The sequence below is a fragment of the Dendropsophus ebraccatus genome, chromosome 3, assembly GCF_027789765.1.
Source record: "Dendropsophus ebraccatus isolate aDenEbr1 chromosome 3, aDenEbr1.pat, whole genome shotgun sequence".
NCBI classification, from domain to species: Eukaryota; Metazoa; Chordata; class Amphibia; order Anura; family Hylidae; genus Dendropsophus; species Dendropsophus ebraccatus.
The window spans coordinates 192319237-192391325 of NC_091456.1; the positions used below are offsets into that span (position 1 = coordinate 192319237).

Below are 72089 nucleotides of genomic sequence, written 5' to 3' on the forward strand. Positions count from 1 at the left end.
GTATGTGTGTGTGTGTGTGTATATATATGTGACTGTATGTATGTGTGTGTATATATGTGACTGTATGTATGTGTGTATATATGTGACTGTATGTATGTGTGTGTATATATGTGACTGTATGTATGTGTGTCTGTATATATGTGACTGTATATGTGTGTGTGTGTGTGTGGTTATAAATATATATATATATATATATATATATATATATATATATATATATATATCTGTAAGGCCTCTTCCCCCCCCCCCCCCCCCAGCCCATGCTGCTGTAAATAGGGTTTGGTCGCATACAAGAGGACATTTAGTCTTTGATCCGGCGGGGGGGGGGGGGGGGGGGGGGGGGGGGGTGACAGTGCGGTCTAGTAATATACAAAACCTCTTCATAGAGGAGACAGAGGACACTCACCCGTTTCCTGACTTCTTTCTTCTTCTACAACTTCCATGCAGCCATAGTCCATTAGCGCGCACTCCTCGTGCCGACCCCTCCACAGGCGCGGGACAGCTGCTTCTCACCTCACTTACCAGCTTTGACTGACAGTCGCAACAGCTGTCAAGTGTCTGTGGAGGGGGTTGGTGCCTCACCGACGAGTGCACGCTAAGGAACTATGGCCGCATATATATATATATATATACAGTATATACCCAAGTAGTATGTAGTGCAGCACTCTTTAATCAAAGATCTTGCGGTGCTAACCAGTATGCGCCCCTGTCAGATGAAGCCTGATCACCGATCAATCAAGTGTTTCATGGAAAATAACCAACAGGGTCACAAGAAGCGTGAAGTGAAAAAAATGGCGCAAAATAACGGCCCATAAACTGAGGCCAAAGGAAGGAAGGAAGGAAGGAAGGCTGAAAAACGAGAAACAGACCGCTGGGTAGGATATATAAAGCTATTACTCACAGAGCACAGTGTCAGATCCGGAGCGTGTTCCCTTCTTCCTCTGTATTTCTCACCACTCAGCTGGGCGCTCAGGACTCTTCAGCAATCTGCTCTCTTCTTGTACAATGTCCCTACGTGTTTCCCGCTTTACCAGCAATCATCAGGGGATAATTCACCCAGCAAGGAAAGCAGGTCTGTGCCGCACTAATGTCGCCCGAACACTGAGCTATACACAGTAACTTCTATCTGACTGGAAGTCACAGCTGCTACATCCCCATCCCCCCGCTTCCCCTAACTATTCCTATTCTGTGCCAGCCCACTTAATCCACCCCCCCCACACCACTTGTGCTGAGCTGTATGTGTGTAATGTACATGTAGCTGAGCTGTATATGTGTAATGTACATGTAGCTGAGCTGTATGTGTGTAATGTACATGTAGCTGAGCTGTATATGTGTAATGTACATGTAGCTGAGCTGTATATGTGTAATGTACATGTAGCTGAGCTGTATGTGTGTAATGTACATGCAGCTGAGCTGTATATCTGTAATGTACATGTAGCTGAGCTGTATATGTGTGTAATGTACATGTAGCTGAGCTGTATATGTGTAATGTACATGTAGCTGAGCTGTATGTGTGTAATGTACATGTAGCTGAGCTGTATATATGTGTGTAATGTACATGTAGCTGAGCTGTATATGTGTAATGTACATGTAGCTGAGCTGTATATGTTTGTAATGTACATGTAGCTGAGCTGTATATCTGTAATGTACATGTAGCTGAGCTGTATATGTGTAATGTACATGTAGCTGAGCTGTATATATGTAATGTACATGTAGCTGAGCTGTATATATGTGTAATGTACATGTAGCTGAGCTGTATATCTGTGTAATGTACATGTAGCTGAGCTGTATATGTGTAATGTACATGTAGCTGAGCTGTATATGTGTAATGTACATGTAGCTGAGCTGTATGTGTAATGCACATGTAGCTGAGCTGTATATGTGTGTAATGTACATGTAGCTGAGCTGTATATGTGTGTAATGTACATGTAGCTGAGCTGTATATGTGTAATGTACATGTAGCTAAGCTGTATATGTGTAATGTACATGTAGCTGAGCTGTATATGTGTAATGTACATGTAGCTGTGCTGTATATGTGTAATGTACATGTAGCTGAGCTGTATATGTTTGTAATGTACATGTAGCTGAGCTGTATATGTGTAATGTACATGTAGCTGAGCTGTATATGTTTGTAATGTACATGTAGCTGGGCTGTATGTGTAATGTACATGTAGCTGAGCTGTATGTGTGTAATGTACATGTAGCTGAGCTGTATATGTGTGTAATGTACATGTAGCTGAGCTGTATATATGTTTGTAATGTACATGTAGCTGAGCTGTATATGTGTAATGTACATGTAGCTGAGCTGTATGTGTGTAATGTACATGTAGCTGAGCTGTATGTGTGTAATGTACATGTAGCTGAGCTGTATATGTGTAATGTACATGTAGCTGAGCTGTATATATGTAATGTACATGTAGCTGAGCTGTATATGTGTGTAATGTACATGTAGCTGAGCTGTATATGTGTAATGTACATGTAGCTGAGCTGTATATGTGTAATGTACATGTAGCTGAGCTGTATATGTGTAATGTACATGTAGTTGAGCTGTATATGTGATGTATATTATATTGTTCCTCCTTCGCGGTGACATTAAGCTTTATGGAATCCACAGGTAACCCCCATAGTATAGAATGTGCTGTATATGAGATAAGACGTCGGCCTCCTCTGCTCCCGGCCTCCTTGTCCCTCCTGCAGGATCGGTATCGGGGTGAGTTCTGGTCTCTAGAATCCTCCGTCCTGCAGGAAGATTCCCAGCACTGGGATGGAGCGGAGGCTCCTGGGACTATACACAGACCTCCCAACTGTCCAGGATCCGGCGGGACAGTTCCCATGTGTCCCGCTAACACCCCGCACCAGCGTTGGCATCAGGAGCTGCCTCCGGGTGCTGACAGGGGCCTCTCGCTGTGAGTACTCCTAATGAGCCTGAGGACTGTAATGCCTGAGGACTGTAATGCCTGAGGACTGTAATGCCTGAGGACTGTAATGCCTGAGGACTGTAATGCCTGAGGACTGTAATGCCAAGGACTGTGATGCCGAGGACTGTTATGCCAAGGACTGTAATGCCTGAGGACTGTAATGCCAAGGACTGTAATGCCAAGGACTGTAATGCCTGAGGACTGTAATGCCGAGGACTGTAATGCCCGAGGACTGTAATGCCTGAGGACTGTAATGCCTGAGGACTGTAATGCCAAGGACTGTAATGCCAATAATGGCCACACTCTAACCGCTAACAGCCAATCACAGCACATATGCAAATAGCTGAAATATAGCAGCCAATAGGAACTCTAAGGTCTTGTCAGGCATGTATCACAACATCCACAGTCACATGTCCACTATTGGCCAATAGAAGATGTAATATATGGAAGGTCCTTAACGATTTTGTCTCCCTGACATGAGTAAGATTGTCATGGTAACCGAGCAAAGATCTTTACCATTATAAGTACCCAGATCGCTCTTAAAGGGACCCAAGTCGCTCTTAAAGGGACCCAGGTCACTCATAAAGGCACCAGATCCAAGTGGCACTTAAAGGGACGGGACTCAAGGTGCTCTTAAAGGGACGGATGGTGCTCTTAAAGGGACCCAAGTCGCTCCAAAAGGTACTGGACCCATGTTGCTCTTAAAGGGACCTATGTCGCTCTTAAAGGGACCACATTTCACTAGAGCGACTTGGGTCCCTTTAAGAAGGAAATCGGTGCCTTTAAGAGTGACCTGGGTCCCTTTAAGAAGGAAATCGGTGCCTTTAAGAGCGACATCGATGCGGGACAGGACCCAGGTTAAAGTTTCGCTTAAAGGGAAGTGACTGGTAAAGGGGCGCTCTGGAAGTCACTGGTAAAGGGGCGCTCTGGAAGTCACTGGTAAAGGGGCGCTCTGGAAGTCACTGGTAAAGGGGCGCTCTGGGAGTCACAGGTAAAGGGGCGCTCTGGAAGTCACTGCTAAAGGGGCGCTCTGGGAGTCACTGGTAAAGGGGTAAATGCGATTCCGTAAATTTTTGGTGGTTTCCATGTTTACATAATGCACTTAACAGTAAAATTGGCATTTTTCCTTTATTCTATAGGTCGGTCTGAACACGGCCATATGCAGGTTTACCAGGTTTTCTTACGTTTTACTATTTTTATTAGCAGTAAAACTTTTTTTTTTTTTGCAAATAGGCGTATTTAAAATGGTCCCATTGTGACTCCCATAGCGCATTTATTTATTCACCTACGGAGTCGCATGTGGCGGCATTTTTTTGCGTCATGATATCTAGTTTTTATTAGTAAAAAATTTTTCTAGATCAAACGTATTGATGGCTTTTTATAAAAAAATTTTATACATAAAAGGTCATTTAAAAAAAGCAACCTCTCACTGTTCTATTACCTTCCCAAGGTTCATAACAATCCTCTACAACCTCCAGGCAAACCCATCATTTCCGGAATCAACTCTCTTACCGGTAACCTCTGACAATATGTGGACACTCCTCCTCAAAATCATGTCAGACCAGTCACCTCTTATACTCGGGATACATCACACTTTATTGAAATTATCTATTATTTTTACAATGGACCCATCCTCTTTATATACAGTTACTGATCACCATCTGGGGATTAAACCATTTCACATTCTCTTGAACAAGATTCATCCGTTCCCTCAGTTCAAGCCGAGTTCATTCTAAACTGCATTGGGTTTATTCTCAAACACAACGTCTTCCAGTTTGATGACTGTATTTTTGAACAGGAATTGGGGACCGCTATGGGGTGTAAATTTACCCCAAGTTTCTGTAACCTGTTTGTGGGCCTGTTTCAGAAGGAATCCAGCTATGTGCATCCTCTTTTCCACAAATGTGTTCTATATCAGAGTTACATCAATGATATTTTCATCATTTGGGACGGGTCCAAAACTGAACTTGGCGATTTTGTTAATGACATCAACGAGAAATCCTGGGGTCCTGAGTTCACTCATAACATCTTTTACAATAACACTGAGTTTTTGGACATCATTGTCTTTCATTAAGGTGACCTGATTATGAAAAAAACATATTTCAAACCTGTTTTTTTTTTGTTTTTTTTAACTTTCTTGGTTCACTTTATTTCTGAGATAATACGCATGTAACATTCACAAGATCAGCACCCCCCAACGTGTTTCCAGCGTGAATGCCGCCTTTATTCAGGGCACCTATTGTTACTAAGTCTCCGGGTTAAAATAACAGTAGGATAATTAATTAAGCAGCAGGTAGAAAGCGCTGTACAATACACGATCTGCGCTGAAACATGGGGTGGAACGAGGCTTTACGTACAGACTTCCCAAATGGACACAATGACACATATTTACATCGCTTCCTCTCTTTAGCCTCCCATTTGCAGAATAAGAATTTGCAAAGACAAATGCAATGAAACCGAAAAAAAGGGACCACGTGCCACGTCCGCAAAATATAATAATATATTTAAAGGGGAAGTCCAGCGATTTAAAAAAACTGCCGGCAGGGGCAGGAAGGAACATAACAACCAAGCACCACTCACCTTACCCCATGCCCGTGAAGCGCCGCCCCACCAGCTGCCCAACTCCCGACTCTGGAGAAAATGCCTTACCCAGCTGACTGGCAGCCTGCCGAGCGAGCTGCCAATCAACCGGGCCATGACGTTGGCTGAGAAGATGCTTGAGCCTGGCGGGGGTCACAGAGCGGCGATCTGGTGCTGGACAGGCATGGGGACAGGTGAGTATTGGTGGTCACCATGTCGTTACACCCTCCCCCCCCCCCTTTTTCAAAAACTTATTGCATAGACGGACTTCTCCTTTAATAGAAATACAATACTTTTTTTTGTTTTTGTTTTTTTTAATTCCTCTATTATATTATACTTTCCCCCACCCCCATATATTATACCTTCCCCCACCCCCATATATTATACCTTCCCCCACCCCCATATATTATACCTTCCCCCACTCCCATATATTATACCTTCCCACACTCCCATATATTATACCTTCCCCCACCCCCATATATTATACCTTCCCCCACCCCCATATATTATACCTTCCCCCACCCCCATATATGATACCTTCCCGCCCCCTGCCCCCATATATTATACCTTCCCCCACCCCCATATATTATACCTTCCCCCACCCCCATATATTATACCTTCCCCCACCCCCATATATTATACCTTCCCCCACCCCCATATATTATACCTTCCCGCCCCCCCCCACTCCCATATATTATACCTTCACCCCCACCCCCATATATTATACCTTCCCCCACCCCCATATATGATACCTTCCCGCCCCCTGCCCCCATATATTATACCTTCCCCCACCCCCATATATTATACCTTCCCCCGCCCCCATATATTATACCGTCCCCCACCCCCATATATTATACCTCCCCCCACCCCCATATATTATACCTTCCCGCCCCCACCTCCATATATTATACCTTCCCGCGCCCCACCTCCATATATTATACCTTCCCGCGCCCCACCTCCATATATTATACCTTCCCGCCCCCTGCCCCCATATATTATACCTTCCCGCCCCCCCCACTCCCATATATTATACCTTCACCCCCACCCCCATATATTATACCTTCCCTCACCCCCATATATGATACCTTCCCGCCCCCTGCCCCCATATATTATACCTTCCCCCACCCCCATATATTATACCTTCCCCCACCCCCATATATTATACCTTCCCCCACCCCCATATATTATACCTTCCCGCCCCCCCCCCCACTCCCATATATTATACCTTCCCCCACATATGATACCTTCCCGCCCCCTGCCCCCATATATTATACCTTCCCCCACCCCCATATATACCTTCCCGCCCCCTGCCCCCATATATTATACCTTCCCCCACCCCCATATATTATACCTTCCCGCCCCCACCTCCATATATTATACCTTCCCGCGCCCCACCTCCATATATTATACCTTCCCGCCCCCTGCCCCCATATATTATACCTTCCCGCCCCCCCACCCCCATATATTATACCTTCCCCCCCCACCCTTATATATTATACCTTCCCGCCCCCACCCCCATATATTATACCTCCCCCCCACCCTTATATATTATACCTTCCCCCACCCCCATATATTATACCTTCCCCCACCCCCATATATTATACCTTCCCGCCCCCCCCCCCCATATATTATACCTTCCCGCCCCCCCATATATTATACCTCCCCCCCATATATTATACCTTCCCCCCCATATATTATACCTTCCCGCCCCCCCCCCATATATTATACCTCCCCCCATATATTATACCTTCCCGCCCCCCCCCCCCCCATATTTAAAACCTGTTGACGGAAATAGTTATTTACACTATGAAAGTTCTCACCACAGAAAATGGAAAATCCATCAATAATATTACGTTTGGACAGTTCAGACGTATCCGCCGCGATTCCTCCACCATGAAGGACTTTAGGAAACAAAGCAAAGTGGCGGCAAAGAGCACTGTACCAGACTGGAAAGAATACACCGCTTCTTGCAGGACATACAGCAGCTGATAAGTACTTGAAGACTGGAGATTTTTAGATAGAAGTAAATTACCAATCTATAGAACTTTCTGAAACCGGTTGATTTGAAAGTTTCACTATTGTTTCAGAAAACTTATGACACGACATAGAGAAGTCATAGAGATGTGTTCATACCTGTACCGACTGGCAGAAGGAGCGGGGAGAGGACCACGCTGCAGCACGTCCTCTCCCCGCTCTGTCAGCGTGATCAGTCAGGCTCCATAGAGCTCCATTATCATCCCGACTGATCACGTGACAGAGCCGCGAGAGGATTACGCTTAGCGCGGTCTTCTCCCCACTCTATCACCCGATCGGTATAAACACTCGGACCCGGACCGATCAAAACTTCTGACATATCTCTCTGACGTCTCTATGATATGTCAAAAGTTTTCTGAAACAACAACACTTGAAAGAAAAGGATTTTTGTCGGAGTACCCCTTTAACATAAGCCGGCATTGAGTTGCTGTAGTAACAGATGTAGCTGGGTGCGGAGAGCTGCTGTATCACTGGTGTCTTCTGGGAGGTATATGCAGTGATCTGTATACTAGGATCAGCTCTGTCCACACCAATGATTTTGTATCTCTGTATATATATATATATATATATATATATAAGCCGGCATTGTGCGTCATTCACTTCTGCTCGATAAAGGAGATAATACCTGCTGAACCGTCGTATCATAAAGTCACCTCCTCATCCGTGACCTCCTGGCTGCACTGTGACTACTCGTATATAAGTTTGGAGCTGCGGTATATGACATCTGTATTACCGCCAGATCTCCTATACACATGGGGAATACATAGCTGCGGTATATGATATCTGTATTACCGCCAGATCTCCTATACACATGGGGAATACATAGCTGTGGTATATGATATCTGTATTACCGCCAGATCTCCTATACACATGGGGAATACACAGCTGTGGTATATGGATTAGATTTGCTCTTTGGATAACAGACGTGTGAGTGATCATTGAGCGCTCTGAACTGGCTTCTCCCTGGAGTGAATCTTTTTACGAGTAATAAGATTAAATTTCTGTGTAAAACATTTTTCACATTCTGAACATGAAAATGGCTTCTTTCCTGTATAAGTTCTGTGATGTATAGTGAGCACTGATTTAAAATCAAAACATTTTTCACATTCTGAACATGAAAATGGCTTCTCTCCTGTGTGAGTTCTTTGATGCCTATAAACATTTGATTTATTAGAAAAACGTTTTCCACATTCTGAACATGAAAATGGCTTCTCTCCCGTATGAGTTCTTTCATGTAATGTGAGCATTGATTTCAAAGTAAAACATTTTCCACATTCTGAACATGAAAATGGCTTCTCTCCTGTATGAGTTCTTTCATGTACAGAAAGCCTTGATTTAAAAAGGAAACTTTTTCCACATTCCGAACATGAAAATTTCTTCTCTCCAGTATGATTTCTTTCATGTAAAGTGAGCGTTGATTTTAAAGCAAAATGCTTTCCACATTCTGAACATGAAAATGGCTTCTCTCCTGTATGAGTTCTTTCATGTAATGTGAGCATTGATTTAAAAGCAAAATATTTTCCACATTCTGAACATGAAAATGGCTTCTCTCCTGTATGAGTTCTTTCATGTACAGTGAGCTTTGCTTTCAAAGCAAAACATTCTCCACATTCTGAACATGAAAATGGCTTTTCTCCTGTATGAGTCCTTTCATGTGCGGTGAGATGGTGTTTTTGAGCAAAACATTTGCCACATTCTGAACAAGAAAATGGCTTCTCCCCTGTGTGAATTCTTTCATGTATAGTCAGCTGTGATTTCTTAGTACAATGTTTCCCACACTCGGAGCATGAAAATGGGTTCTTTCTTGTGTGAGTTCTTTCATGTAAAGTGAGCTCTGATTTAACAGCAAAACATTTTCCACATTCTGAACATGAAAATGGCTTCTCTCCCGTATGAGTTCTTTCATGTATAGTGAGATGGTGTTTTTGAGCAAAACATTTGCCACATTCTGAACAAGAAAATGGCTTCTCCCCTGTGTGAGTTCTTTCATGTAAAGTGAGCGTTGATTTCAAAGCAAAACGCTTTCCACATTCTGAACATGAAAAGGGCTTTTCTCCTGTATGAGTTCTTTCATGTACAGTGAGCTTTGCTTTCAAAGCAAAACATTCTCCACATTCTGAACATGAAAATGGCTTCTCTCCCGTATGAGTTCTTTCATGTATAGTGAGCGCTGATTTAAAAGGAAAACATTTCCCACATTCTGAACATAAAAATGGCTTCTCTCCAGTATGAGTTCTTTCATGTGAAGTAAGCGCTGATTTAAAAGGAAAACATTTCCCACATTCTGAACATGAAAATGGCTTCTCCCTTGTGTGAATTCTTTCATGTATAGTGAGCCGTGATTTCTTAGTAAAATGTTTCCCACACTCTGAGCATGAAAATGGGTTCTTTTTTTTGTGCGTTTTTTGATGTTGCATGAGTTGTGATTTTAGTATAAAACATCTTTCACATTCTTGGCATGAAAATGGCTTCTTCGCTGTGTGAAATTTTTTATGTTTGACAAGATCTGATTTGCGAGCAAAACATTTCCCACATTCTGAACATGAAAATGGCTTCTCCTTATTGTGGTTAATCTGTGATGAATCAGTAGCCAGGACTTGTATAGAAGGATGAGATGGCAGATCTTTGCTGTGAGGGTCTGGGGGTATATCTGGGGTAATAGAAGGTTCTTCATATGTATCTTGTGTGATCTGACCATCTGCTGTAATATCTGGAGATATCTGATGTCCCTCTGATCTCCGGGGACACTCAGCTGCCAAGAAGAAAGATGGGTTATTATTATTTAATAAGATAATGTTAGTAATGTTTGTTGGGCCCAGATCATAGTCTCTGTTATATACCTTCTAGGGGAGGAGTTCTAAACTTTATTGGTTTAAATTAAAATATTCCTTTCGTCCTGGGGGCGCGGGGGAGGGGGTACCCCATATGTTATGCTGCCAGTGAAATAAAGATGATACTTACCTCTCCACGCTCCACGGCCCAGGCCCCTCCCCCAGGCCGTACAGTTATGCAGTAGGGGGTTGTGTGTGTCCCTGGCTCCACACATGAGGGAAGTGAGAGCTTTGCCGCAGATTGTTCCTCCCGGCCTCCAGGGGGCGCAGGCTGAGCATTTCTTCTGAAGCCGGAGAGTCATCAGTGACAGCAGGTGAGTGTACTGGTATGATGGTATATGTACAGTGAGGATAGTTACCCCCCGGTATGATGGTATATGTACAGTGAGGCTAGTTACCCCCCGGTATGATGGTATATATACAGTGAGGATAGTTACCCCCGGTATGATGGTATATGTACAGTGAGGATAGATACCCCCCCCCGGTATGATAGTATATGTACAGTGAGGATAGTTACTCCCGGTATGATGGTATATGTACAGTGAGGATAGTTACCCCCCCGGTATGATGGTATATGTACAGTGAGGATAGTTACCCCCGGTATGATGGTATATGTACAGTGAGGATAGCTCCCCCCGGTATGATGGTATATGTACAGTGAGGATAGTTACCCCCCGGTATGATGGTATATGTACAGTGAGGATAGATGCCCCCGGTATGATGGTATATGTACAGTGAGGATAGTTACCCCCCGGTATGATGGTATATGTACAGTGAGGATAGGTACCCCCCCGGTATGATGGTATATGTACAGTGAGGATAGATGCCCCCGGTATGATGGTATATGTACAGTGAGGATAGTTACCCCCGGTATGATGGTATATGTACAGTGAGGATAGATGCCCCCGGTATGATGGTATATGTACAGTGAGGATAGATGCCCCTGGTATGATGGTATATGTACAGTGAGGATAGATACCCCCGGTATGATGGTATATGTACAGTGAGGATAGTTACCCCCCCGGTATGATGGTATATGGACAGTGAGGATAGTTACCCCCCGGTATGATGGTATATATACAGTGAGGATAGTTACCCCCGGTATGATGGTATATGTACAGTGAGGCTAGTTACCCCCCGGTATGATGGTATATATACAGTGAGGATAGTTACCCCCAGTATGATGGTATATGTACAGTGAGGATAGTTACCCCCCCGGTATGATGGTATATGTACAGTGAGGATAGATGCCCCCCCCGGTATGATGGTATATGTACAGTGAGGATAGTTACCCCACCCGATATGATAGTATATGTACAGTGAGGATAGATGCCCCCCGGTATGATAGTATATGTACAGTGAGGATAGATCCCCCCCGGTATGATGGTATATGTACAGTGAGGATAGATACCCCCCGGTATGATGGTATATGTACAGTGAGGATAGATGCCCCCGGTATGATGGTATATGTACAGTGAGGATAGATACCCCCCTGTATGATGGTATATGTACAGTGAGGATACATGCCCCCGGTATGATGGTATATGTACAGTGAGGATAGATACCCCCGGTATGATGGTATATGTACAGTGAGGATAGTTACCCCCCCGGTGTGATGGTATATGTACAGTGAGGATAGAAACCCCTCGGTATGATGGTATATGTACAGTGAGGATAGATGCCCCCGGTATGATGGTATATGTACAGTGAGGATAGATGCCCCCCCGGTATGATGGTATATGTACAGTGAGGATAGATGCCCCCGGTATGATGGTATATGTATAGTGAGGATAGTTACCCCCCGGTATGATGGTATATGTACAGTGAGGATAGTTACCCCCCCCGGTATGATGGTATATGTACAGTGAGGATAGCTCCCCCCGGTATGATGGTATATGTACAGTGAGGATAGCTCCCCCCGGTATGATGGTATATGTACAGTGAGGATAATTACCCCCCGGTATGATGGTATATGTACAGTGAGGATAGTTACCCCCCCCCCCCCCCGGTATGATGGTATATGTACAGTGAGGATAGTTACCCCCAGTATGATGGTATATGTGCAGTGAGGATAGATGCCCCCCCGGTATGATGGTATATGTACAGTGAGGATAGATGCCCCCGGTATGATGGTATATGTACAGTGAGGATAGATGCCCCCCCGGTATGATGGTATATGTACAGTGAGGATAGTTACCCCCCGGTATGATGGTATATTTACAGTGAGGATAGATCCCCCCGGTATGATGGTATATGTACAGTGAGGATAGATACCCCCCTGTATGATGGTATATGTACAGTGAGGATACATGCCCCCGTTATGATGGTATATGTACAGTGAGGATAGATGCCCCCGGTATGATGGTATATGTACAGTGAGGATAGTTACCCCTGTATGATGGTATATGTACAGTGAGGATAGATGCCCCCGGTATGATGGTATATGTACAGTGAGGATAGATGCCCCCGGTATGATGGTATATGTACAGTGAGGATAGTTACCCCCCCGGTGTGATGGTATATGTACAGTGAGGATAGAAACCCCCTGGTATGATGGTATATGTACAGTGAGGATAGATGCCCCCGGTATGATGGTATATGTACAGTGAGGATAGATGCCCCCCCGGTATGATGGTATATGTACAGTGAGGATAGATGCCCCCGGTATGATGGTATATGTATAGTGAGGATAGTTACCCCCCGGTATGATGGTATATGTGCAGTGAGGATAAAGATGCCCCCCGGTATGATGGTATATGTACAGTGAGGATAGATGCCCCCCGGTATGATGGTATATGTACAGTGAGGATAGTTACCCCCCCCCCGGTATGATGGTATATGTACAGTGAGGATAGTTACCTCCCGGTATGATGGTATATGTACAGTGAGGATAGCCCCCCCAGGTATGATGGTATATGTACAGAGAGGATAGCTCCCCCCGGTATGATGGTATATGTACAGTGAGGATAGATACCCCCGGTATGATGGTATATGTACAGTGAGGATAGATCCCCCCCGGTATGATGGTATATGTACAGTGAGGATAGCTCCCCCAGGTATGATGGTATATGTACAGAGAGGATAGCTCCCCCCGGTATGATGGTATATGTACAGTGAGGATAGCTCCCCCCGGTATGATGGTATATGTACTGTGAGGATAAATGCCCCCGGTATGATGGTATATGTACAGTGAGGATAAATGCCCCCGGTATGATGGTATATGTACAGTGAGGATAGTTACCTCCCGGTATGATGGTATATGTACAGTGAGGATAGTTACCTCCCGGTATGATGGTATATGTACAGTGAGGATAGTTACCCTCCCCCCGGTGTGATGGTATATGTATAGTGAGGATAGTTACCCCCTGGTATGATGGTATATGTACAGTGAGGATAGTTACCCCCCGGTATGATGGTATATGTACAGTGAGGATAAGTACCCCCCGGTATGATGGTATAAGTACAGTGAGGATAGATGCCCCCGGTATGATGGTATATGTACAGTGAGGATAGCTTCCCCCGGTATGATGGTATATGTACAGTGAGGATAGATACTCCCCGATATGATGGTATATGTACAGTGAGGATAGTTACCCCCCGGTATGATGGTATATGTACAGTGAGGATAAATGCCCCCGGTATGATGGTATATGTACAGTGAGGATAGATACCCCCGGTATGATGGTATATGTACAGTGAGGATAGTTACCTCCCGGTATGATGGTATATGGACAGTGAGGATAGTTACCCTCCCCCCGGTGTGGTGGTATATGTACAGTGAGGATAGTTACCTCCCGGTATGATGGTATATGTACAGTGAGGATAGTTACCCTCCCCCCGGTGTGATGGTATATGTATAGTGAGGATAGTTACCCCCTGGTATGATGGTATATGTACAGTGAGGATAGTTACCCCCCGGTATGATGGTATATGTACAGTGAGGATAAGTACCCCCCGGTATGATGGTATAAGTACAGTGAGGATAGATGCCCCCGGTATGATGGTATATGTACAGTGAGGATAGCTTCCCCCGGTATGATGGTATATGTACAGTGAGGATAGATACTCCCCGATATGATGGTATATGTACAGTGAGGATAGTTACCCCCCGGTATGATGGTATATGTACAGTGAGGATAAATGCCCCCGGTATGATGGTATATGTACAGTGAGGATAGATACCCCCGGTATGATGGTATATGTACAGTGAGGATAGTTACCTCCCGGTATGATGGTATATGGACAGTGAGGATAGTTACCCTCCCCCCGGTGTGGTGGTATATGTATAGTGAGGATAGTTACCCCCTGGTATGATGGTATATGTACAGTGAGGATAGTTACCCCCCGGTATGATGGTATATGTACAGTGAGGATAAATGCCCCCGGTACGATGGAATATGTACAGTGAGGATAGATGCCCCCGGTATGATGGTATATGTACAGTGAGGATAGATGCCCCCAGTATGATGGTATATGTACAGTGAGGATAGTTACCCCCCGGTATGATGGTATATGTACAGTGAGGATAGTTACCCCCTGGTATGATGGTATATGTACAGTGAGGATAGATGCCCCCCCGGTATGATGGTATATGTACAGTGAGGATAGTTACCCCCCGGTATGATGGTATATGTACAGTGAGGATAGTTACCCCCGGTATGATGGTATATGTACAGTGAGGATAGATACCCCCCGGTATGATGGTATATGTACAGTGAGGATAGTTACCCCCCGGTATGATGGTATATGTACAGTGAGGATAGATATCCCCCCGGTATGATGGTATATGTACTGTGAGGATAGTTACCCCCCCGGTATGATGGTATATGTACAGTGAGGATAGTTACCCCCGGTATGATGGTATATGTACAGTGAGGATAGTTCCCCCCCGGTATGATGGTATATGTACAGTGAGGATAGATGCCCCCGGTATGATGGTATATGTACAGTGAGGATAGATGCCCCCGGTATGATGGTATATGTACAGTGAGGATAGTTACCCCCCGATATGATGGTATATGTACAGTGAGGATAGTTACCCCCCGGTATGATGGTATATGTACAGTGAGGATAGTTACCCCCCGGTATGATGGTATATGTACAGTGAGGATAGTTACCCCCGGTATGATGGTATATGTACAGTGAGGATAGTTACCCCACGGTATGATAGTATATGTACAGTGAGGATAGATGCCCCCTGATATGATGGTGTATGTACAGTGAGGATAGTTACTCCTCCGGTATGATGGTATATGTACAGTGAGGATAGATACCCCCCGGTATGATGGTATATGTACAGTGAGGATAGATACCCCCTGGTATGATGGTATATGTACAGTGAGGATAGATGCCCCCGGTATGATGGTATATGTACAGTGAGGATAGTTACCCCCCGGTATGATGGTATATATACAGTGAGGATAGATGCCCCCGGTATGATGGTATATGTACAGTGAGGATAGTTACTCCTCCGGTATGATGGTATATGTACAGTGAGGATAGATACCCCCCGGTATGATGGTATATGTACAGTGAGGATAGATACCCCCTGGTATGATGGTATATGTACAGTGAGGATAGTTACTCCTCCGGTATGATGGTATATGTACAGTGAGGATAGTTACCCCCCGGTATGATAGTATATGTACAGTGAGGATAGATGCCCCCGGTATGATGGTATATGTACAGTGAGGATAGATGCCCCCGGTATGATGGTATATGTACAGTGAGGATAGTTACTCCTCCGGTATGATGGTATATGTACAGTGAGGATAGATGCCCCCCAGTATGATGGTATATGTACAGTGAGGATAGTTACTCCTCCGGTATGATGGTATATGTACAGTGAGGATAGATACCCCCCGGTATGATGTATATGTACAGTGAGGATAGATGCCCCCCGGTATGATGGTATATGTACAGTGAGCATAGTTACCCCCCCGGTATGATGTATATGTACAGTGAGGATAGATACCCCCTCGGTATGATGGTATATGTACAGTGAGGATAGTTACCCCCCGGTATGATGGTATATGTACAGTGAGGATAGTTACCCCCCGGTATGATGGTATATGTACAGTGAGGATAGTTACCCCCCGGTATGATGTTATATGTACAGTGAGGATAGTTACCCTCCGGTATGATGGTATATGTACAGTGAGGAGAGAGACCCCCCCCCCCCCGGTATGATGGTATATGTACAGTGAGGATAGATCCCCCCCGGTATGATGATATATGTACAGTGAGGATAGATCCCCCGGTATGATGGTATATGTACAGTGAGGATAGTTACCCCCCGGTATGATGGTATATGTACAGTGAGGATAGTTACCCCCCCGGTATGATGGTATATGTATAGTGAGGATAGTTACCCCCTGGTATGATGGTATTCAGTCGCAGCAGGCCTGCAGAACCTTTGTCGTAAAATTGTGGCAGGTCTGGAAGCCTTCAATAGGCCTCTGGCTGCCATGACAAGCATGCTGTGATTGGGAGTGGCGTTTGAAGTTGTGGCATTGCTTGTGTGTGTGTGGGGCGGGAGAGGGGGCAAGTTGACCTCCTGCACCAGGGCCCAGGCTGAGCAGCTGTGACTGCAGAGATGGGTTAAGAAGTGTCAGCGGCGGCTGCAGTCAGTGGGGGACACAGAGACAAGGCAGGAGGACACCAGGGGAGCAAGGAGAGTTAAGTATTATCTCTATTATTTTACTCCTTTAAAGCAAAGTCTGCACGGACATCACTAGCAATGTCCGTTCTGCCCCGCCCACACGACTGATCCATCTAATAGGTTCTGTAAGCGATCGCCGATCTAGCAGCGAGACAGTGAGAATCGGCCATCTAATACGGCCTTAAGAGCGGCTTTTTATTCATCTCTAATCTCAGATTTTCCCCCAGTATCCACTCAACTTATGAAGTGCCGCAGGTGTGTATATAGTGATGTGTATTACCTGCTGATGGGAGGGGCTGCTGATCCTCCAGCATCACATCCTTGTACTGATCCTTGTGTCCTTCTACAGACTCCCACTCCTCCATGGAGAAATAGACCGCCAAATATACCTTAAAAGACAAGACAAGCTCACTTAGGGGTCACGTTACATGCTATCCATAGAAGTCTATGTAGATAGGAGGGGGAGGAGGAGGATGAAGCTTCCGAGTGAGATAGATGTAAGAGACACAAACATGGCGGCCGCAGTATTATACATGTCCCAACAATGAAGCTGTAACACTCCGGGCTTATTCCCACCTTCCATGCACAGTCTGTAAATAAGGATGATGTGCTACAGAACCGAGATCAGAGTTCCTGGCATCATGTATCATTGTGATGCCGATGTGGTGATTGGTGGATGTTATCAGCTTTGTTGTACAGCTCAGCCAGTGATGGGACAGTGGTGACGCCAGTGCTAGTCCAGCACACAGGTGTGGGGTTGGTACCTGCTTTGTTATGTGGCTGGCTGTACTCCCCAAAATGGTGGGTGACCTGCCGGGTTGTAGTGGGCCCCTTGGGCTCTTGTCACAGTAGACTTGAGTGGCAATTGACCCACCCGGAGTATCGGTACCGACACCCACAGAAAGGGGAAAAATAACCCAAGATGTGCGGCTATTGTGTATAGGTGCTGGTGCAGAGGAAAGGATGACTGAGTCCCAGTGATATAAAAATATAACAGCTTTACCGTACACTCTCTTAGTAGTACAATACAGGGCCCCAAAACTATACACTGCAGGTATAAAGGACCATAAAACTATATACTACAGGTATACAGGACCATAAAACTAAACACTACAGGTGTACAGGACCCCAAAAACTATATACTACAGGTATACAGGAACCCCAAAACTCTATACTATAGGTATACAGCACCTCCACCAACTCTATACTACAGGTATACAGGACCTCCAAACTATACACTACAGGTATACAGGACCTCCACCAACTGTATACTACAGGTATACAGGACCTCCACCAACTCTATACTACAGGTATACAGGGGACAGTGCCGTCTAGTAATATACAAAACCACTTCATAGAAGAGACAAAAGAGGAGGGCACTCACCCGTTTCCTGACTTCTTTATTCTTCTACAACTTTCATGCAGCCATAGTTCATTAGCGTGCACTCCTTGGTGAGGCACCAACCCCCTCCACAGACACGTGACAGCTGCTTCTCACGTCACTTACCAGCTTTGACTGACAGTCGAAACAGCTGTCAAGTGTCTGTGGTGGGGGTTGGTGCCTCACCGACAAGTGCTAATGAACTATGGCTGCATATATATATATATCGTCTTTGAATCCCACCACTCCAGACATGTTCTGGGGTGGTGGAGATTCATTGATGACGTCTTCCTCCTATGGACAGGGGGAGAAGACTCCCTTAAAGATTTCCATTCGTTTTTGAACAGCATTGACAACAACATTCAGTTTACATTGACACAGTCTAAAAAGGAGATTAATTTCCTGGATGTTAAGCTTACACTAGAAGATAACGTACTGAGAACAAACCTATATAGAAAAGAGACAGATACCAACATGTGTCTCCATTTTTCTAGTTGTCACCCTAGGCCAATGGTTCGCAGCCTACCCTATAGCCAAATGATAAGAGCTAAAAGAATCACAGACTCACCTGACAGATTAGATTCCGCACTGCGAGAGATGATAGGGGACTTCCAAGAGAGGGGATACCCCAATGACCTGCTGTTGAGACACAGGGACAAAATATATGAGTCTGACAGTACACATATAAGAGAGAAAAAGAATAGAATACCGTTTGTATCCTCTTACAATGACTTATCCCCTAAAATCACAAACATTATTAGACACCATTGGGGAATTGTGAGCAACAGTTTCCAAATGATTGAAGAATTTCAATGTCCACCGCTTATGTCCTACAGAAGAAGTGGTAACTTGAGGGACAAGCTGGTAAGGTCTGACCTACAAAGGAAAGAGAAAACAGGACAGGGATTTCTTATGGTTAAAAATAAGGGGTCATTTCCATGCAGACAATGCATTTCCTGTACTTACATGCACAAAGGGAATGAATTTGTACATCCACATACGAGTAAAAAATATGACATTAAGTTTTACCTTACCTGTACGTCCAAATGGGTAATCTATGTACTCTGGTGCCCATGCCAGCTACTATATGTGGGTGAGACCACTTGCGAGATGCGCACCCGACTCAACCAGCACCGATATTCCATCAGACAGAGGAGAGAAGACCTCCCTGTCTCGAAGCATTTCACCGAATTGAAACACAGCGAAAGGGATTTAAAATTTATGATCATAGATCACATTCCCCCATTATCAAGGGGAGGTGATCGGGTGACAGCACTGAAGAAAAGGGAATTACTTTGGATTTTCCGGTTGGATACTTTACAACCGAAGGGTCTCAACGTGGAGTTTAAAATAAACACTTATATGTATAGGTGAGGATTGGGGGGTGTTTTGTCCTGATCTTATCCCAACATGATGGTCTTGTACTTTGGTATTATTTGAGTAATTACATTCTTTCTCTTTGATTATTTTTTTAGAATGATCAAGACTGAGCGTGAGGACTCCACCACAACCCACTGCTAACCAGCAACATCAGGACGGGGTTAATTCCTACAACGGGGTTAGTACACTGAGCATGTAACAATAGGACTTTCTACAATTTACTTTTGGGTTTGGGCAGGTATGGGGATCTCCCACTCTGCATGCAGGGTGGTTGAGATACCCTGATACACTTTCGCTTTAGCGCAGTGTGTGAACACGGAGCTAAGTGCGTCAGGCCGGATAACCCGAAGTTTGAAGGATGGAGTTCCAAGTAGAGAGAGTCCGTCTGGATCTGCAATTTGTACCTAATATGGCCCCTGCTCCTTGATGATCGCAGGCGTTCAGCTAAGTTTCATCATGATTGAGAAATAATAAATCTACTTACTGCGATTGGAGCTATAGTGACGAGCCCCCATAGGTCCTCCCATGTATCCACCCACAGGGACGGGCAGAGTGAGAGTCTGCACACACCTGCATAGGGAAGCTATATCACAACGGGGAGATGACGTCCTGAGATGAAGACATGTGATTGAAGCATCCAATAGCAGTGGAGAGTGGTGGTAGACTCCGCCCAGCAAATTATATACTATTTTAAATGTAGCACTCTTAGCACTATGATTTTGTATGATATATATAAATGCACAAGTAATTGTATATTAATGTACACTATGTCCTACGGGACCCTATATTGTGAACGATCTTACTTTCACTATGATTTTGCATTGATTGACAATCAATTGCAGTTGATTTCACATGTGTATAAAATGGATGTATTACTCACTATGTTTATGCTTGAGAAAGGTCTCGAGAAGAGACAGAAACGTTGCATGGAATTTTCGACTGATATGGAATAAACACAATTTTGGATTTTTTCACTACATGGTTGTGCTGCAGAATTCTTGGATTATATATATATATATATATATATATATATATATATATACTGTATATACAGTATATACCCAAGTAGTAGTAGGGTATACAGGACCTCCACCTATTAGACAGTACTATATGTGACTGTATGTATGTGTGTGTGTATATGTGTCTGTATGTATGTGTGTGTGTGTATATATGTGACTGTATGTATGTGTGTGTATATATATGTGACTGTATGTATGTGTGTGTATATATGTGTCTGTATGTGTGTGTGTGTGTGTGTGTGTATATATATGTGTCTGTATTTTTGTGTATATATGTGACTGTATGTATGTGTGTGTATATATGTGACTGTATGTGTGTGTGTGTGTGTGTATATATGTGACTGTATGTATGTGTGTATATATGTGACTGTATGTGTGTGTGTATATATGTGACTGTATGTATGTGTGTATATATGTGACTATGTGTATGTGGGTGTATATATGCGACTGTATGTATGTGTGTGTATATATGTGACTGTATGTATGTGTGTATATATGTGACTGTATGTATGTGTTTGTGTATATGTGACTGTATGTATGTGTGTATATGTGACTGTATGTATGTGTGTGTATATATGTGACTGTATGTATGTGTGTGTATATATGTGACTGTATGTATGTGTGTGTATATATGTGACTGTATGTGTGTGTATATATGTGACTGTATGTATGTGTGTGTGTATATATGTGACTGTGTGTATGTGTGTGTATATATATGCGACTGTATGTATGTGTGTGTATATACAGTATGTGACTGTATGTATGTGTGTGTGTATATATGTGACTGTTTGTATGTGTGTGTATATATGTGACTGTATATATGTGTGTATATATGCGACTGTATGTATGTGTGTGTATATATGTGTGTATAACCCCCTCCACAGGGGCGGGACAGCTGCTTCTCACCTCTTTGACTGACAGTCGAAACAGCTGTCAAGTGTCTGTGGTGGGGGTTGGTGCCTCACTGACGAGTGCACGCTAATGAACTATGGCTGTATATATATATATATATATATATATATATATATATATATATATATATATATACTGTATTTACCCAAGTAGTATGTAGGGTAGCACTCTTTAATCAAAGATCTTGCGGTGACAACCAGTATGCACCCCTGTGACCATAGGTGCTCCCAAACTATACCCTACAGGTATACAGGACCTCCACCTATTAGACAGTATAAGTATACAGGACCCCATAACTATACAGTACAGGTATACAGGACCTTCACCAACTCTACACTACAGGTATATAGGACCCCGAACTGTACAGTTTAGGTACACAGGACCTCCACCAACTGTACACTACACTACGAGGGCATAGATTGGCCACCTGTTCCTGAAAAAAACATCAAGCCCTTAGCTCCCCCTGTAGATGGAGAAATGAGAGCGCAGAGTTCCCTCTGAGTTTTTGTAACCCGCACCCCCTGCGCACGTTACAAAAGGGTCAGCATGTGATTGTAGGAAAATATCAAGTACTCAGAATGAGGTTTCCAATCTCTTGTAGGTAAAATATGGTGGAATTAATTCTTCACAAAACTAGGTACAAAGATGATGGAGCAGGACAGCAATATATACCTTTTGATCTGGTTAGAGCCAGTACAACTTATACCCCAGCAGTGTCGGAGCAGCACAGTGATGGACATAGAGTATACACTGTGTGCAGAATTATTAGGTCAATGAGTATTTTGATCCCATCATCCTTTGTATACATGTTGTCCTACTCCTGTATAAGCTTAAAAGCCAACTACTCAGGTGATGTGCATCTGTGTAATGAGGAGGGGTGTGGTCTAATGACATCATCACCCCATATAAGGTGTGGGTCAGAAGAGAGATTTGACGGACTCTGAAAAGCCAAAAATAGTGAGATGTCTCGCAGACGGATGCAGCAGTCTTGAAATTGCCAAACTTCTGAAGCGTGATCACCGATCAATCAAGTGTTTCATGGAAAATAACCAACTGGGTCACAAGAAGCGTGAAGGGAAAAAAATGGCGCAAAATAACGGCCCATAAATTGAGGCCGAAGGAAGGAAGGAAGGCTGAAAAACGAGAAACAGACCGCTGGGTAGGATATATAAAGCTATTACTCACAGAGCACAGTGTCAGATCCGGAGCGTGTTCCCTTCTTCCTCTGTATCTCTCACCACTCAGCTGGGCGCTCAGGACTCTTCAGCAATCTGCTCTCTTCTTGTACAATGTCCCTACGTGTTTCCCGCTTTACCAGCAATCATCAGGGGATAATTCACACAGCAAGGAAAGCAGGTCTGTGCCGCACTGATGTCGCCCGAACACTGAGCTACACACAGTAACTTCTATCTGACTGGAAGTCACAGCTGCTACATCCCCATCCCCCCGCTTCCCCTAACTATTCCTATTCCTATTCAGCCCACTAAATCCCCCCCCCCCCCCCAACACCACTTGTGTATGTGTGTACTGTACATGTAGCTGAGCTGTATGTGTGTAATGTACATGTAGCTGAGCTGTATGTGTGTAATGTACATGTAGCTGAGCTGTATGTGTGTAATGTACATGTAGCTGAGCTGTATGTGTGTAATGTACATGTAGCTGAGCTGTATATATGTAATGTACATGTAGCTGAGCTGTATATGTGTAATGTACATGTAGCTGAGCCGTATGTGTGTAATGTACATGTAGCTGAGCTTTATATGTGTAATGTACATGTAGCTGAGCCGTATGTGTGTAATGTACATGTAGCTGAGATGTATGTGTGTAATGTATATGTAGCTGAGCTGTATGTGTGTAATGTACATGTAGCTGAGCTGTATATATGTGTAATGTACATGTAGCTGAGCTGTATGTGTGTAATGTACATGTAGCTGAGCTGTATGTGTGTAATGTACATGTAGCTGAGCTGTATGTGTGTAATGTACATGTAGCTGAGCTGTATATGTGTAATGTACATGTAGCTGAGCTGTATATGTGTAATGTACATGTAGCTGAGCTGTATATGTGTAATGTACATGTAGCTGAGCTGTATATGTGATGTATATTATATTGTTCCTCCTTCGCGGTGACATTAAGCTTTATGGAATCCACAGGTAACCCCCATAGTATAGAATGTGCTGTATATGAGATAAGACGTCGGCCTCCTCTGCTCCCGGCCTCCTTGTCCCTCCTGCAGGATCGGTATCGGGGTGAGTTCTGGTCTCTAGAATCCTTCGTCCTGCAGGAAGATTCCCAGCACTGGGATGGAGCGGAGGCTCCTGGGACTATGTGTCCCGCTAACACCCTCCCCCAGGCCTAGCCCCCGCACCAGCCTCGGCATCAGGAGCTGCCTCCGGGTGCTGACAGGGGCCTCTCGCTGTGAGTACTCCTAATGAGCGCTCACAATGACACTGGCAGAGTAGGAGACATCGGCTTCCTGCTCTGCCAAAGCTCTTGTGGCTGAAGGCATCATTCTGCTTCTGGCCACTAGAGGCCGCTGTCTCCCTCATAGCTCCAGAGCAGAGTGACGTCACTTATACAGACAGAACAGGGAGAAGAGACGCTGGAGGACAGGGGAGCCCAGCTGCAGAGGTGAGTATATGGATTTTATTTTCTTTTTTGGGGCATTGGGGGCTTACAAGCAGGGGACAGTGGCCTCGTGCCCTTTATCTGCTCTCTGCTCTTCTAGACAGGAAAGTTCTCACCTTTTTCTATGTAAACCACAAAGATCCTGTATTTAGTGAAGACAAGTTGTGCTCTTGGCTCTGGGTGGAAGCTGGTGTCCTTGTTAACAAGTAATAAACCTCCATTCAGATCATCCGTGTCCCGTGATTTATAGACAAAGAAATTCTCCTGTCATCTGGTCCTTGGAGCCGGAATCCAATATCTCTTAGCCGCGTCACGGTTTGGGCTGAACACCGTATACCGGAAAACGTCCACAATCTCCAGGACTTGTTTGACACCACCAGGCCCTCCAGCCTAAGATCGGTTGCAAACTGAGGCCAGTCCAACCGCGACTGAGGCAGGAGTGACGGACTCACCAATAGTCGGAGAATTTGGGAACGAGATCATCTGAATTCTGGTAAGAAAAACTTTTCATTTTTGAATTAATTTGATCAAAAGAGGAAGATGTGACCAATAGATCATCACTGACCATCGGACGGTGACCTTTACGTGTCCTAAGGAAGGTTAGTCTGGTGTGTTACAGCACCTGTTTGAATAGACTGTGCGTTGAAACTGTAATGCCAAGGACTGTAATGCCAAGGACTGTAATGCCAAGGACTGTAATGCCAAGGACTGTAATGCCAAGGACTGTAATGCCAAGGACTGTAATGCCTGAAGACTGTAATGCCAAGGACTGTAATGCCTGAGGACTATAATGCCTGAGGACTGTAATGCCTGAGGACTGTAATGCCTGAGGACTGTAATGCCTGAGGACTGTAATGCTGAGGACTGTAATGCTGAGGACTGTAATGCCTGAGGACTGTAATGCTGAGGACTGTAATGCCTGAGGACTATAATGCCTGAGGACTGTAATGCCTGAGGACTGTAATGCCTGAGGACTGTAATGCTGAGGACTGTAATGCCAAGGACTGTAATGCCAAGGACTGTAATGCCAAGGACTGTAATGCCAAGGACTGTAATGCCAAGGACTGTAATGCCTGAAGACTGTAATGCCAAGGACTGTAATGCCTGAGGACTATAATGCCTGAGGACTGTAATGCCTGAGGACTGTAATGCCTGAGGACTGTAATGCCTGAGGACTGTAATGCTGAGGACTGTAATGCTGAGGACTGTAATGCCTGAGGACTGTAATGCTGAGGACTGTAATGCCTGAGGACTATAATGCCTGAGGACTGTAATGCCTGAGGACTGTAATGCCTGAGGACTGTAATGCTGAGGACTGTAATGCCTGAGGACTGTAATGCTGAGGACTGTAATGCCTGAGGACTGTAATGCCTGAGGACTGTAATGCTGAGGACTGTAATGCCTGAGGACTGTAATGCCTGAGGACTGTAATGCCCGAGGACTGTAATGCCTGAGGACTGTAATGCCAAGGACTGTAATGCCTGAGGACTGTAATGCTGAGGACTGTAATGCCTGAGGACTGTAATGCCTGAGGACTGTAATGCCCGAGGACTGTAATGCCAAGGACTGTAATGCCCGAGGACTGTAATGCCAAGGACTGTAATGCCAAGGACTGTAATGCCCGAGGACTGTAATGCCAAGGACTGTAATGCCAAGGACTGTAATGCCTGAGGACTATAATGCCTGAGGACTGTAATGCCTGAGGACTGTAATGCCCGAGGACTGTAATGCCTGAGGACTGTAATGCCAAGGACTGTAATGCCAAGGACTGTGATGCCAAGGACTGTAATGCCAAGGACTGTAATGCCTGAAAACTGTAATGCCTGAGGACTGTAATGCCTGAGGACTGTAATGCCTGAGGACTGTAATGCCTGAGGACTGTAATGCCAAGGACTGTAATGCCGAGGACTGTAATGCCAAGGACTGTAATGCCAAGGACTGTAATGCCGAGGACTGTAATGCCTGAGGACTGTAATGCCTGAGGACTGTAATGCCGAGGACTGTAATGCCTGAGGACTGTAATGCCAAGGACTGTAATGCCTGAGGACTGTAATGCCAAGGACTGTAATGCCAAGGACTGTAATGCCTGAGGACTGTAATGCCAAGGACTGTAATGCCTGAGGACTGTAATGCCCGAGGACTGTAATGCCGAGGACTGTAATGCCAAGGACTGTGATGCCTGAGGATTGTAATGCCTGAGGACTATAATGCCTGAGGACTGTAATGCCCGAGGACTGTAATGCCAAGGACTGTAATGCCAAGGACTGTAATGCCCGAGGACTGTAATGCCTGAGGACTGTAATGCCAAGGACTGTAATGCCAAGGACTGTAATGCCGAGGACTGTAATGCCAAGGACTGTAATGCCAAGGACTGTAATGCCGAGGACTGTAATGCCTGAGGACTGTAATGCCAAGGACTGTAATGCCAAGGACTGTAATGCCCGAGGACTGTAATGCCCGAGGACTGTAATGCCAAGGACTGTAATGCCAAGGACTGTAATGCCAAGGACTGTGCAGTGTCCGAGATTGGGGTTTTCCCGGTGCTAGGCTCCCAGACACTGTCGAGGTGTCACCACGTGTTGCTGCTCTCCGGAAAAGGTGGTAATTCGTGGTGCACCCCAATGAGAAATAAGTCCAGAGAGTCAGGGTTCGCAGTAAACCAATGTGCTTCTTTACTGAAGAAATCTTGCAGGCAAAATAGTACAGGCAAAGCACTGGGCTGGTTTCTCCAGTCTCTAGTCCGTAGCAACAGAGTTGGCCCCTTCTTCTGTGTGGTTTAGCAGAGTCTCTTCCCCTCTCTAGTCTAGCTGCAGACCCCAGGCTACTGACTATCTCTCCCTTTTATACCATTTGTAAAGAGACTAGAACTTTCTAGTGGGCGGGGGTGGAGTGGAGAAGCCAGCCTCAGTAGACACAAAGTCTCCCATAGACCTGTATTGAATCTCCATACAAGCCTATGGGAATGACACAGCAGTTTCTGTCTAGACATAAACAACTTTAAAGGTCAACATGTCTGGTTTTTTTCCCTCCAAAAGTTTTCCCACTCAAAACTCAGACTTACATACTATATTACAACAATAGTGGAAAACTACCAGCTTCTTAACTTTTAGTGTCATAGCATAAATGTCCTAATCCCTTCCAGACTATTGTACAGGTACAGTGCATTTGAAGACACATTATAATACACATACAAAACAAGGTTCAGTAATATAAACAGTAAAAGTGTGCACAATTGAACAACACAGTGAAAATTAACCCTTGAACGCACAACAAAGTAGAGATGGTGATAGCTCTCCATGATAGCGAATGTCCGCAAATGTCCATGATCATAGATACCCTTACTGCTGGGCACTACATTCTCCCCTACTACAACTGTGGCGTCCCCGACACAGTCCAGATAGGTTTCGTTGTCACAGCCGTGGTCATTGCGCTGAAAACAGTCATCACTAGTCACTGCTGGGGCAATACAGGATAGCAGGTATTGTAGATCTCGGATATGTAGGGCTGGGCGCTCCCCTACTTTTACACAGGCACTCCATCCAGTATCTGCACCTGCACCAAACTCAAGAATACACTGTAAACAAGTAATGACAGTACCATCAACATTACCATCATGTACCGACTATACAATGTGAATGAACATAAGCCCCCTTTTCAATGCAGCAGATTTAGTGAACATTTTATCTGACAAAGACCGTTCTAGGCCATAAAGCATCCATACAGACTAAACACTTAATCTTGGTATCGGGCGGGTTTGATGCCTTTAGTGACCCTTTCTGATCTCCTGGGCTGTGTGTCATTCACAGGATCAGACACAATATCAGTGGTAACCTCAGTGGTGGGCCTACAAGGTTCAGGGATAGGAGACACCGGTAGAGACATTTTGGGAACCATCAACCATGCTAGAGGTGAAAACCAATTAAAGGATGTTTTACTGACCGGTTGTAAGTCAAGTCCTGAAAACACAGTAGGTACATGGTCAGCAGTATTTTCCTGAGATGTAGGACTTTCTGCCCCTGGTTCCTTGGTTACACACAGCTTCAACTGGTTACGGTGTACAATTTTTAGTTTATCATCATCCTGTCTTTTTATTTGATATGTTTCTGCTGTAGGTATGGCCATGATCTCATAGGGCACAGACTCCCATTTATTTTCCAGTTTGTTGGATCTGTGTTGTTGTCGTAACCATACAGGATCCCCCACACTCAGTGGTTTAGCCTCGGCTTTGACATTATAGTCGTCCATTTGTTTTTGTTGAGCCTCCTGAGTTACCTGACTGGTTACTTCCTGGATCAGTTTGAGGCGTCTCAGTTGCTCTTTGCCCCAGTCAGTTTGTGGTAAGGAGTTGTCATCATTATCAGTGGGCACATTAAGCAGGATGTCAGCTGGTAACCAGCTCTTGTGTCCAGACATTAAGGTATAGGGCGCTTGTTTGGTTGAACAATGTGGTGTCTGGTTATATAGTAAGGTCAACCTAGATACCCATTCTGGCCATCTCGCTTTCTCACACTCTGGTAGTTTACGTAGTAGATTGATTATGTTTTGATTCATTTTTTCACATAACCCATTGCATTGTGGGTGGTAGGCCGTTGTACGTATTTTTTTTATATGATACACTGTGCACATGTCATGGAATAATTGTGACTCGAATGCCGAGCCTTGGTCAGTCAAAATCTTTTCTGGGGGTCTGTGTACCTCAATGAATTCCTTTTCAAATGCCCGAACAGTGGTTTGGGCTGATAAGTCTTTTACAGGTATCACCATGGCATACTTGCTGTAGTGGTCAATGATTGTAAGAGCATACACATAGCCATCTCGACTAGGCCTTAATTTGACATGATCCAATGCTACAAGCTCAAATGGCCTTTGACTCTCAATAGGATGTAGTGGTGCTCTTTGTCTGGGCTGGTCATCCTTATTGATGGCACAGACAGTACATTCCCGACACCATTTTTCTATATCCTCTCGCATTCCAACCCAGAAAAATCTCTGCCGTATCAAAGACTCTGTTTTTTGACACCCAAAATGCCCTGATTGATTGTGGTAAGCGTCCAGAATCACATGGGCGTCCCGCCTTGGTATTACAATCTGCTTGATACAGTCATGGGTCAGAGGATCAATAATGCGCCGTTTGAGTTGATCCTTCTCATAAAAAAGGCACTTTCTATGCAACAATAGTTTGAGTAACTCAGGATCCGCTATTTCTCTCTGGTGTGAGGTGAGATTCTTACCAGTTTGTAGCGCAGTCCTTAGTTCCTGTAGCATGTTGCTTTCACGTTGTAATTGGGTCCAGTCCATTCTGGCTGCTTGTGGGTAGACAGGGTTTTGTAGGCCAGCATCTCGGGCAGTGATGGCGCTTTGCTTGAGACCCAGAGTGAAGAAGGCCGGCATTTCGACATCCTCCCAGTAATCGTCAGGTTGGTCAGCTGGTGTACCTGTAGGAAATCTCGAAAGTGCATCGGCATTAATGTTACATGTGCCAGAACGGTATTTGATAGTAAATCTATAATTGGCCAATCTAGAGACCCAACGTTGTTCTAGAGCCCCTATGCGTGCAGTGGTCAGATAAGCCAATGGATTGTTGTCAGTATAGGCCACAAATTCTGCAGCAGCCAAGTATTCTTTGAATTTTTCTGTGACCGCCCAGACCAAGGCAAGCAGTTCCAATTTAAAAGAACTATAATTCGCATCATTCCTCTCAGTGGGCCTAAGTGAGCGACTGCCATATGCAATGACTCTTTCTTGTTGATTCTGTACCTCTTTTTGTAGCACCTCCACATTCTTGGCAAGCTGCAACACCAACTCTTTTAGGTCAACATCATTATTGTCACTTTTCTGAAAGATGGTTTCAACAGGTCCCCGTTTTTGTTCGGACACAATAGCACAAGTATACCCTGGATCTGGATCAGTACCCAGTACCTTTACAGCAAGCTCTTTGAAATTGAGGAATGTCACATCAGGGTGTTGTAGAGCAAGAACTCTCAGCTGGGTTTTCACAGCATCTAATCTCGCACCCTCTACGAACTGTTCTTTCAGAGTCTGATCTGGGTCGAGTACTTCCCGTGGATCCAGGTGCTGAATGGCACGCAAAGCTTCTTGAAGACTTAAAGCAAAATCCCGTAAACTTTCGCCCATCTTTTGTTTGCGGCCAAAGAAACACATTTTTAACTCTGATACTGTACGAGTGTCAAATATGCTAGAGAGTCTGTCCAAAATTTGTTCAACAGTACGCTTCTCAGAGTTAGGCCATGACTTCACCTCCCTGAGGGCTGCTCCCTCTAACTGACCAATCAGCATAGCAACTTGCTGGTCATCATTAAGAGGAGTCATCTTGTAAATGGCACTCATCTGATCCCTAAAGTCTTTGAGGCCCGTAGTCTCTCCTCCGTATTTTGGCAGCCATGGTGCACCAAAGAAATATGGTACCGACAAGGGAATGGTAGGAGTAGTGCTAGATGCCTCACGACTAGCAGACATATCACTCCCTCTGTCCAGTGACATGGTAGCACAGAAAAATGAACACAGTTCACTACTAGCAATTCTCTAGCTAGTGTCACAGGATACAGTCTCAATAGAACAGTTACTTGCTTGCAGTACCCCCACGAAGGGAACACTTACGTTTGCAGATGCTTTTTTGTGGCTGCCTCACTTGCAGGTCGAGCTGTTCCTGTAGTTGTAATTGGCTGTCTTGCTTCACTGGGGTTGGGGATCCACCACAACTTGCGCTGTTGACGCTGTAGCGGATCCTGTTCGTGACGCCAAAATGCAGTGTCCGAGATTGGGGTTTTCCCGGTGCTAGGCTCCCAGACACTGTCGAGGTGTCACCACGTGTTGCTGCTCTCCGGAAAAGGTGGTAATTCGTGGTGCACCCCAATGAGAAATAAGTCCAGAGAGTCAGGGTTCGCAGTAAACCAATGTGCTTCTTTACTGAAGAAATCTTGCAGGCAAAATAGTACAGGCAAAGCACTGGGCTGGTTTCTCCAGTCTCTAGTCCGTAGCAACAGAGTTGGCCCCTTCTTATGTGTGGTTTAGCAGAGTCTCTTCCCCTCTCTAGTCTAGCTGCAGACCCCAGGCTACTGACTATCTCTCCCTTTTATACCATTTGTAAAGAGACTAGAACTTTCTAGTGGGCGGGGGTGGAGTGGAGAAGCCAGCCTCAGTAGACACAAAGTCTCCCATAGACCTGTATTGAATCTCCATACAAGCCTATGGGAATGACACAGCAGTTTCTGTCTAGACATAAACAACTTTAAAGGTCAACATGTCTGGTTTTTTCCCTCCAAAAGTTTTCCCACTCAAAACTCAGACTTACATACTATATTACAACAATAGTGGAAAACTACCAGCTTCTTAACTTTTAGTGTCATAGCATAAATGTCCTAATCCCTTCCAGACTATTGTACAGGTACAGTGCATTTGAAGACACATTATAATACACATACAAAACAAGGTTCAGTAATATAAACAGTAAAAGTGTGCACAATTGAACAACACAGTGAAAATTAACCCTTGAACGCACAACAAAGTAGAGATGGTGATAGCTCTCCATGATAGCGAATGTCCGCAAATGTCCATGATCATAGATACCCTTACTGCTGGGCACTACAACTGTAATGCCAAGGACTGTAATGCCTGAGGACTGTAATGCCAAGGACTGTAATGCCTGAGGACTGTAATGCCCGAGGACTGTAATGACAATAATGGCCACACTCTAACCGCTAACAGCCAATCACAGCACATATGCAAATAGCTGAAATATAGCAGCCAATAGGAACTCTAAGGTCTTGTCAGGCATGTATCACAACATCCACAGTCACATGTCCACTATTGGCCAATAGAAGATGTAATATATGGAAGGTCCTTAACAATTTTGTCTCCCTGACATGAGTAAGATTGTCATGGTAACCGAGCACTGATCTTTACCATTATAAGTACCCAGATCGCTCTTAAAGGGACCCACGTCGCTCTTAAAGGGACGGGGGCATGGTGATCTTAAAGGGACCCAAGTCGCTCTTAAAGGGACCCAAGTCGCTCTTAAAGGGACGGGGCGCATGGTGATCTTAAAGGGACCCAAGTCGCTCCAAAAGGTACTGGACCAATGTCGCTCTTAAAGGGAACCTGTCACCCCCCGTGCCGGGGTGACAGGCTCCCGACCCACGTTAGAGCCCCCTATACTTACCTAATCCCGCTGGGTCCTGCTTCCGGAGGTGGTCGGGTGATGAAGATCTCAGCCGCTGCAGCCCGGCGCGCGCGCTGAGAGATGACTCCAACGCTCATAGAGAATGACGGAGCGCTGGACTCTCCTGTCATTCTCTATGGGTGTTCGACTCATCTCTCAGCGTGCGCACCGGGCTGCAGCGGCTGAGATCTTCATCACCCGACCACCTCCGGAAGCGGGACCCGGCGGGATTAGGTAAGTACAGGGGGCTCTAACGTGGGTCGGGAGCCTGTCACCCCGGCACGGGGGGTGACAGGTTCCCTTTAAAGGGACCTATGTCGCTCTTAAAGGGACCATATTTCACTAGAGCGACTTGGGTCCCTTTAAGAGTGAAATGGGTCCCGTTAAGAGCGCCCTGGGTGCCTTTAAGAGCGACCTAGGTCCCTTTGAGAGCGAACTGGGTCCCTTTAAGAGCCACCTGGATCCCTTTAAGAGCAAAATGGGTCCCTTTAAGAACGAAATCGGTGCCTTTAAGAGCGACCTGGGTCCCTTTAAGAGCGAAATGGGTCCCTTTAAGAGCGACCTTGGTCCCTTTAAGAGGGAAACCGGTGCCTTTATGAGCGACCTGGGTCCCTTTAAGAGCGACATCGATGCGGGACAGGACCCAGGGTTAAAGTTTCTCTTAAAGGGAAGTCACTGGTAAAGGGGCGCTCTGGAAGTCACTGGCAAAGGGGCGCTCTGGAGGTCGCTGGTAAAGGGGCGCTCTGGAAGTCACTGGTAAAGGGGTGCTCTGGGAGTCACTGGTAAAGGGGCGCTCTGGAAGTCACTGGTAAAGGGGTGCTCTGGGAGTCACTGGTAAAGGAGCGCTCTGGAAGTCACAGGTAAGGGAAGTGACTGGTAAAGGGGTGCTCTGGAAGTCACTAGTAAAGGGGCGCTCTGGAAGTCTCTAGTAAAGGGGCGCTCTGGAAGTCACTGGTAAAGGGGCGCTCTGGGAGTCATTGGTAAAGGGGCGCTCTGGAAGTCACTGGCAAAGGGGCGCTCTGGGAGTCACTGGTATAGAGGCGCTCTGGAGGTCGCTGGTAAAGGGGCGCTCTGGAAGTCACTGGTAAAGAGGCGCTCTGGAGGTCGCTGGTAAAGGGGCGCTCTGGAAGTCACTGGTAAAGGGGTGCTCTGGGAGTCACTGGTAAAGGGGCGCTCTGGAAGTCACTGGTAAAGGGGTGCTCTGGGAGTCACTGGTAAAGGAGCGCTCTGGAAGTCACAGGTAAAGGGGTGCTCTGGAAGTCACTGGTAAAGGGGAGCTCTGGAAGTCACTAGTAAAGGGGCGCTCTGGGAGTCACTGGTAAAGGGGCGCTCTGGGAGTCACTGGCAAAGGGGCGCTCTGGAAGTCTCTGGTAAAGGGGCGCTCTGGAAGTCACTAGTAAAGGGGCGCTCTGGAAGTCTCTAGTAAAGGGGCGCTCTGGAAGTCACCAGTAAAGGGGCGCTCTGGGAGTCACTGGTAAAGGGGCGCTCTGGAAGTCACTGGCAAAGGGGCGCTCTGGAGGTCGCTGGTAAAGGGGCGCTCTGGAAGTCACTGGTAGAGGGGCGCTCTGGCAGTCACTAGTAAAGGGGCGCTCTGGAAGTCACTGGTAAAGGGGCGCTCTGGAAGTCACTGGTAAAGGGGCGCTCTGGGAGTCACTGGTAAAGGGGTGCTCTGGAAGTCACTGGTAAAGGGGTGCTCTGGAAGTCACTGGTAAAGGGGTGCTCTGGAAGTCACTGGTAAAGGGGCGCTCTGGGAGTCACTGGTAAAGGGGCGCTCTGGGAGTCACTGGTAAAGGGGCGCTCTGGGAGTCACTAGTAAAGGGGCGCTCTGGGAGTCACTGGTAAAGGGGCGCTCTGGGAGTCACTGGTAAAGGGGCGCTCTGGGAGTCACTAGTAAAGGGGCGCTCTGGAAGTCAGTTTCTACATCCCTAATTGTATGAATCCTTCCTCTTTTTGTCAATCGTCTCCTAAGTGGACAGACGTGAGTGGTTGTGAGGGTCTCGTTGTCCCGTATTGTGTGTTTCCTTATCACTATATTTTGTCTGTTCCTGTTTCTTCCTGTTCTCTGTCATTCTCCAAGGCCTAAGATATACAAAGTAAGTTACCCAGGTAATCCGAATGAACTGGTTTATATATTAGTGTATATATGTATATGTATATACTGCAGTTTTTCAGTTTGTTATTATACTTTGTTGTCCTAAATAAGGTAAAATTATACAGTGAATACTTAAGATAATGTAGAACGGACTCCAACTTGGCGTCCTTGATCGGGAGATTTTGAAGCTTAACCCCTTAAGGACCGGGCCTATTGTCACTTTAGCGTTTTAGTTTTTCCTCCTCGCCTTCTAAGACCCATAACTCTTTCATTTTTTCATGTGAGGGCTTGTTTTTTTTTCAGGAGCAGCTGTACTTTGTAATGACGTCTTTCAATTTGCCATAAAATGAATGACGGAACCCCCAAAATATCATTTATGGGGTAAATTTGGGTTATTGAATGTGATTCCGTAAAGTTTTGGTGGTTTCCATGTTTACATAATGCACTTAACAGTAAAATTGGCATTTTTTCTTTATTCTATAGGTCGGTCTGAACACGGCCATATGCAGGTTTACCAGGTTTTCTTACGTTTTACTATTTTTATTAGCAGTAAAACTTTTTTTTTTTTGCAAATAGGCGTATTTATAATGGTCCCATTGTGACTCCCATAGCGCATTTATTTATTCACCTACGGAGTCGCATGTGGCGTCATTTTTTTGTGTCATGATATCTAGTTTTTATTAGTAAAAATTTTTCTAGATCAAACGTATTGATGGCTTTTTATAAAAAAATTTTATACATAAAAGGTCATTTAAAAAAAGCAACCTCTCACTGTTCTATTACCTTCCCAAGGTTCATAACAATCCTCTACAACAGGGGTGGGGAACCTCCGGCCCGCGGGCCGCATCCGGCCCCTGACACCTCCGGATGTGGCCCGCGGCTCCCCTGTGACATGCGCCGCTCTGGAGGAGAAGGAGCCGACACACACGGCATCCTCCTGTGTCTGTGACAGCTGCCAGGAGGATGCTGTGAGTGCCGGCTCCTTCCCCTCAGAGCGGTGCACATCTTCTGACTCCTGCCCTCCTGTGACGTGCGCCGCGCTGGTGAGGCAGGAGCTGGCACAGACACAGGAAGATGTGTTGTATGCCGGCTCCTGCCTCACCAGCGCGGCGCAGAGCGGCGCGTGTCTTCTGACTCCTGCGGGCCGCGCGATGACGTCATTTCATCGCGCGCCGCCTGCAGGAGAAGACCGGCACAGAAGAGAGGAGGGAGAAGAGGACCTGGACAGCGTGGGAGCGGAGGAAAGGTGAGTGGGATGTTTATTTTTTTCATTTGGGGCAGACACTGGGGGTTAACTAGGCCACCAGGGACATAACTGGGGGGGGGGGGGGGGGTTAACTAGGCCACCAGGGACATGACTGGGGGGTTAACTAGGCCACCAGGGACATGACTGAGGGGTTAACTAGGCCACCAGGGACATGACTGAGGGGTTAACTAGGCCACCAGGGACATGACTGAGGAGTTAACTAGGCTACCAGGGACATGACTGAGGGGTTAACTAGGCCACCAGGGACATGACTGAGGGGTTAACTAGGCCACCAGGGACATGACTGAGGGGTTAACTAGGCCACCAGGGACATGACTGGGGGGGTTAACTAGGCCACCAGGGACATGACTGAGGAGTTAACTAGGCTACCAGGGACATGACTGAGGGGTTAACTAGGCCACCAGGGACATGACTGAGGAGTTAACTAGGCCACCAGGGACATGACTGAGGAGTTAACTAGGCTACCAGGGACATGACTGAGGAGTTAACTAGGCCACCAGTTACATGACTGGGGGGGGGTTAACTAGGCTACCAGGGACATGACTGAGGAGTTAACTAGGCTACCAGGGACATGACTGAGGAGTTAACTAGGCTACCAGGGACATGACTGGGGGGTTAACTAGGCCACCAGGGACATGACTGAGGATTCAAATCAGGTACAAGGGGCATCACAGAGGGTTAACTACAATAGCAGGGGCATTAGGGGAACAACACTTTGCCTTGTTCGGGTGCTGCAAACCCCCGCTACTAACTGCCGCGCACGGTATAACATTGAGTGCAGCCCTCGAATGATTTTATTAAGGCCCGACCGGCCCTCGACATGGAAAAGGTTCCCCACCCCTGCTCTACAACCTCCAGGCAAACCCATCATTTCCGGAATCAACTCTCTTACCGGTAACCTCTGACAATATGTGGACACTCGTCCTCAAAATCATGTCAGACCAGTCACCTCTTATACTCGGGATACATCACACTTTATTGAAATTATCTATTATTTTTACAATGGACCCATCCTCTTTATATACAGTTACTGATCACCATCTGGGGATTAAACCATTTCACATTCTCTTGAACAAGATTCATCCGTTCCCTCAGTTCAAGCCGAGTTCATTCTAAACTGCATTGGGTTTATTCTCAAACACAACGTCTTCCAGTTTGATGACTGTATTTTTGAACAGGAATTGGGGACCGCTATGGGGTGTAAATTTACCCCAAGTTTCTGTAACCTGTTTGTGGGCCTGTTTCAGAAGGAATCCAGCTATGTGCATCCTCTTTTCCACAAATGTGTTCTATATCAGAGTTACATCAATGATATTTTCATCATTTGGGACGGGTCCGAAACTGAACTTGGCGATTTTGTTAATGACATCAACGAGAAATCCTGGGGTCCTGAGTTCACTCATAACATCTTTTACAATAACACTGAGTTTTTGGACATCATTGTCTTTCATTAAGGTGACCCGATTATGAAAAAAACATATTTCAAACCTGTTTTTTTTTTTTTTTAACTTTCTTGGTTCACTTTATTTCTGAGATAATACGCATGTAACATTCACAAGATCAGCACCCCCCAACGTGTTTCCAGCGTGAATGCCGCCTTTAATCAGGGCACCTATTGTTACTAAGTCTCCGGGTTAAAATAACAGTAGGATAATTAATTAAGCAGCAGGTAGAAAGCGCTGTACAATACACGATCTGCGCTGAAACATGGGGTGGAACGAGGCTTTACGTACAGATGGACACAATGAAACATATTTACATCGCTTCCTCTCTTTAGCCTCCCATTTGCAGAATAAGAATTTGCAAAGACAAATGCAATGAAACCGAAAAAAAGGGACCACGTGCCACTTCCGCAAAATATAATAATATATTTAAAGGGGAAGTCCAGCGATTTAAAAAAACTGCCGGCAGGGGCAGGAAGGAACATAACAACCAAGCACCACTCACCTTACCCCATGCCCGTGAAGCGCCGCCCCACCAGCTGCCCAACTCCTGACTCTGGAGGAAATGCCTTACCCAGCTGACTGGCAGCCTGCTGAGCGAGCTGCCAATCAACCGGGCCATGACGTTGGCTGAGAAGATGCTTGAGCCTGGCAGGTGTCACAGAGCGGCGATCTGGTGCTGGACAGGCATGAGGACAGGTGAGTATTGGTGGTCACCATGTCGTTACACCCTCCCCCCCACCCCCATATATTATACCTTCCCGCCCCCTGCCCCCATATATTATACCTTCCCGCCCCCCCCATATATTATACCTTCCCGCCCCCCCCATATATTATACCTTACCGCCCCCACCCCTATATATTATACCTTCCCGCCCCCCCCCCCCCCCCATATATTATACCTTCCCGCCCCCCCCCCCCCCCCCCATATTTAAAACCCGTTGACGGAAATAGCTATTTACACTATGAAAGTTCTCACCACAGAAAATGGAAAATCCATCAATAATATTACGTTTGGACAGTTCAGACGTATCCGTCGCGATTCCTCCACCATGAAGGACTTTAGGAAACAAAGCAAAGTTCTCAAAAAAAAGAGTCATTTCCGAGAATTACCCCATTTCACTCGAGAATAAGAGTCAAAAACAAGGAATCCAATCTGGTAAGAAGAAGGAAGATATGACCAACTAAGGGTTAAATGTCATCGCCACCTTTTCTTCAGACCACAAGTCAATTAAATTCATTGTAAACAAACATTGGGATATACTGAAGCATGACCAAGCATCTGCCATCATACGGCCGCCCTTACTAGTGGTGAGCGGCCATGTTGGGAAATCTTCGTATGTTTGTATGAACGTGACGCTTATTGTTCGTATTCGCCGATCACAAACAATGTGTAATGTGTTTCTAGTACGGGAATCTTCTCGCTGGAGTACCCCTTTAAACTGTACTGTGAGCAGTTCCTGACATGGACAGAGGTGGCGGCAGAGAGCACTGTACCAGACTGGAAAGAATACACCGCTTCTTGCAGGACATACAGCAGCTGATAAGTACCTGAAGACTGGAGATTTTTAGATAGAAGTAAATTACAAATCTATAGAACTTTCTGAAACCGGTTGATTTGAAAGTTTCACTATCGTTTCAGAAAACTTATGACACGACATAGAGACGTCATAGAGACGTCATAGAGATGTGTTCATACCTGTACCGACTGGCAGAAGGAGCGGGGAGAGGACCACGCTGCAGCACGTCCTCTCCCCGCTCTGTCAGTGTGATCAGTCAGGCTCCATAGAGCTCCATTATCATTCCGACTGATCACGTGACAGAGCCGCGAGAGGATTACGCTTAGCGCGGTCTTCTCCCCACTCTATCACCCGATCGGTATAAACACTCGGACCCGGACCGATCAAAACTTCTGACATATCTCTCTGACGTCTCTATGATATGTCAGAAGTTTTCTGAAACAACAACACTTGAAAGAAAAGGATTTTTGTCGGAGTACCCCTTTAACATAAGCCGGCATTGAGTTGCTGTAGTAACAGATGTAGCTGGGTGCGGAGAGCTGCTGTATCACTGGTGTCTTCTGGGAGGTATATGCAGTGATCTGTATACTAGGATCAGCTCTGTCCGCACCAATGATTTTGTATCTCTGTATATATATATATATATATATATAAGCCGCCATTGTGCGTCATTCACTTCTGCTCGATAAAGGAGATAATACCTGCTGAACCGTCGTATCATAAAGTCACCTCCTCATCCGTGACCTCCTGGCTGCACTGTGATTACTCGTATATAAGTTTGGAGCTGCGGTATATGACATCTGTATTACCGCCAGATCTCCTATACACATGGGGAATACATAGCTGTGGTATCTGGATTAGATTTGCTCTTTGGATAACAGACGTGTGAGTGATCATTGAGCGCTATGAACTGGCTTCTCCCTGGAGTGAATCTTTTTATGAGTAATAAGATTACATTTCTGTGTAAAACATTTTCCACATTCTGAACATGAAAATGGCTTCTCTCCTGTATGAGTTCTTTCATGTAGAGAAAGCCTTGATTTAACAAGGAAACATTTTCCACATTCTGAACATGAAAATGGCTTCTCTCCTGTATGAGTTCTTTCATGTGAAGTGAGCGCTAATTTAAAAGAAAAATTTTTTCCACATTCCAAACATGAAAATGGCTTCTCCCCTGTGTGAATTCTTTGATGATTAAAAAAATTTCCTTTTTGAGTAAAACATTTTCCACATTCTGAACATAAAAATGGCTTCTCTCCTGTATGAGTTCTTTCATGTAATGTGAGCCTTGATTTCAAAGCAAAACATTTTCCACATTCTGAACATAAAAATGGCTTCTCTCCTGTATGAGTTCTTTCATGTAAAGTGAGCGTTGATTTCAAAGCAAAATGCTTTCCACATTCTGAACATGGAAATGGCTTCTCTCCTGTATGAGTTCTTTCATGTAATGTGAGCGTTGATTTAAAAGCAAAACATTTTCCACATTCTGAACATGAAAATGGCTTCTCTCCTGTATGAGTTCTTTCATGTAATGTGAGCGTTGCTTTCAAAGCAAAACATTCTCCACATTCTGAACATGAAAATGGCTTCTCTCCTGTATGAGTCCTTTCATGTACGGTGAGTTGGTTTTTTTGAGCAAAACATTTGCCACATTCTGAACATGAAAATGGCTTCTCCTCTGTATGAATTCTTTCATGTATAGTCAGATGTGATTTCGTAGTACAATGTTTCCCACACTCTGAGCATGAAAATGGGTTATTTCTTGTGTGAGTTCTTTCATGTAAAGTGAGCACTGATTTAATAGCAAAACATTTTCCACATTCTGAACATGAAAATGGCTTTTCTCCTGTATGAGTTCTTTCATGTACGGTGAGATGGTATTTTCGAGCAAAACATTTCCCACATTCTGAACATGAAAATGGCTTCTCCTCTGTGTGAATTCTTTCATGTATAGTCAGCTGTGATTTCGTAGTACAATGTTTCCCACACTCTGAGCATGAAAATGAGTTATTTCTTGTGTGAGTTCTTTCATGTAAAGTGAGCTCTGATTTAACAGCAAAACATTTTCCACATTCGGAACATGAAAATGGCTTCCCTCCTGTATGAGTTATTTCATGTATAGTGAGCGCTGATTTAAAAGGAAAACATTTCCCACATTGTGAACATGAAAATGGCGTCTCTCCAGTATGAGTTCTTTCATGTGAAGTGAGCGTTGATTTCAAAGCAAAACGCTTTCCACATTCTGAACATGAAAATGGCTTCTCTCCAGTATGAGTTCTTTCATGTGAAGTGAGCGTTGATTTCAAAGCAAAATGCTTTCCACATTCTGAACATGAAAATGGCTTCTCTCCTGTATGAGTTCTTTCATGTACAGAAAGCCTTGATTTAACAAGGAAACTTTTTCCACATTCCGAACATGAAAATGGCTTTTCTCCTGTATGAGTTCTTTCATGTACGGTGAGATGGTATTTTTGAGCAAAACATTTCCCACATTCTGAACATGAAAATGGCTTCTCCCCTGTGTGAATTCTTTCATGTATAGTCAGCTGTGATTTTGTAGTACAATGTTTCCCACACTCTGAGCATGAAAATGAATTATTTCTTGTGTGAGTTCTTTCATGTAAAGTGAGCTCTGATTTAACAGCAAAACATTTTCCACATTCGGAACATGAAAATGGCTTCCCTCCTGTATGAGTTATTTCATGTACAGTGAGCTTTGCTTTCAAAGCAAAACATTCTCCACATTCTGAACATGAAAATGGCTTTTCTCCTGTATGAGTCCTTTCATGTACGGTGAGTTGGGTTTTTTGAGCAAAACATTTGCCACATTCTGAACATGAAAATGGCTTCTTCCCTGTGTGAATTGTTTGATGTTTTAAAAAATTACCTTTTTGAGTAAAACATTTTCCACATTCCGAACATGAAAATGGCTTCTCTCCCGTATGAGTTCTTTCATGTATAGTGAGCCTTGATTTAAGAGCAAAACATTTACCACATTCTGAACATGAAAATGGCTTCTCTCCTGTATGAGTTCTTTCATGAAGTGTGAGCGTTAGTTTCAATGCAAAACATTTGCCACATTCTGAACATGAAAATGGCTTCTCTCCTGTGTGAATTCTTTCATGTATAGTCAGCTGTGATTTCGTAGTACAATGTTTCCCACACTCTGAGCATGAAAATGGCTTCTCTCCCGTATGAGTTCTTTCATGTGAAGTGAGCGCTGATTTAAAAGGAAAACATTTCCAACATTCTGAACATGAAAATGGCTTCTCCCTTGTGTGAATTCTTTCATGTATAGTGAGCCGTGATTTCTTAGTAAAATGTTTCCCACACTCTGAGCATGAAAATGGGTTCTTTTTTTTGTGCGTTTTTTGATGTTGCATGAGTTGTGATTTTAGTATAAAACATCTTTCACATTCTTGGCATGAAAATGGCTTCTTCGCTGTGTGAAATTTTTTATGTTTGACAAGATCTGATTTGCGAGCAAAGCATTTCCCACATTCTGAACATGAAAATGGCTTCTCCTTATTGTGGTTAATCTGTGATGAATCAGTAGCCAGGACGTGTATAGAAGGATGAGATGGCAGATCTTTGCTGTGAGGGGCTGGGGGTATATCTGGGGTAATAGAAGGTTCTTCATATGTATCCTGTGTGATCTGACCATCTGCTGTAATATCTGGAGATATCTGATGTCCCTCTGATCTCCGGGGACACTCAGCTGCCAAGAAGAAAGATGGGTTATTATTATTTAATAAGATAATGTTAGTAATGTTTGTTGGGCCCAGATCATAGTCTCTGTTATATACCTTCTAGGGGAGGAGTTCCAAACTTTATTGGTTTAAATTGAAATATTCCTTTCGTCCTGGGGGCGGGGGGGGGGTACCCCATATGTTATGCTGTCAGTGGAATAAAGATGATACTTACCTCTCCACGCTCCCCTGGTGTCCTCCTGCCTTTTTTCTGTGCCCCCCCCCCCCTGACTGCAGCCGCTGCTGACACTTCTGAACCTGTCTCTGTAGTCACAGCTGCTCAGCCAATCATTGGCCTTGGTGCTGTCCTGTCTTGGTCAGTGATTGGCTGAGCACAGTGGCGTAGCTACCGTGGTCGCCATGGTGACTGGGCCCGGCAGCCAGAGTGGCCCCCCTAGGTGGTGATTCCCCCCTTACCTCCTCACTATTCCTATGCTGCGGTCGCCCAGTTCCCGCCCGCTCTGTGTACTGATCTCCCCTCTCCCAGGATGCTCTGCAGGGCCCAGGCCCCTCCCCCAGGCCGTACAGTTATGCAGTAGGGGGTTGTGTGTGTCCCTGGCTCCACACATAAGGGAAGTGAGAGCTTTGCCGCAGATTGTTCCTCCCGGCCTGCAGGGGGCGCAGGCTGAGCATTTCTTCTGAAGCCGGAGAGTCATCAGTGACAGCAGGTGAGTGTACTGGTATGATGGTATATATACAGTGAGGATAGTTACCCCCCGGTATGATGGTATATGTACAGTGAGGATAGTTACCCCCCGGTATGATGGTATATGTACAGTGAGGATAGTTACCCCCCGGAATGATGGTATATGTACAGTGAGGATAGTTACCCCCCGGTATGATGGTATATGTACAGTGAGGATAGTTACCCCCCCCGGTATGATGGTATATGTACAGTGAGGATAGATGCCCCCCGGTATGATGGTATATGTACAGTGAGGATAGCTCTCCCCGGTATGATGGTATATGTACAGTGAGGATAGTTACCCCCCCGGTATGATGGTATATGTACAGTGAGGATAGTTACCCCCCGGTATGATGGTATATGTACCGTGAGGATAGATACCCCCGGTATGATGGTATATGTACAGTGAGGATAGTTACCCCCCCCCGGTATGATGGTATATGTACAGTGAGGATAGTTACCCCCGGTATGATGGTATATGTACAGTGAGGATAGTTACCCCCCGGTATGATGGTATATGTACAGTGAGGATAGATCCCCCCCGGTATGATGGTATATGTACAGTGAGGATAGATCCCCCCCGGTATGATGGTATATGTACAGTGAGGATAGATGCCCCCTGGTATGATGGTATATGTACAGTGAGGATAGTTACCCCCCGGTATGATGGTATATGTACAGTGAGGATAGTTACCCCCCGGAATGATGGTATATGTACAGTGAGGATAGTTACCCCCCGGTATGATGGTATATGTACAGTGAGGATAGTTACCCCCCCCGGTATGATGGTATATGTACAGTGAGGATAGATGCCCCCCGGTATGATGGTATATGTACAGTGAGGATAGCTCTCCCCGGTATGATGGTATATGTACAGTGAGGATAGTTACCCCCCCGGTATGATGGTATATGTACAGTGAGGATAGTTACCCCCCGGTATGATGGTATATGTACCGTGAGGATAGATACCCCCGGTATGATGGTATATGTACAGTGAGGATAGTTACCCCCCCCCGGTATGATGGTATATGTACAGTGAGGATAGTTACCCCCGGTATGATGGTATATGTACAGTGAGGATAGTTACCCCCCGGTATGATGGTATATGTACAGTGAGGATAGATCCCCCCCGGTATGATGGTATATGTACAGTGAGGATAGATCCCCCCCGGTATGATGGTATATGTACAGTGAGGATAGATGCCCCCCGGTATGATGGTATATGTACAGTGAGGATAGTTACCCCCCGGTATGATGGTATATGTACAGTGAGGATAGTTACCCCCCGGTATGATGGTATATGTACAGTGAGGATAGCTCCCCCCGGTATGATGGTATATGTACAGTGAGGATAGTTACCCCCCGGTATGATGGTATATGTACAGTGAGGATAGATGCCCCCCGGTATGATGGTATATATACAGTGAGGATAGATGCCCCCCGGTATGATGCTATATGTACAGTGAGGATAGTTACCCCACGGTATGATGGTATATGGACAGTGAGGATAGATACCCCCCGGTATGATGGTATATGGACAGTGAGGATAGATGCCCCCCGGTTTGATGGTATATGTACAGTGAGGATAGATCTCCCCCGGTATTATGGTATATGTACAGTGAGGATAGATGCCTCCTAGTATGATGGTATATGTACAGTGAGGATAGTTACCCCCGGTATGATGGTATATGTACAGTGAGGATACATGCCCCCGGTATGATGGTATATGTACAGTGAGGATAGATGCCTCCTAGTATGATGGTATATGTACAGTGAGGATAGTTACCCCCCCGGTATGATGGTATATGTACAGTGAGGATAGTTACCCCCCGGTATGATGGTATATGTACAGTGAGGATAGTTACCCCCCGGTATGATGGTATATGTACTGTGAGGATAGATGCCCCCCGATATGATGGTATATGTACAGTGAGGATAGTTACCCCCCGGTATGATGGTATATGTACAGTGAGGATAGTTGCCCCCTAGTATGATGGTATATGTACAGTGAGGATAGATCCCCCCGGTATGATGGTATATGTACAGTGAGGATAGCTCCCCCCGGTATGATGGTATATGTACAGTGAGGGTAGATGCCCCCGGTATGATGGTATATGTACAGTGAGGATAGTTACCCCCCGGTATGATGGTATATGTACAGTGAGGATAGATACCCCCGGTATGATGGTATATGTACAGTGAGGATAGTTACCCCCCGGTATGATAGTATATGTACAGTGAGGATAGACCCCCTGGTATGATGGTATATGTACCGTGAGGATAGATGCCCCCGGTATGATGGTATATGTACAGTGAGGATAGATGCCCCCGGTATGATGGTATATGTACAGTGAGGATAGTTACCCCCGGTATGATGGTATATGTACAGTGAGGATACATGCCCCCCCCAGTTTGATGGTATATGTACAGTGAGGATAGATCCCCCCGGTATGATGGTATATGTACAGTGAGGATAGATCCCCCCGGTATGATGGTATATGTACAGTGAGGATAGATCCCCCCGGTATGATGGTATTTGTACAGTGAGGATAGTTACCCCCCCGGTATGATGGTATATGTACAGTGAGGATAGTTACCCCCGGTATGATGGTATATGTACAGTGAGGATAGTTACCCCCCGGTATGATGGTATATGTACAGTGAGGATAGTTACCCCCCGGTATGATGGTATATGTACAGTGAGGATAGATACCCCCCGGTATGATGGTATATGTACAGTGAGGATAGTTACCCCCCGGTATGATGGTATATGTACAGTGAGGATTGTTACCCCCTGATATGATGGTTACCCCCTGATATGATGGTATATGTACAGTGAGGATAGATACCCCCTGATATGATGGTATATGTACAGTGAGGATAGATGCCCCCGGTATGATGGTATATGGACAGTGAGGATAGATGCCCCCCGGTATGATGGTATATGTACAGTGAGGATAGTTACCCCCCGGTATGATGGTATATGTACAGTGAGGATAGTTACCCTCGGTATGATGGTATATGTACAGTGAGGATAGATTCCCCTCGGTATGATGGTATATGTACAGTGAGGATAGCTCCCCCCGGTATGATGGTATATGTACAGTGAGGATAGATGCTCCCCGGTATGATGGTATATGTACAGTGAGGATAGTTACCCCCCGGTATGATGGTATATGTACAGTGAGGATAGTTACCCCCCGGTATGATGGTATATGTACAGTGAGGATAGATGCCCCCGGTATGATGGTATATGTACAGTGAGGATAGATGCCCCCGGTATGATGGTATATGTACAGTGAGGATAGATACCCCCCGGTATGATGGTATATGTACAGTGAGGATAGATCCCCCGGTATGATGGTATATGTACAGGGCCGCCATCAGGAATTTCGGGGCCCCATACAACCAAAGTGTCTGGGCCCCCCACATTAATAAAAAAAAAATAGTGTGTTGGCCCCACGCCTTGCTGGGAGGTATAATTTGGTTCCGATCAATTCTAGAGAACTGGCTCATATACCCCACTTTCCCCAGTGGCTTAAAATGTAACCTCTGTTATACAGTTATAAAATTGTAGAAATTAAACGTGAACAAGGTGCAATTCAAATAGACACTTACTTGTATAGCTGCCTCTTGTGCTCTGTATGCAGTGCATTATATTCACCCCTGCAACGTACAATTTATAGCGCGTCTACAAGCCCAGCGGGGCTCATTATGATGGAGACTAAAACTTATACAAGAGTGGGGTAGGGGTTCCCCTGTATTCAGAATGCTGTTGAGTACTAGGCAATGCCCCTTTTGGGTTTATTGAATTTCGAGGGTCTGGGGGGCTGTTTGATTTGTATATGTTCACCAATATCCCCCCCCCCGCCCGGTATGCTCACTAACATAGAATATGTTGATAAGGCTAATATAATGAGGCTGTTCCATGTTAGTGAGCATATACAAATCACCCCCCCCCTCAGGCAGACTAGTTTAGCTCACCCAAGCCAGTGATAGGGAATACATGGCGGTGAGAACGCTTTCTAGGAGATCCTGGTTGTGCAGCAGAGGTGCCTTTATCCTGCTCTGCATAGACCCTCGAAATTCAATAATCCCAGACGGGGCATTGCCTAGCACTCAACAGCATTCTGAATACAGGGGAACCCCTACCCCACTCTTGTATAAGTTTTAGTCTCCATCATAATGAGCCCCGCTGGGCTTGTAGACACGCTATAAATTGTACGTTGCAAGGGTGAATATAATGCACTGCATACAGAGCACAAGAGACAGCTATACAAGTAAGTGTCTATTTGAATTGCACCTTGTTCACATTTAGGTTCTACAATTTTATAACTGTATAACAGAGGTTACATTTTAAGCCACTGGGGAAAATGGGGTATATGAGCCAGTTCTCTAGAATTGATCTCACACACAGACACCAGCACACATGTATACAGACACCAGCACACATGTATACACACATACAGACACCAGCACACATGTATACACACATACAGACACCAGCACACCAGGGCACGATGAAGTTTGAACTTCTGCAACCTGGAGAAATCACCTGATATCACCTGCAGTCCTATGTAACACCACATAACACAGTGGTATCTCTGAGTACAGATAATGTAGTAGTCACCTGCAGTCCTATGTAACACCACATAACACAGTGGTATCTCTGAGTACAGATAATGTAGTAGATTTCACCTGCAGTCCTATGTAACACAACAGATAACACAGTGATATCTCTGAGTACATATAATGTAGTAGCTGTCACCTCGGGGCGCCCCTACTAAATGATGTTCTACAAAATAAGAAAAGTGTCATACAGGGATTCACAGGTGACGTCTTCTTTGATGTGAGGCGTCACTTTCCCTTTTCCTCTCCATCCGGCCCAGACCTCCATGATGATTCCTTCCAGATACGTTTCATCCCCTTAGAACCTGCGAGACAAACAGTTTAGGCTCCGCACATTTCTAGCAACTTCCTTTCCTTTCTCCCCCCTGTAGGCTCCCATAGTAACTGCGCTGTGTGGGATGCCCCCTGTATGTAGGATCCCCTGCTGTGCCCCCTGTATGTAGGATTCCCTGCTGTGCCCCTATGAGCTAATAATGCCCCTAGAGGTACCCCATGCACTAATAATGCCCCCAGAGGTGCCCCATACACTAATAATGCCCCCAGAGGTGCCCCCATGAACTAATAATGCCCCCAGAGGTGCCCCCATATACTAATAATGCCCCCAGAGGTGCCCCCATATACTAATAATGCCCCCAGAGGTGCCCCCATATACTAATAATGCCCCCAGAGGTGCCCCCATACACTAATAATGCCCCCAGAGGTGCCCCCATACACTAATAATGCCCCCAGAGGTGCCCCCATATACTAATAATGCCCCCAGAGGTGCCCCATATACTAATAATGCCCCCAGAGGTGCCCCCATACACTAATAATGCCCCCAGAGGTGCCCCCATGAGCTAATAATGCCCCCAGAGGTGCCCCCATATACTAATAATGCCCCCAGAGGTGCCCCCATATACTAATAATGCCCTCAGAGGTGCCCCCATACACTAATAACGCCCCCAGAGGTGCCCCCGTATACTAATAATGCCCCCAGAGGTGCCCCCATACAATAATAATGCCCCCAGAGGTGCCCCCCATGTACTAATAATGCCCCCAGAGGTGCCCCCATATACTAATAATGCCCCCAGAGGTGCCCCCATATACTAATAATGCCCCCAGAGGTGCCCCCATATACTAATAATGCCCCCAGAGGTGCCCCTAAAAAAAACAAACATCCTACTCACCTAATCCGCGCTGTGCAGGCAGCAGCTCTTCCGCCTCCTCTTCGGGCTCCATCTTGCGAGCCGCAGGGACGGGACTTCCGTCAGACGTGATGACGTCACATGATCACGCCTGCCGGAGAGGTCACGGCCCGGCCTCCCATAGGCTGCTGGTATGAAGTGGCGGCGGCCTATGGGAATGAATACAGGAGGAGGACGCTGACAGGTCCTTCTCCTGTATTCTGATCGCTTCAATGTTCCGCCCGCTCAATGTGCTCACTGTGCGGGCGGAACATTAAAGCGATCAGTGCATCCCGAGAAGCTGCGCGGCCGCAGCTTCTCGGGATGCTCAAAAACAGGTGGCAAGGGGGGCCGTGCGGCAGGCGGCCCCCTAGCGTAGCGTGCGGCCCCCTAGCGTAGCGGTCGGGGGCCGGCGGCAGGCGGGCCCGCCGCCCCCCCCCCCCCCCCCCCCCCATGTCTCTTAGGGTCCGGGCCCCATACGGCAGTACCACTTGTACTGCCCTATCGGCGGCCCTGTATATGTACAGTGAGGATAGTTACCCCCCAGTATGATGGTATATGTACAGTGAGGATAGTTACCCCCCGGTATGATGGTATATGTACAGTGAGGATAGATGCCCCCGGTATGATGGTATATGTACAGTGAGGATAGATACCCCCGGTATGATGGTATATATACAGTGAGGATAGTTACCCCCCGGTATGATGGTATATGTACAGTGAGGATAGTTACCCCCCAGTATGATGGTATATGTACAGTGAGGATAGCTCCCCCCGGTATGATGGTATATGTACAGTGAGGATAGTTACCCCCCGGTATGATGGTATATGTACAGTGAGGATAGTTACCCCCCGGTATGATGGTATATGTACAGTGAGGATAGTTACCCCCCGGTATGATGGTATATGTACAGTGAGGATAGATACCCCCCGGTATGATGGTATATGTACAGTGAGGATAGTTACCCCCGGTATAATGGTATATGTACAGTGAGGATAGTTACCCCCCGGTATGATGGTATATGTACAGTGAGGATAGATGCCCCCGGTATGATGGTATATGTACAGTGAGGATAGATGCCCCCGGTATGATGGTATATGTACAGTGAGGATAGTTACCCCCCGGTATGATGGTATATGTACAGTGAGGATAAATGCCCCCCGGTATGATGGTATATGTACAGTGAGGATAGATGCCCCCGGTATGATGTATATGTACAGTGAGGATAGTTACCCCCCGGTATGATGGTATATGTACAGTGAGGATAGATACCCCCCAGTATGATGGTATATGTACAGTGAGGATAGATGCCCCCGGTATGATGGTATATATACAGTGAGGATAGTTACCCCCTCGGTATGATGGTATATGTACAGTGAGGATAGTTACCCCCGGTATGATGGTAAATGTACAGTGAGGATAGTTACCCCTGGTATGATGGTATATGTACAGTGAGGATAGTTACCCCCGGTATGATGGTATATGTACTGTGAGGATAGTTACCCCCTCGGTATGATGGTATATGTACTTTGAGGATAGTTACCCCCTCGGTATGATGGTATATGTACTGTGAGGATAGTTACCCCCCGGTATGATGGTATATGTACAGTGAGGATAGTTACCCCCCGGTATGATGGTATATGTACTGTGAGGATAGATACCCCCCAGTATGATGGTATATGTACAGTGAGGATAGCTCCCCCCGGTATGATGGTATATGTACAGTGAGGATAGTTACCCCCCGGTATGATGGTATATGTACAGTGAGGATAGTTACCCCCCAGTATGATGGTATATGTACAGTGAGGATAGTTACCCCCCGGTATGATGGTATATGTACTGTGAGGATAGTTACCCCCCGGTATGATGGTATATGTACAGTGAGGATAGATACCCCCCAGTATGATGGTATATGTACAGTGAGGATAGTTACCCCCCGGTATGATGGTATATGTACAGTGAGGATAGTTACCCCCCCAGTATGATGGTACATGTACAGTGAGGATAGTTACCCCCCCCCCGGTATGATGGTATATGTACAGTGACAATATATGTTCCCTGTATAGTTCTCCAGCATCGCTGTGTCCGTGTACTTAGGGGGCAGACTGCAGTCACTGAATACATATCAGCCATCTGGGGTATTGGGGACAGTCAGGCCAGTAGGGGTAAGTGGCACATATTGTTACATATACAAACATAAACTTATTGAAACTTCCCTATTACCCAACTACAGAAGTTCCAATTCCACATATTGATGGCCGGTCCTCAGGATAGGATATCAATATGTGATCATGGTCCCAAAACCCCACTGATCAGCTGTTCTGCACCATGAATGGGGCACAAAATAACTGGCTTCCCCCCCTATGTAGCGGCTAGGCTGAGTTACTGCAGCTTCAAAACATTGTATCAGGAGCTGAGCTGCAGTAACTCAGCACGGCCACTATGCAGTGAATGGCGCTATCTGCTTCTGGCGCTGTCCTCAGCATAGATTCAGTCACAGCAGGCCTGGAAGCCTTCAATAGGCCTCTGGCTGCCATGATAAGCACATTGTGATTGGGAGTAGCGTTTGAAGTGGTGGCATTGCTTGTGGGGGGCAAGTTGACCTCTTGCACCAGGGCCCATGAGACATTAGCTCCGCCCCTGGCTGAGCAGCTGTGACTGCAGAGACGGATTCAGAAGTGTCACCGGCGGCTGCTGTCAGTGGGGAACACAGAGACAAGGCAGGAGGACACCAGGGGAGCGAGGAGAGGTAAGTATTATCTCTATTATTTTACTTCTTTAAAGCAAAGACTGCACGGACATCACTAACAATGTTCGTTCTGCCCCGCCCAGACGACTGATCCATCTAATAGGTTCTGTAAGCGATCGCCGATCTAGCAGAGAGACAGTGAGAGTCGGCCATCTAATACGGCCTTAAGAGCAGCTTTTTATTCATCTCTAATCTCAGATTTTCCCCCAGTGTCCACTCAACTTATCAAGTGCCGCAGGTGTGTATAAAGTGATGTGTATTACCTGCTGATGGGAGGGGCTGCTGATCCTCCAGCATCACATCCTTGTACTGATCCTTGTGTCCTTCTACATACTCCCACTCCTCCATGGAGAAATAGACCGCCATATTTACCTAAAAATACAAGACAAGCTCACTTAGGGGTCACGTTACATGCTATCCATAGAAGTCTATGTAGATAGGAGGAGGAGGAGGAAGAAGCTTCCGAGTGAGATAGATGTAAGGCTGGGTTCACACTGCGTTTTTGCAATCCGTTTTTTTTCATCCTTTATTTCCAAAAAACGGATGAAAAAAACGGATGCATTTGTGTGCATCCGTTTTGATCTGTTTTTTCATTGACTTCCATTGTAAAAAAAAAACGATTCAAAACGGATCCGTTTTTTTTACGCACACAAAAACGTAGCTGACACTACTTTTGTGTCCGTTAAAAAAACGGATCCGTTTTGATCCGTCTTTTTTCAATGGAAGTCAATGGTAAAACGGATCAAGACGGATGCACACAAATGCATCCGTTTTTTCAAAAAACGCATTGCAAAAACGTAGTGTGAACCCAGCCTAAGAGAGACTGTAAGGAAAATTCTTCACTGAGTCGCTGAGTAGACCCCCAATCTTTACCTAGCCAGGACCCCTTCCCTGACACCTTCCATAACTTCTCTCTCCTTCTCTGGCACACGACTTATCTTACACTGTACATAATAAAAAGTAGATCAGTTTTAACCCTTTATGATCTATTTTACCTATTTTTCTGACAGACGTTCCCTATACTTTCCTAATAAAGTCACGCTACACTTCTCTGCTTGCTGTCACTTTAAGTTACTACCTCAAGCACAACCATCACCTGTACCTGCACCCATCACGTTGTACATTGCCTTAACTGTAGAGATGAGCGAATACGATTTCATCGAGATGATATTTGATAGAATATTGCGGTATTCGAAAGATTCGAATTCAATCGAGTAGTGTGGCGAATACATTGGAAAGCCCTCCCATCGCACTTAGCGCTTTTTTTTATCCAATCACCAGGCAGGGAGGCCGTGAGGGACCCTGGGAGTACGCATGCAGCGCGAAAACGGCGTCTACCCTCATTGGATGGCTGAACCACATGACCTCGAATCTTAAATACTTGGCTCTCGCCTCTTGACCACAGATGAGCTTTCAACCTAGTCAGGGAAAGATCTTGGAGCAGGGAGAGATAGGTGTTAGTAGCGTTTTGGTTAGGCACGTACGTGATACATATTGTTCCAGTAGCCCAGAAAAAGGCACGTCATACATACTGTTCCAGTAACGTTCGTACAGCATTACGTGTGATACGCACAAATAACATGACGCTCTACGGACGCACATTGGAATCATGTATTTAACGCTGCGCAAGAAATACGAAGGAAATGTGTGAACATTGCCGTAAAGTTCGTAAAGCGTTCGCAAATATTTTTCATTCGCAACTGCGGTGAGTGGCATTATACTGTGATTTTGGGGTGTTGGGTGCACCCAGGCATGCTCCCCCTGATGTCACAGTGTCATTCCAGAGGTGTTAGCATCGTTTAGGGAGGTTTCATGGGGGACTTGGTGACCTCTAAGTGGTCGAATTTGGATTTCCAAGTGCCGAGAATTTTTTCCCCATAGACTATAATGGGATTGAGTATTTATTCTAATAGTCGAATCTCGGTGCCTACTCGATTCAACTTCTCGAAAGTCGAATATTTCACTACTTGCTCATCTCTACTTAACTGTATTGCACTGAAGTTCTCGGGTAAAGATGTTACTTGTTTAGGTGCTAATTTCTCTCGCCGCACCTGCACCCACATCTGGTGCTACTCTTACAAGTGCGAGTGCCGTGTGTCCGGCTGGATATCACCACACTTGACAACCATGACAAGTGTCCTAGCAAAAACACCAAGACCACCTGCTGTATACCACCTCAGCAACCCCAGGTCATGGCATGTGTGTCAGTAACATGCAAGTCAGTGTCTGTAAGTAATGTGTGTGTCAGTAATGTGTGTCAGAACTGTGTATGTAAGTTATGTGTATCAGTAATGTGTGTGTGTCAGTAATGTGTGTGTGTGTCAGTAATGTGTATGTCAGTAATGAGTGTCAGTAATGTGTGTCAGAACTGTGTATGTAAGTTATGTGTATCAGTAATGTGTGTGTGTCAGTAATGTGTATGTCAGTAATGAGTGTCAGTAATGTGTGTCAGAACTGTGTATGTAAGTAATGTGTATCAGTAATGTGTGTGTCAGTAAAATGTGTGTGTTAGTAATGTGTATGTCAGTAATGTGTGTGTGTCAGTAATGTGTATCAGTAATGTGTGTGTCAGTAATGTGTGTCAGAACTGTGTATGTAAGTAATGTGTATCAGTAATGTGTATGTCAGTAATGTGTGTGTGTCAGTAATGTGAGTGTGTCGGTAATGTGTATGTCAGTAATGTGTATGTCAGTAATGTGTATGTCAGTAATGTGTATGTCAGTAATGTGAGTGTGTCAGTAATGTGTATGTCAGTAATGTGTATGTCAGTAATGTGTATGTCAGTAATGTGTGTGTCAGTAATGTGTGTGTGTCAGTAATGTGTGTGTCCGTAACGTATGTCAGTGTCTGTTAGTAATATGTGTGTCAGTAATATGTGTGTCAGTAATGTGTGTGTCAGTAATGTGTGTGTCAGTAATGTGTGTCAGAACTGTGTATGTAAGTAATGTGTGTGTATCAGTAATGTGTATGTCAGTAATGTGTGTCAGTAATGTGAGTGTGTCAGTAATGTGTGTCATTAATGTGTATCATTAATGTGTGTGTCAGTAATGTGTGTGTGTCAGTAATGTGTGTGTCCGTAACGTATGTCAGTGTCTGTTAGTAATATGTGTGTCAGTAATGTGTGTCAGAACTGTGTATGTAAGTAATGTGTGTGTGTCAGTAATGTGTATGTCAGTAATGTGTATCAGTAATGTGTATCAGTAATGTGTATGTCAGTAATGTGTGTGTGTCAGTAATGTGTGTGTGTCAGTAATGTGTATGTCAGTAATGTGTATCAGTAATGTGTGTGTCAATAATGTGTGTGTGTCAGTAATGTGAGTGTGTCAGTAATGTGTATGTCAGTAATGTGTATCAGTAATGTGTGTGTCAGTAATGTGTGTGTGTCAGTAATGTGTGTGTCCGTAACGTATGTCAGTGTCTGTTAGTAATATGTGTGTCAGTAATGTGTGTGTGTCAGTAATGTGTATGTCAGTAATGTGTATGTCAGCAATGTGTATCAGTAATGTGTGTGTGTCAGTAATGTGTGTGTCCGTAACATATGTCAGTGTCTGTTAGTAATGTGTGTTTGTGTATGTTAGCGGTGTCTCAAGTGATTGTGCAGAGTGTGATGATATATGAGGGGCCCGCTGAGGTTCTGTCACCCAAGGGCCCACAAAAATCTGAAGGGTTCCATCAGTCTGTAAATCCTACAGTGATCTATTACACAGGTAATCTCACATACTGCAAGGGGAGGAATACACAAACTGCAGAAGTGGACGAATGGGCTTCAGCCTGGAATTCCATATGGGATCGGATATAATCCTATATATAATAAGCCCGGGGCTCCAGCGTCCGGAACATTCCGATTTATTAGATATAGAAAAGAGAATAATAAAATAATACAATAATAAAATGTAAGTCATACAAATAGTGCAACGTGATCAGACATATAGTCCGCAGGGCCCTGGTGGTGAGAAAGAGAAAAGAAGTGACGATATGGAGTCAGTAAGTGACGGGGTCAGTCAGTGATGCAGTCAGTAAGTGACGGGGTCAGTCAGTGATGCAGTCAGTAAGTGACGGAGTCAGTCAGTGATGCAGTCAGTAAGTGATGGAGGCGGTAAGTGGTGGAGTCAGTCAGTAATGGAGTCGGTAAGTGATGGAGTCGGTAAGTGATGGAGTCGGTAAGTGATGGAGTCGGTCAGTGATGGAGTCGGTAAGTGATGGAGTCGGTAAGTGATGGAGTCGGTAAGTGATGCAGTCGGTCAGTGATGGAGTCGGTAAGTGATGGAGTCGGTAAGTGATGGAGTCGGTAAGTGATGGAGTCGGTAAGTGATGGAGGCGGTAAGTGGTGGAGTCAGTCAGTGATGGAGTCGGCAAGTGATGCAGTCAGTCAGTGATGGAGTCGGTAAGTGATGCAGTCAGTCAGTGATGCAGTCAGTCAGTGATGCTTCTGCTCACATTCACCTGCTCTCTTTGCTGAATTCATCATCCAGGGTCCAGGCTGCTCTATCTGATCTGGCTACCATCCAATATACTGCAGACCACCCTAACAGAGGCTAACATAGAAACATAGAAGCCCCCTGCTCCGTGTACTCCGCCCTATTAGTATTACTCTTCTAATTATCTTAGGATATACTGTATATATATATGTATATACCAGGCAGGTTACATTAGGTTTTTGTAGATATACCTACAACATCTACAGGGAGCTTAATCCAAGCATCTACTACTCTTTCAGTAACGTAATATTTTCTCTCATTGCTTCTGTACCTTCCCCCAGTAACCTCTCACTGTCTCCTCTTGTTCTTGAGTTCATCTTTTTTTTCTAAAAACATTCTCCTCCTGACCCTTATTTAGTCCTGTAACATTTTTTAATTCTCTCTTGCGCCTCTTCTCTCCGCTCAGAGAATGAACAGCATGTCATTATATATATATATATATATATATATATATATATATTTATATAGCAAATATTGGTGATCTAAAGCGCTGTAACTGGTACGGGGATATTCTATTCCAGAACAATATATATAGGCATCATACAAGAGAAGGGAATATGATGTGGGGACCAACAAAGCCAGATGGATGCTTGGTGTGTAACTGTGTTATTATCTTGATAACGGTATACTGGTACTGCACGTAGCAATGCACAAGTGTACTGGTGGATTTAATGTTGTGGCGGTGTCCTACCTGTTATTCACCATGCTCTCCTTCTATGGTGATCTTGCTGTAGAGTCCATCTTGTGAAGTCTAGAAAGGAAAGTTCTTGCTATCGGGGTTGGGAGCGAGCCCCGGCCGGCGGCTCTGCTGCTACCTAACACCCGGCGCGGTGGAGTGAGTTCAAAGGAGTCCACGTTTGAGTGACGTCACTGTAGTGGATACGGAGGCCGATGTATGGCACAAAGACATCTAACGCGTTTCAGCGAACTTGCGGTCGCCCTCGTCAGAGATGATGCAGGCTCCTATGCTTCCTCCTTATATGGACTACGCCACCTATCATTCCTCTTCCTGTTGCAATCATGTTGGAGTAAGTGGTATTCATCGGTTGTGCTGCGCTACGATATCTTTATGTGTTACCTGTGTCTATTGCTGTCTGGGTAAAAAACATAGTTGCTAGTGTATAAAATGCAGTTGTTATATACCTAAATGTCTACTCTTTTGTGAGAAGCTTGAGATATGATGTGTTGTTTGCGAATCAATTTAATTTAAAAACGCAAACAGTTCCAGATCCGCATTTAGACCATGAGGGATAAGACTGTTGAGCCTAAAGATCCATTCCGTTTCTACCCTTGACATCTGCTCAATAAAATTCCCACCTCTCCAATTCGGGACCACTATCTCTATACCTGCAAATTGTGCATTTTTAAATGATCCAGAGTGTTGCTCTACGAAGTGTTTAGACAGGGGGTGGCCCATAAATTTCCTTTCAATGTTGTATATGTGCTCTGTCATACGTGTACTTAGTTGTCTCTTAGTTCTCCCTATATAAACAGTTTTTATCTTACCTTCACCCCTGAATACAGTCAGACAGGGATACACTTTTTAGATTTGACCATTTATATTCAGGATAATCAAATTTTAACCAAAACATATTACAAACCCACGGACAGTATTAGTTTTATCAATAGAAACAGCTGTCATTTACCCAACTGGCTATTAAATATTCCTAAGGGTCAATTCATCAGATTACGCAGAAATTGCACTTCAAAAGATCAGTATGTGAAAGAAGCAACACAACTACAGGAAAAATTCGCCTCAAAGGGATACGAGGTGAAAAAAATGCAACAAGTAGGGGAACATAATAGACAAGAATACCTGAAAGACAAGGACAAAAATACAGAAGATAATATAGAGATTAAGGAAGAACAGATAAAAATCCCTATTATCACCACATACAGCAAAGAAAGTCATAGATTTAGACAGATAGGGCCACATAACTTCATCTTCAAGAAGGCGCAGAATCTAGGAAATCTAGTGGCTCCCACTACAAAACGTCAAAATAAAGGACGGGAGAATATTAGAGAGACACAGGGATTTTTTGCAGAGAGAAATGGATTTTTCCCTTGTAAAGGGTGTAAACCCTGCATAGTATCAGGCAAACAGATCATGTTCCTTCCATCCAGGAAGATAATAGAACAGTTCAAATCAGGAAACATATCACATGCAAAAGTGATGGGGTTATATATTACATCAAGTGCCCATGTGGTAACTTTATATAGGGAGAACTAAGAGACAACTAAGTACACGTATGACAGAGCACATATACAACATTGAAAGGAAATTTATGGGCCACCCTCTGTCTAAACACTTCGGAGAGCAACACTCTGGATCATTTAAAAATGCACAATTTGCAGGTATAGAGATAGTGGTCCCGAATTGGAGAGGTGGGAATTTTATTGAGCGGATGTCAAGGGTAGAAACGGAATGGATCTTTAGGCTCAACAGTCTTATCCCTCATGGTCTAAATGCGGATCTGGAACTGTTTGCGTTTTTAAATTAAATTGATTCGCAAACAACATATCATATCTCAAGCTTCTCACAAAAGAGTAGACATTTAGGTATATAACAACTGCATTTTATACACTAGCAACTATGTTTTTTACCCAGACAGCAATAGACACAGGTAACACATAAAGATATCGTAGCGCAGCACAACCGATGAATACCACTTACTCCAACATGATTGCAACAGGAAGAGGAATGATAGGTGGAGTAGTCCATATAAGGAGGAAGCATAGGAGCCTGCATCATCTCTGACGAGGGCGACCGCAAGTTCGCTGAAACGCGTTTGATGTCTTTTTGTCATACATCGGCCTCCGTATCCACTACAGTGACGTCACTCAAACGTGGACTCCTTTGAACTCACTCCACCGCGCCGGGTGTTAGGTAGCAGCAGAGCCGCCGGCCGGGGCTCGCTCCCAACCCCGATAGCAAGAACTTTCCTTTCTACACTTCACAAGATGGACTCTACAGCAAGATCACCATAGAAGGAGAGCATGGTGAATAACAGGTAGGACACCGCCACAACATTAAATCCACCAGTACACTTGTGCATTGCTACGTGCAGTACCAGTATACCGTTATCAAGATAATAACACAGTTACACACCAAGCATCCATCTGGCTTTGTTGGTCCCCACATCATATTCCCTTCTCTTGTATGATGCCTATATATATTGTTCTGGAATAGAATATCCCCGTACCAGTTACAGCGCTTTAGATCACCAATATTTGCTTTAATTTTTCACATCACCATAGAGGACTCGGAACCCTCTAGATCTATATAGCAGCACAGTAGCCAGGTACCTGCAGTGCAGCGCCATTTAGTGTGAACCTCTAGGAAGCACACACTTACTGTATTGTATATATATATATATATATATATATATGCGATGCCCTGGCCCCTAGGGGCCATTCCGCTATACAGATGTTGGATGGGTGCAGGAATCGGGGCAGCCGTAGGATGTAGTGTGGTCACGGTGTAGGCACGAGGGTGCAACAGCTGGAAGCCGGGCTCCTGACCATGCGGGAATACTGGGCGTGCGATTCTTCGTTGTCCTTAGTCAGGGCACCAATGATCACACCAATGCCAAGGTTCAGAAACGGTGGTAACTAGTAGTAACAGTCTCTCCGGATGCAACCGGGAATAAGGCAATCTTGAATAAAGCAGAGTAATGGGTGATGCTGCAATAGGCTGTGAGAGAAGCGTGCTGAATAATGGGAGTTGTAGTGATACTGAAGCTGAGATGCTGGGTGGAATGAGACTTGGATTGAATACTTGCTGTTGATGATTTGAGAAGATGATGATGAGAGGAACAGAAGAATGACTGAAGAATCGACAGCCAGATGAGAATCTTGAGACTTGAGACAGGAACACAGCCAGTGGACTGGAACAGCAGAGCAAATGCAGGCCTCTCTCTTAGCAGGGAGAGAGGGCTAACACAACCTATCCCCTTGATGGTAGGGAATAGACTGAGGTAGCACAGGAAGTCACATGGTAACCCCAGCCAAAAGCTCGATGACCATTGGTGTTACCATGGAAGCAGGGCACAGTCACGTGACATCCAGCCATTGCATCATCACACCATTAGGCATATACAGAGGAATATACATGAGGAGTACCATCCTTGAACACTAGGAGGCGACATAATACCTTTTGACACTGATACCTGAATTCACATGCAATAAATGACTGAAATGGCAGACTTAAATACTGAGAAGGGGGACACAATACACGCAGTTTGCAGTGGACCATAGCTTTCCAGAACAGAACTGTTTATAATAAAAGTGTGAGCATAAGAAGGGCTGTTCTGGGACACTGCATATATATATATATATATATATATATATATATATATATATATATATATATATAAAAAACCAGGAAGTCTCCCTCACCTTCCAAACCATAGCAGATCCACTTCAGGCTGGGGCTTGCATCAGGGGACAGGACTGTGGAGGTAATCTCTCCATAGTTGTAACCCCTCTCTCCCTGGACAGAGAATGCTGCTATACCGTGCTCACATCTGTACTGCTCATTCCTTCATGCTCCCTGTAGTCTCTGTCAGCCCTGATTGGTCCATGCTGAACACATACCCCGTCCCCCATTGCTGTCATGTGACCACACAGACCTCTGACAGCAGCCCTGCTTCTCTATTCTAGCCTGTTGTACTATGCTACTGCATTATGGGGATCTGCAGCTCCATCCTGTATCTACAAACTGCTGCTGTGTTATCAGGGTTATACAGTTACTATACATTATACACCACATGCTGCTATACTGTACAGTAACTTATATATCACATATCCAGCTGCTGTGTTATCAGGGTTATACAGTTACTATACATTATACACCACATGCTGATTGCTATACTGTACAGTAACTTATATATCACATATCCAGCTGCTGTGTTATCAGGGTTATACAGTTACTATACATTATACACCACATGCTGCTATACTATACAGTAACTTATATATCACATATCTAGCTGCTGTGTTATCAGGGTTATACAGTTACTATACATTACACACCACATGCTGCTATACTGTACAGTAACTTATATATCACATATCCAGCTGCTGTGTTATCAGGGTTATACAGTTACTATACATTATACACCACATGCTGCTATACTGTACAGTAACTTATATATCACATATCCAGCTGCTGCTGTGTTATCAGGGTTATACAGTTACTATACATTATACACCACATGCTGATTGCTATACTGTACAGTAACTTATATATCACATATCCAGCTGCTGTGTTATCAGGGTTATACAGTTACTATACATTATACACCACATGCTGATTGCTATACTGTACAGTAACTTATATATCACATATCCAGCTGCTGTTATTAGGGTTATACAGTTACTATAAATTATACACCACATGCTGATTGCTATACTGTACAGTAACTTATATATCACATATCCAGCTGCTGTGTTATCAGGGTTATATAGTTACTATACATTATACACCACATGCTGCTATACTATACAGTAACTTATATATCACATATCCAGCTGTTGTGTTATCAGGGTTATACAGTTACTATACATTATATACCACATGCTGATTGCTATACTGTACAGTAACTTATATATCACATATCCAGCTGCTGCTGTGTTATCAGGGTTATACAGTTACTATACATTATACACCACATGCTGCTATACTGTACAGTAACTTATATATTACATATCCAGCTGCTGTGTTATCAGGGTTATACAGTTACTATACATTATACACCACATGCTGCTATACTGTACAGTAACTTATATATCACATATCCAGCTGCTGCTGTGCTATCAGGGTTATACAGTTACTATACATTATACACCACATGCTGATTGCTATACTGTACAGTAACTTATATATTACATATCCAGCTGCTGTTATTAGGGTTATACAGTTACTATACATTATACACCACATGCTGATTGCTATACTGTACAGTAACTTATATATCACATATCCAGCTGCTGTGTTATCAGGGTTATACAGTTACTATACATTATATACCACATGCTGCTATACTGTACAGTAACTTATATATCACATATCCAGCTGCTGTGTTATCAGGGTTATACAGTTACTATACATTATACACCACATGCTGCTATACTGTACAGTAACTTATATATCACATATCCAGCTGCTGTGTTATCAGGGTTATACAGTTACTATACATTATACACCACATGCTGCTATACTGTACAGTAACTTATAATAGCACGGATTCAGCTGCTTATGTTTGTTTCATCTGTTTTACAAGTTATTCAGAATAAAGTGTATACCGTGTGTGCCTGTGTAAGCAGTATATACAGTGTGTGTCTGTGTAAGCAGAACATATATATGTATGTAGTGTATATATGTGGAAAAAAGTAGTAGGCTCTCTAGAAGAGGGAGAAATGGTCTATATAAACTGGTATAGAATGTATGTTTGAATTGTGGCAATATAGGGCATGCAAATGAAAAGGATCTAAATAATCATTAGACGTTTAATGTGATATAAAAAAATGTATGGGCGGTTAATCCGTGTCTAGAGATACACTTCTATATAGAACATAAACAATCCAATACCACAATAATCAAATGCAGCTAAAATATACTCAGTATGTCAATCTAACAATATATGATAAGATTTAAAGTATACATACGTTAAATATAGATGATAATATAGGTTAAAAAATAAGTTTAAAAAATAAAAAATGAAAAATAAGAGGTAAAAAATGTGCAATATAAAATATAGAATGTCAATATGAGCCCCCCGTATACATCAGTAAGGTGTAGCTAACCCTCATCACCATATCTTAGTGTATATATGTGACTGTATGTATGTATGTATGTATGTGACTGTATGCATGTGTGTGTGTGTGTGTATATATCTGTATGGCCTCTTCAGCTTCCCCCCCCCCAGCCCTTGCTGCTGTAAATAGGGTTTGGTCGCATACAAGGGGACATGAAGTCTTTGATACGGAGGGGGGGGGGTGTCTCACTCTGATAAAGACAGTGCGCTCTAGTAATATACAAAACCTCTTCATAGAGGAGACAGAGGAGGACACTCACCCGTTTCTTGACTTCTTTATTCTTCTACAACTTCCATGCAGCCATAGTCCATTAGCGCGCACTCCTCGTGCCGACCCCCTCCACAGGCGCCGGACAGCTGCTTCTCACCTCACTTACCAGCTTTGACTGACAGTCGCAACAGCTGTCAAGTGTCTGTGGTGGGGGTTGGTGCCTCACTGACGAGTGCATGCTAAGGAACTATGGCCGCATATATATATATATATATATATACTGTATATACCCAAGTAGTAGGTATAATCAAAGTAATCAAAGATCTTGCGGTGCCAACCAGTATGCGCCCTTGTGGCCATAGGTGCTTTAATATATAACATAGAAGATCACCAGGGCACTCAAAAATAAGTGAAAAATAAACAGTGTTTTTTTTTTTTGGATTACGAGCATAATTCGTTCCAGGACCGCGCTTGTAATCCAAATCTACTCTTAAACCAAAGCAAATTTTCCCATAAGAAATCACTGATATGCAGACAATTGGTTCCACCCCCCCAAAATAATGATTTTTTATTCTGAATAACATGTAAAACAGAAGAAACAGCTGGATATGTGATATATAAGTTACTGTACAGTATAGCAGCATGTGGTATATAATGTATAGTAACTGTATAACCCTGATAACACAGCAGCTGGATATGTGATATATAAGTTACTGTACAGTATAGCAGCATGTGGTATATAATGTATAGTAACTGTATAATCCTGATAACACAGCAGCTGGATATGTGATATATAAGTTACTGTACAGTATAGCAGCATGTGATGTATAATGAATAGTAACTGTATAACCCTGATAACACAGCAGCTGGATATGTGATATATAAGTTACTGTACAGTATAGCAGCATGTAGTGTATAATGTATAGTAACTGTATAACCCTGATAACACAGCAGCTGAATCCGTGCTATTATAAGTTACTATACAGTATAGCAGCATGTGGTATATAATGTATAGTAACTGTATAATCCTGATAACACAGCAGCTGGATATGTGATATATAAGTTACTGTACAGTATAGCAGCATGTGATGTATAATGAATAGTAACTGTATAATCCTGATAACACAGCAGCTGGATATGTGATATGTTACTGTCCAGTATAGCAGCATGTGGTGTATAATGTATAGTAACTGTATAACCCTGATAACACAGCAGCTGGATATGTGATATATAAGTTACTGTACAGTATAGCAGCATGTTGTATATAATGTATAGTAACTGTATAACCCTGATAACACAGCAGCTGGATATGTGATATATAAGTTACTGTACAGTATAGCAGCCTGTGGTATATAATGTATAGTAACTGTATAACCCTAATAACACAGCAGCTGGATATGTGACATATAAGTTACTGTACAGTATAGCAGCATGTAGTGTATAATGTATAGTAACTGTATAACCCTGATAACACTGCAGCTGGATATGTGATATATAAGTTACTGTACAGTATAGCAGCATGTGGTGTATAATGTATAGTAACTGTATAACCCTGATAACACAGCAGCTGGATATGTGATATATAAGTTACTGTACAGTATAGCAATCAGCATGTGGTGTATAATGTATAGTAACTGTATAACCCTGATAACACTGCAGCTGGATATGTGATATATAAGTTACTGTACAGTATAGCAGCATGTGGTATATAATGTATAGTAACTGTATAACCCTGATAACACAGCAGCTGGATATGTGATATATAAGTTACTGTACAGTATAGCAGCATGTGGTGTATAATGTATAGTAACTGTATAATCCTGATAACACAGCAGCTGGATATGTGATATTATAAGTTACTGTCCAGTATAGCAGCATGTGGTGTATAATGTATAGTAACTGTATAACCCTGATAACACAGCAGCTGGATATGTGATATATAAGTTACTGTACAGTATAACAGCATGTGGTATATAATGTATAGTAACTGTATAACCCTGATAACGCAGCAGCTGGATATGTGATATATAAGTTACTGTACAGTATAGCAGCATGTGGTGTATAATGTATAGTAACTGTATAACCCTGATAACACAGCAGCTGGATATGTGATATATAAGTTACTGTACAGTATAGCAATCAGCATGTGGTGTATAATGTATAGTAACTGTATAACCCTGATAACACAGCAGCTGGATATGTGATATATAAGTTACTGTACAGTATAGCAGCATGTGGTATATAATGTATAGTAACTGTATAACCCTGATAACACAGCAGCTGGATATGTGATATATAAGTTACTGTACAGTATAAAGCTGATGCACCACCTTATCTCCGTATCTTTTACATTTTTATCTTTTTCACCACCAGGGCCCTGTGGACTGTCTAATCACGTTGCACTATTTGTATGACTTACATTTCATTACTTATTCTGATTATTGTGATTTATTATCATCTTTTCTATATCTACTAAATCGGAATGTTTTGGAGCCCCGGGCTTATTATATATAGGATTATATCCGTACCCATATGGGATTCCAGGCTGAAGCCCATTCATCCACTTCTGCAGTTTGATTTCCAGAATTATGGAACCCTTATATACAGGAACAGAGGACATTATTGCTATATGGAGGACATAGCAGGGGACATTATTGCTATATGGGGCACAGCAGGGGTATTATTACTATATGGAGGCACAGCAGGGGGCATTATTACTATATGGGGGAACAGAATGGGGCATTATTACTATATGGGGCACAGCAGGGGACATTATTACTATATGGAGGCACAGCATGGGGCATTATTACTATATGGAGGCACAGCAGGGGGCACTACTGCTATATGGGGGAACAGCATGGGGCATTATTACTATATGGAGGCACAGCAGGGGGCATTATTTCTATATGGGGGAACAGCAGGGGGCATTATTTCTATATAGAGGCACAGCAGGGGGCATTATTACTATATGGGGGAATAGCATGGGGCATTATTACTATATGGGGGCACAGCAGGAGGCATTATTACTATAGGGATAGGAATATAAGGGGAGGGTGGTAGGAAGGAATGGTGGGAGATAGCAAGTGCCTAACTATTTTTCTGTGTGCAACCTTATATACCAGTGTCACACACACACACACACATAGCCCACCCATCGCCTGTCCCTGGAACACCTCCAAAACCATAGATCTTTATGAGGCTGTGCTTTATAGGGCAACGTCTGTGAGAATAATGGTACCAAACAAAAGAAATGATAACAAAAATCCAAAAAGTGATTAAAAAAATGAATAAATATCAAAACTATGAATACAGCTGTTTCATATAGGCTAATAATAGTTTAGTGGAATAGGGCCTTTAGTCTCTTTGTTCTGACATCACACGACTAATGACCTAAAAAAAAAACACAAATAAATTAGAATAGAGACATTTACACCATAAACAAACACAGCTCTGTCCATTATTCCTTCACTAATATTCAGGTATAGTCACAATATGCAGAAAAGGTTCCCCATATCTACTCACCTGTACTGGCACATTACACATAGGTATAAGGCAATCTAAGACCAACTCCAGAATAGCCAGAGTTATAAGTTTGCCCACGGATTGTATATTGGGATATTCAGGCCGGGTCTACATATGACCGGCTGTGCGGCAGTGTTTCCCTCCGGCGCAGGAGAAAAGCGCCAGAGGGAAACGCATCATTCAATTGATCCCATTGTTTTCAATGGGATCGTTCAAAACATGCAGCCGGGAAATAGTGGCCGCCACATCGACGGACCGTTGGTGCGTCAGGACGTATCTTCCAGCGTCCTGGCACACCGCCGCTCCGGCAATGCGGCGCCGCACCCATTTAAACAAATAAGAGTAGTGCCGGAGGCCTCGCCAGGCAGGACGCATGCCATTCGGCTCTGGCTTGTGGCGTTCAGCCAAAGAGCAGCACAGTATACAGACATAAACATATCTCTCCCCCTGTGTGCTCTCCCCCTCCCATATAGCCCCCCTGTTGCTTCCCCAGTAGTATATAGCCCCCTGTTGCTCCCCCAGTAGTATTTAGCCCCCCTGTGTGCTCTCCCCCGTAGTATGTAGCCCCCCTGTGTGCTCTCCCCAGTAGTATATATCCCCCCGTGCGCTTTCCCCCTCCCAATTAGCCCCTCTGTGTGTTCTCCCCCAGTAGTATATAGCCCCGCTGTGTGCTCTCCCCCTGTAGTATTTAGCCCCCTGTGTGCTCTCCTCAGTAGTATATAGCCCCCCTGTGTGCTTTCCCCCTCCCAATTAGCCCCTCTGTGTGCTCTCCCCCAGTAGTATATAGCCCCGCTGTGTGCTCTCCCCTGTAGTATTTAGCCCCCCTGTGCGCTCTTCCCCAGTAGTATGTAGCCCCCCTGTGTGCTCTCCCCAGTAGTATATAGCCCCACTGTGCGCTTTCTCCCTCCCAATTAGCCCCCCTGTGCGCTCTCCCCAAGTAGTATATAGTCCCCTGTGTGCTCTCCCCAAGTAGTATATAGTCCCCCCTGTGCGCTCTCCCCCTCCCAATTATTGGTGACTGATTTGTATCACATTCTCCAATATATTTGCACAGCTGCGGCCTGTCCTGGATGGTGAGAGCTGGAGGGAAATCAGTTACAACCACGGTATCCATTGCACCACCCCCATCCATAGATGACACTGTACAGATATTTATTGCTTCACGCCTACATTTGTCAGAAGACAAGGACAGGTGCAGCTGCCACTTCGCTTCAGCAACAGCTTTTAGATTTTCAAACTCCTTGCTTGACCGTGCAGCAATCTCAACCACAGACTCGGTCACCCTCTGTCTATACTCTCTCCCATTCGCGTGGCCGCCCGCCATTAACCCCTTAAATGCCACGTTCACACTGCGACCGTGGCGTTTAAGTATAAGTGACCGGAGCGATCGGGCCCCCGCAGCGTGTCTGCGGGGGTCCCGATCGCATTCCCTGGCTTCCTTAGGTCTTCTACTTACCTCCGTGCAGTCCTTATTTCGGCCTTCTGACTCAGCCTGCCACAGGCCACAGGCAGACTCTATGAGAAGATCGCAGATCAAAATCTTTCCCACTACTCCAGCTACTATCCAGCAATACACAACCTGACGCACAATTACACTAAGCTTGCTGAAGATCCCGTTAGGCCTGTTAAGATTAAAGGGGTTATCCAATGCTACAAAAACATGGCCACCTTCTTCCAAAGACAGCCCCACTCTTGTCTCCAGCTTGGGCGGGGTTTTGCTGGTCAGTTCCATTGAAGTGAATGGAGCTTAATTGCAAACCGCACCTGAACTGGATACAAGAGTCGTGTTGTCTCTGAAAGAAAGTGGCCATGTTTTTGTAGCACTGGAGAACCCCTTTAACTTTTGTTTTGCCTGACTTTATGAAGCCAGACACTCCCCCAGGTATAGGATGGTTCCTAATGAGAGTTAGCAGCTGCAGTTCTGCTTACAACTTAGGCTCTATTCATACGTCCTGTTCCTGTCCTTAATTGCGGATCCGCAATAATATAGGACCAATGTATTTCAATGGACCTATACACACATCCGTGGTGTGTACAGGTCCGCAATCCGTTCCGCAAAAAAAAAAGGACAGGCCCTAGTACGGACTGCGGACCCACCCAATACAACTCTATGGGGTCCGTAATTTTTGCTGATGTGCTCAGCAAACAATACGCACCCGCAATCCGCAATCCGCAAACAGGCGGGAGAGAACCAGGAAGTGAAGAGAAGATGGACGTTGAAAAGTTGATCCTGCTTGTGCAGGATCGTCCCTGTTTGTGGAACAAGAAAGACCCCAACTACTATAATAAGTAGGTTTGTGTGTGTGGGGTGTAGATCGGCTCCCCCCTGCAGGATTTGGGGGGGTCGATCTACACTGCAGACAGCCCGGGACCCCTGTCATCGGTCCCGGGCTGCCTGCAGCCGCCATCGCTATGCCGATGTCAGAAGTGACAGCGGGCATAGTAATGGACCGGTATTCGTTGGTGGTCAGTGGGGTGTAGATCGGCTCCCCCCTGCAGGATTTGGGGGGGCCGATCTACACTGCAGACAGCCCGGGACCCCTGTCATCGGTCCCGGGCTGCCTGCAGCCGCCATTGCTATGCCGCTGTCAGAAGTGACAGCGGGCATAGCCGGTATTCATTGGTGGTACAGTGGGGGTGTAGATCGGCTCCCCCATGCAGAATTTGGGGGGGCCGATCTACACTACAGACAGCCCGGGACCCCTGTAATCGGTCCCGGGCTGCCTGCAGCCGCCATTCATATGCCGCTGTCACTTCTGACAGCGGGCATTTAAATGGCCCGGTATTCATTGGTGGTCAGTGGGGTGTAGATCGGCTCCCCCCTGCAGGATTTGGGGGGGCCGATCTACACTGCAGACAGCCCGGGACCCCTGTCATCGGTCCCGGGCTGCCTGCAGCCGCCATTGCTATGCCGCTGTCAGAAGTGACAGCGGGCATAGCCGGTATTCATTGGTGGTACAGTGGGGGTGTAGATCGGCTCCCCCATGCAGAATTTGGGGGGGCCGATCTACACTACAGACAGCCCGGGACCCCTGTAATCGGTCCCGGGCTGCCTGCAGCCGCCATTCATATGCCGCTGTCACTTCTGACAGCGGGCATTTAAATGGCCCGGTATTCATTGGTGGTCAGTGGGGTGTAGATCGGCTCCCCCCTGCAGGATTTGGGGGGGCCGATCTACACTGCAGACAGCCCGAGTTCTCTTTTATCGGGCTGCCTGTATTGACTGATTGCAATAGGCTTCTGAAGGAAGCTTATAGCAATCAGTGCTAGAAATGAATAATCTTTGCAGTACCTAGTGCAGGGGTAGGGAATCTTAGCGTGTCAGCTGTTGCTAAACTACAACTCCCATTATGCATGGACAGCCAAAGCTGTCTATGCATGATGGGAGTTGTAGTTTTTAATCAGCTAGAGAGCCAAGGTTCCCTTTCCTTGCACTAGGTACTGCATTGTTCACTATGAGCAGTATTGCTCATAGAAGTAATGTATAAAACACAAACATAAACACAAACCTACATGAAAATAAACTCTGTGAAAAAATATTGTTAAACACACCCCCTTTTCATAAAAGTCTCAAGTTTTTAATTAAAATTTTGTTATATAGTGTATATAAATATAATTTAAAGGGAACCTGTCAGCCCCCGTGCCTGGGCACAGCCCGGCCGACCCCTCGCTAGAGATCCCCGTGCACGAAGTCCCGTCTCTGGACCCGCTCCTGTTGCCGAGATATCACCGTCTGAAGCACAGCGCGCGCGCATCAGAGATGAGTCCGACGCTCATAGAGAATGAATGGAGCCGTCATTCTCTATGAGCATCAGACTCATATCTGATGCACGCATGCTGGACTGCAGACAGTGATATCACGACAATGTAAGCGGGTCCAGGAGCGGGACTCTAGCGGAGTCGTCCCTGGTGCGCACCAGGGAGAGGCGCAGCAGGTAGTCACCTGGGCAGCTTTCCATCACTTGTCTAGTCACCGATCTGTCCCTGTCACTTGGCAGGGGTGAGTGACAGGGAGAAGCACCATGGGCCTCTCTGCCTGTCACTCATCCCTGCCAAACGCAGACAGGGAGAGATCGGTGACTAGATAAGTGATGGAAAGCTGCCCAGGTGACTACCTGCTGCGCCTCTCCCTGGTGCGCACCAGGGACGACTCCGCTAGAGTCCCGCTCCTGGACCCGCTTACATTGCCGAGATATCACTGTCTGAACCCCAGCGCGCGCGCATCGGACCCACGGATATAACGGCGCCGGCTCGTGGAAGACGGTGTTGTGGTCCGTTTTTTGAAACGCGGCCCGGTAACCGTGTAAGGCGCCGTTCTATCCACAGGTACCGGGCCAGGGCTGAAGCACTGGAGGTGGATGACACGGCACCATTGGTTCTAATGTAGCCGCGTCATAGAGGGGAGGGGATCGGCCCGCTTCCATTGCTTCAGCCCTGGCCCGGCTCTGTGGATAGAACGGCGCCTTACACGGGGTTAAAAAAGCTAATGTGTAGGTAGTCCAAAGCTGGAAACATGGTCTTCTACCAGCTCGTTATTCCAATCGTATGACCAATGTTAACTTTAGGCAGGGCTATATGATAAGTCAAAAGTTGAATAAACCAACGGGCCCACTTTAAAGAAGTCTGGCAAGACCCATTTTTTAATCAAAAGCTGGGGAGGTGGAGTACACAGTAAAACCTCGGTTCCCGAAAACCTCGGTATTCATACAATTCGGTTTTCGAACTAAATTTCCCCCTGAAGTTTTGCTCGGTATCCAAACAAAACAAGGGGCTGAACTGATGTTCGGGAAAACTGAGAGGCAGGAGTGGGCGGCTATTTAAAATTGCCGCCGCGCTCCTGCTCCACTCAGCTGCGGGGGACACCCTGTAAAAAAGTGGGGATTCCCGTCATTATGATGGGATTCCCCACTTCTTTATACAAGGTGTCCCCGGCAGCTGAGAGGAGCAGGAGCACGGCGGCAAGTTTAAATAGCCGCCCGCTCCTGCCTCTCACTGCGAGGACGCCCTGAAGCTGGCCTCACTGCTACCTGCACTTACCTGTCATTCGATTCCAGCTCTTCCTGTATGGTTCCCCCACAGCCGCACGCATCTGCCGTTCTGCATGCGGCCCCGCTCATCAGCTCCTTAGCCGCTTCCTCCTGCTGCTACCCGCCGCGTCTGCAGGATGAAGGAGAGTCTGCAGACGCAGCAAGGACCAGCGGGTGGAAGCAGTTTAGGAGTTGGTGAGCGGGGCTGCTGGC

The 72089-nt window shown here is 45.1% G+C and overlaps 1 protein-coding gene across 1 annotated transcript; it reads right to left on the reverse strand.

The window, feature by feature from the left end:
• Positions 1-8467: 8467 nt before the first annotated feature.
• LOC138786634 (uncharacterized) lies at positions 8468-53883 on the reverse strand. Its single transcript, XM_069963615.1, has 9 exons — positions 53752-53883; positions 52084-52192; positions 41465-42460; positions 39747-41380; positions 38304-38384; positions 30963-31090; positions 28284-30831; positions 17305-17413; positions 8468-10182 (listed from the first exon to the last, which is right to left on the reverse strand). The coding sequence occupies exons 1-9, from the start codon at positions 53881-53883 to the stop codon at positions 8468-8470; spliced, it is 7452 nt and encodes a 2483-aa protein (XP_069819716.1).
• Between the last annotated feature and the right edge of the window lie 18206 nt (positions 53884-72089).

What these genes read in the sequence shown, in the direction of transcription:
- LOC138786634 (XM_069963615.1), bottom strand. Translation starts at nt 53,883, where the DNA reads ATGTGGGTGCAGGTGCGGCGAGAGAAATTAGCACCTAAACAAGTAACA. An exon ending in ACAAAAAAGCATCTGCAAAC is followed by an intron (nt 30,832 to 30,962) that starts GTAAGTGTTCCC and finishes GTCACTGGACAG; the next exon opens with AGGGAGTGATATGTCTGCTA. An exon ending in GCAGCCCCTCCCATCAGCAG is followed by an intron (nt 10,183 to 17,304) that starts GTAATACACATC and finishes CTATTACCCCAG; the next exon opens with ATATACCCCCAGACCCTCAC.